This window comes from Aegilops tauschii, chromosome 2 (assembly GCF_002575655.3).
Source record: "Aegilops tauschii subsp. strangulata cultivar AL8/78 chromosome 2, Aet v6.0, whole genome shotgun sequence".
Taxonomy (NCBI): Eukaryota; Viridiplantae; Streptophyta; class Magnoliopsida; order Poales; family Poaceae; genus Aegilops; species Aegilops tauschii.
The window spans coordinates 177840687-177912775 of record NC_053036.3 but is presented as its reverse complement, the minus strand read 5'-3'; the positions used below and the strand labels follow the sequence as shown (position 1 = coordinate 177912775).

Genomic DNA, 72089 nt, shown 5'->3' with positions numbered 1-72089 from the left:
TGAGCTGGCCGCCGGCAAGGCGAACGGTGCGGCGACGTCCGGTGCAAGTACGGTGTGGCCAGCCTCTCGTGCAAGTACGGTGCAGAGGGCCTCTGCCCACTCCTGGCGAGGAATGGGGGTATTGATAGGCAAGCACCGATGGATCCACTCTTGCTGCGACGCCCTGTCGACTGCATGCAAGCCCCGATGGATCCACTCTTGCTGCATGGCGCCCCGCGCCTCTCGCTCTGCGGCGCTCCAACGATCTCGCCGTGCGGTGAGCCGCAGCCTATCGATGGGGACGTGCCTAGCTTGATCTGCGGGGCGCCTTCGATCATGTTGTGTAGCGAGCTGCAGCCTCTCGGCGCTGACGTGCCTATCTTGATCTGCGGCGCTGAAGCGCCATGCACCAAGGGCCTGCTCAACCCTTGCGATGATGCACATCACAGTGTCATCCATCGCGTTGCCGGGGACCGCCTTGGCCTCGATGGGCCGTGGCGCCTTCTCGTTTTTCTCGTTGACGAGGTTGATGGCATATGTGGCTTTTGGTAGGTTGGCATGCTTGGAAAGGGTGGAGGTGCTAGAGGCTGCGCTTGTTGCCTCCGTGCGTCGCGCACCGCCTAGGTTTATGCACAATATCGCTGGGTGACGGGAAACCGGCGAGGAAATGGCGCGAAACGGTGGCGTGTTCATAAAACGCCATCAATTAATGGAAACTTAGCATAGAAGGAACATCGAGCTAGCACGACGCTTGCGGGCACATTTCTCGCCCAAGGCTATGATCCATATACTTGTGTGCCCAACAGAGCACACTATTGACAGTAAAGAATACTGTTCCTTTTATCCTAGTAGAGCAGTGGCGGCAAGCGTCACAAGAAGTAGATGATGATCAGATGATCGTTTATCCTAGTTAATTATGCATGTAATAGTTTACTTTGGTGTGTGAAATGGCATGTGTGTACTAGCCACCTATGTAATTGGATGTTTGTCGCGTATTACACACATCTTATTTATGTGAAACATTTTTGTTCTCTTGGCTCAACACAAACAATTTATCAGAACGAACTGTATGCCCTCCATTGCACACACCTTGATCTCGCTGAACCATTTCTATTGCGTTGCCTAATCGAACAGTTCATCCGAGTGAACCGTATGCCGTATATCGCACACACCTTGATCTAGCTGACCGTTTCTTTTGTGTTGCCTAATCACAAACAGTCCATCCGAGTGAACTGTATGACGTATATCACACACACCTTCATTTGGCTGCCCGTTTCTATTGTTCTGCCCCCATCACAAACAGTTTATCCGAGTGAATGATATGTTGTATATCGCACACGCCTTCATTTGGCTACCTATTTCTTTTGTTCTGCCTCATCGCAAACAGTTAATTGAACTGAACCGTATGCCCCGCATCGCACACGCAACTAAAATATGAACTATTTTTTATGTATCCTTCATCGCAAACATTTTGCATCTTTTTTGACATTTTTTTTACATCACCGTTTCTGATTAATGCATCACGCACAGTTTCGTCAAAGGGTCTCTGATCGTAGTGTCGCGTTAGCAGCATCTTACAGTAGTGCCTACGTCTCGTGCCTCGCGGCTTTGTTTTCTTTGAGGGGCATGATTACAGAGATTGCTTAACCCCAGCCTAGGAGGTGGAGTGCAGCTTATATAGTGTGGGCCGCAACTCTCTATACTCTACTGCAAGGATGTAAAGCGTCACAACTACAGTAGTTACAAGTAACGGTAGCCATGACTCTACTTTTAATGATGACTTAGGACTCCTCGATCGTTGTAGCTCCCATGTCGTCCCTTCACCTCTCTTGTCCGACTAATGGTGGCCGTGCCGACTGAAGAGTGGTCGGCGAGTGCCGTTGAGGTGTCCGAGTAGACCTCCTGATGTTCTCATCCGAATGCTTGAGTGGTCTATAGACCCATCAATGATGGTGTGGGGCCCTAGGTGGGCCCTATATGACATATCCTTGACCCTACCTATAGTAGGTGACCTCATCATTAGCCCCCTAATTAATTGAGGTTTTGTAGGGCAAACGGGTTGAGCTTTTGTTTAGGTCCGAGTGCTTCTGGAACACTTGGAATATGTTTCCGAATCATGGCATGCCGCTCCTTAGACGAAAATGCAACAGATTCTTGACTAAAGGTTTTCCTAGGTGACCGGGTGTTGTTGATCGCCGAGATAAACTTGTTGGCATTCATTTGTCTCTCGGAGGAGATAGACTTGTTGTCCGAGTGAGGACATGGCGTTACAACCCGAGTGGTGACGCTAACGCGTGGTCTAATACTCCGAGGAGATTCCACTCCTTATCCCAGGGGAACGCTAGCACGGGCCATCTACAAGTCCAGATTTATGAGTCACGCGCCTTGGAGCCTAGTGAAAGGGCCAAGTCAACCCACGGAGGGGCGTCAAGCTCGTCTCATAGAAATCCTGAAAAACACATCAGTCGGGTGTTTAGCATGGCCAAGTGCACGGGTCCCCACGGAGGGTGGTCAGCCAGACCGACGGATGCCCTTCGGGAATCGGACCATGGGCAATTAATCGAATTGATTCACTTTGGAAGTCATGGGATTCAAATTTGTGTGTGCGCACAGAAGCGGTAACGATGTGGGTTAGTGGGGAAGATGGGGGCACGACACCTCGATTTTCACCGACGAAATCCGCCACGTGCCACTGTTGCTCTACGCGAAACATCGCTGTGTGCACTGTCAATCCAGAGATCCATGGCAAAGATCTGCCCCGTGATTTTCACCAGAGGTATAAAAGAATTGGGGCTAGGGTTAGACCTCTAGATCCCCTTCTCTCCCTCGGCTCCTCCGCTTCTCCTCTCCACCCGAGCGTGTTCTCCTGGTGACCCACATCAATAGAGGTTTTCTAATGCCCCACCCCATCCTTTCTTTTGAGCTTTTTTGGATCACTTTGGGGTGAAGCTTCACCATCTTCCCCTAAATGTTGTCATCTACCTTTCGGCCTTCATTTTCTCTCTGCGAAAACTTCCTCGGTTGCCATCTGCATTCAGGCCTCTTCAAGCATATCTTCACTTGTCAGTCAATGACCGTCAAGAAGGACTTGCCGATTGGTGCCAAGACCAATGCCACCCAGCTATGTGGAGGTCTGGGGATCCAAATCGGGGGGGCAAAGCCTTCCTGAAGATGAGCTTCCCCGACCCCGTCGAGGCGTGGCAGGGGACTTGGTTCTATTGCAAGGACGTCCCCGGGCCAATAACCAGTCGGGCCTTCCCCCGTACTGGACAGTGAGGGTGAGGGCTCCCGAGTCCCTTACGATGACAAAGGAGGAAAAGATGGAGGTCGACATCCTGGCCAGCACCCTTGTCGGAGTTGTGAACGCCTATGTGAATGGGATGGATCTGCTAGACATTCCTCACTCGATGGTTCCAGCCGCTGCAGGCACGGGCCCACCCCATGTGGATGTATGAAGGGCCGAGTGACCGCACTCGAGTGCATCTAGAAGAGCTTGACGAGAAGGACGTGGGGGCCAAGATCAGATCCATCACTTGTGCCGAGACAACCCATGGGGGGGGCAGGAGGGTTCCCGCATACGCCAAGGATTTGCCACCAGTTGAGGTAATCTTCTTCTCTCAGTTGGATTGTCGATAAGTTGCTTCCCATGAATCTAATTTCTATGGCGTTTTTGCTTCCCAGAGTTTCCAGCACATGATCTCAGACATACGGGTGGTCAACCAGTCACCCGAAGACGTGATGAGTGACACCGAGCGTCAATACTTGGAGGAGGAAGATGATGAAGACGATGACGACGAGAGTGGTGATGACGAGATCACGGAAGAGGGTGAGGAGGCCGAGTTCTCCCCTTCCTTCAGGGGCCCCAAGGATCCTCGCTCCAAAGTGCTACATGGTCGAGTGGCAAGGCTGGAGGGGCTCAGCAGCCGAGTGTTTTGGGGCGGATAATGCGCAACTCGAAGCGTGGGCGAGCCGAGGCAAAGAGCTCTGTTGAGAAGGAGCCCAAGCAAACCTCCTTCAAGCCTCGCAAGGCCACCGTGACTCGGATTAGAGTGACAGTGCCGGTGGCCTCGACGTAATTGTTTCTGTTGGCTCTTTCTTTATTGTTATCTTGACTCGCCTGACGCCCGAGTGTTATTGTATTTCGCAGCAACGAGACTTCGAAGACGTCGCTGGACCCAAATGCTCCCAAGCAGGACCAGGGCGAGACCGATGCCTCAGACGCTACCACTTACAAAGGTATGCCCACGCCGACTAATTGGGACTTCCAGGTTTTCATCCGACTGACTTTTGCGGATGCATCCAACTCATGTGTTTGTGCAGCGCAGTCTGAAGTCATTCAGTTGGACGATGAGGACAAGGCCAACCTACCCAACACGGAGGCTGACAAGGGGAGGGTGACTGGCGTCGACGTAGTCATGCAGGAGGCCTCTTGTCAGTGCAACAAACCCTGGGTCCGTTGCCCAGACTGTGCACATGCACAAGAACAAGATTACAACACCAAGGTTAGAATGGAGCCCAAGGAATCAGTTCTTCGAAGGACCAACGTGCAGCACAAGGAGACCAAGACTAGCCAGAGAAGCAAGATAACTAAGGGAGAAGCTTCGCTTGCCTGGCAGGCAAGCCAGGCAAGGGCAGGGTCACCCCGGAAGCAAGTCTCCAGGCCGTCCCGGCAGGGCCTGCCGGGACTCACGAAAGAAGAACCACCTCAACACACCACCTCATCACGATGCACGTCGTCGATCAATGCAGTGTCAAGCTCCAAGGTGACTAAGCGGCTGCTATTCGCCACATGGCAGCCACTTTCTACAGGAAATACCTATAGGAGACACCCGTCCTGTGACGTGTTGAGCGAGCAGATGCGAAGCTGGCCCTGCCGGGCAAGTGATACGTCCATTTTGCATCATGCTTTTATATCGATATTTATTGCATTATGGGTTGTTATTACACATTATGTCACAATACTTATGCCTATTCTCTCTTATTTTACAAGGTTTACATAAAGAGGGAGAATGCCGGCAGCTGGAATTCTGGGCTGGAAAAGCAGCAAATATTAGAGACCTACTCTGCACAACTCCAAAAGTCCTGAAACTTCACGGAAGTTATTTTCAGAATATATAAAAAATATTGAGCGGAAGAAATACCAGAGGGGGGCCACCCACCAGGCACGAGGGTGGGGGCGCGCCCTACCCCCTGGGCACGCCCCCATTCCTCGTCGGCCCCCTGGTGGCCCTCCAGTGGCCATCTTCTGCTATATGAAGTCTTTCGTCCGAAGAAAAATTAAGCAAGCTTTCGGGACGAGACTCCACCGCCACGAGGCGGAACCTTGGCGGAACCAATCTAGGGCTCTGGCGGAGCTGTTCTGCCGAGGACACGTCCCTCCGGGAGGGGGAAATCATCACCATTGTTATCACCAACGCTCCTCTCATCGGGAGGGGGCCAATCTCCATCAACATCTTCACCAGCACCATCTCCTCTCAAACCCTAGTTCATCTCTTGCATCCAATTCTTGTCTCTAAGTCTGAGATTGGTACTTGAAGGTTGCTAGTAGTGTTGATTACTCCTTGTAGTTGATGCTAGTTGGTTTATTTGGTGGAAGATCATATGTTCAGATCCATTATGCATATTAATACCCCTCTGATTATGAACATGAATATGCTTTGTGAGTAGTTATGTTTGTTCCTGAGGAATTGGGAGAAGTCTTGCTATTAGTAGTCATGTGAATTTGGTATTCGTTCGATATTTTGATGAGATGTATGTCGTCTCTCCTCTAGTGGTGTCATGTGAACGTCGACTACATGACACTTCACCATTATTTGGGCCTAGAGGAAGGAATTGGGAAGTAATAAGTAGATGATGGGTTCCTAGAGTGACAGAAGCTTAAACCCTAGTTTATGTGTTGCTTCGTAAGGGGCTGATTTGGATCCATATGTTTCATGCTATGGTTAGGTTTACCTTAATACTTCTTTTGTAGTTGCGGATGCTTGCAATAGGAGTTAATCATAAGTGGGATGCTTATCCAAGTAAGGACATCAGCCAAGCACCGGTCCACCCACATATCAAATTATCAAAGTACCGAACGCGAATCATATGAGCGTGATGAAAACTAGCTTGACGATAATTCCCATGTGTCCTCGGGAGCGCTTTTCTCTATATAAGAAATTGTCCAGGCTTGTCCTTTTCTACAAAAGGATTGGGCCACCTTGCTGCACTTTATTTACTTTTGTTACTTGTTGCTCGTTACAAATTATCCTATCACAAAACTACCTGTTACCTACAATTTCAGTGCTTGCAGAGAATACCTTGCTGAAAACCGCTTATCATTTCCTTCTGCTCCTCGTTGGGTTCGACACTCTTACTTATCAAAAGGACTACGATAGATCCCCTATACTTGTGGGTCATCAAGACTCTTTTCTGGCATCGTTGCCGGGGAGTGAACGCCTTTGGTAGGTGGAATTTGGTAAGGAAAAATTTATAGTGTGCTGAAATTTACTGTCACTTGTTACTATGGAAAGTAATCCTCTGAGGGGCTTGTTCGGGGTATCTTCACCCCGACCAGTAGAGCAAAGAGTTGCTCCTTGACCTACTGAACCTACTGAAAATTAAAATGTCTACTTTGAAATTCCTTCGAGTATGATTGAAAAACTGCTAGCTAATCCTTTTGCAGGAGATGGAACATTACATCCTGATGAGCACCTAATATATGTGGATGAAGTTTGTGGATTATTTAAGCTTGCAGGTATGCCCGATGATGTTATCAAGAAGAAGGTCTTCCCTTTATCTTTGAAGGGAGATGCATTGACATGGTATAGCCTATGTGATGATATGAGATCATGGAACTACAAACGATTGAAATTGGAATTTCATCAGAAGTTTTATCCTATGCATCTTGTCATCGTGATCGTAATTATATATATAATTTTTGGCCTCGCGAAGGAGAAAGCATCGCTCAAGCTTGGGGGAGGCTTAAGTCAATGTTATATTCATGCCCCAATCATGAGCTCTCAAGAGAAATGATTATTCAAAAATTTTATGCTCGGCTTTCAGACAATAATTGCACCATGCTCGATACTTCTTGTACTGGTTCTTTTATGATGAATACTATTGAATTCAAATGGGATTTATTGGAAAGAATTAAACACAACTCTGAAGATTGGGACCTCGAAGAAGGTAAGGAGTCAGGTATAACACCTAAGTTTGATTGTGTTAAATCTTTTATGGATACCGATGTTTTTCGTGAATTTAGCACTAAATATGGACTTGACTCTGAGATAGTAGCTTTTTTTTGTGAATCCTTTGCTACTCATGTTGATCTCCCTAAGGAGAAGTGGTTTAAATATCATCCTCCCATAGAAGTAAAAGTAGTTGCACCTTTTAAAGTTGAAGAAAAGACTATCACTTATAATGATCCTATTGTTCCTACTGCTTATGTTGAGAAACCACCTTTTCCTATTAGGATAAAGGATCATGCTAAAGCTTCAACTGTGGTTCGTAAAAGCAATACTAGAACTTATACACCTCCTGAGCAAGTTAAAGTTGAACCTAATATTGCTATTGTTAAAGATCTCTTGGCTGATAATATTGATGGGCATGTTCTTTATTTCTGTGATGAAACTGCTAGAATTGCTAAACCTTGTGCTAAAGATAAACATAGACCTGTGGTAGGCATGCCTGTTATTTCTGTTAAAATAGGAGATCATTGTTATCATGGCTTATGTGACATGGGTGCTAGTGCTAGTGCAATACCTATTGACTTATACAAAGAAATTATGCATGATATTGCACCTACTGAGTTAGAAGAAATTGATGTCACAATTAGACTTGCCAATAGAGATACTATTTCACCAATTGGGATTGTTAGAGATGTTGAAGTCTTGTGTGGAAAAACTAAATATCCTGCTGATTTTCTTGTTCTTGGTTCCCCACAAGATAGCTTTTGTCCCATTATATTTGGTAGACCCTTCTTGAACACTGTTAATGCTAAGATAGACTGCAAAAAGGATGTTGTTACTATTGGTTTGGGTGATATGTCTCATGAGTTTAACTTTTCTAAATTCCATAGACAACACCGTGAAGAGGAATTGCCTAGTAAAGATGAAATTATTGGTCTTGCTTCTATTGCCGTACCTCCTAGTGATCCTTTCGAACAATATTTGCTAGACCATGAAAATGATATGTTTATGAATGAAAGAAGGGAAATAGATGAAGTGTTCTTTAAACATGGACCTATTCTGAAACACAACTTGCTTGTTGAAATCTTAGGGGATCCTCCTCCACCCAAGGGTGATCCCGTGTTTGAGCTTAAACCATTGCTTGATACTCTTAAATATGCTTATCTTGATTAAAAGAAGATATATCCTATTATTATTAGTGCTAACCTTTCAGAGAAGGAGGAAGAAAAATTATTTAAAACTCTGAAGAAGCACCGTGCTGCTATTGGATATACTCTTGATGATCTTAAGGGCATTAGTCCCACTCTATGTCAACACAAAATAAATTTGGAGAAGGATGCCAAACCAGTTATTGATCACCAACGACGTCTGAATCCTAAGAAGAAAGAAGTGGTAAGAAAGGAAATACTAAAGCTCCTTGAGACAGGTATAATTTATCCCATTGCTGATAGTCAGTGGGTAAGTCCTGTCCATTGTGTCCCTAAGAAGGGAGGTATTACTGTCGTTCCTAATGATAAAGATGAATTGATTCCGCAAAGAATTATTACAGGTTATAGGATGGTAATTGATTTCCACAAATTAAATAAAGCTACTAAAAAGGATCATTACCCCCTACCTTTTATTGATCAAATGCTAGAAAGATTATCGAAACATACACATTTTTGCTTTCTAGATGGTTATTCTGGCTTCTCTCAAATACCTGTGTCAGCTGATGATCAAGCTAAGACCACTTTTACTTGCCCTTTCGGTACTTTTGCTTATAGACGTATGCCTTTCGATTTATGTAATGCACCTGCTACCTTTCAAAGATGCATGATGGCTATATTCTCTGACTTCTGTGAAAAGATTTGTGAGGTTTTCATGGATGATTTCTCCGTTTATGGATCCTCTTTTGATGATTGCTTGAGCAACCTTGATCGAGTTTTGCAGAGATGTGAAGAAACTAATCTTGTCTTGAATTGGGAGAAGTGCCACTTTATGGTTAATGAAGGTATTGTCTTGGGGCATAAAATTTCTGAAAGAGGTATTGAAGTGGATAAAGCTAAAGTTGATGCTATCGAAAAGATGCCATGTCCCAAGGACATCAAAGGTATAAGAAGTTTCCTTGGTCATGCCGGTTTTTATAGGAGGTTCATTAAGGACTTCTCAAAAATTTCTCGGCCTCTGACTAATCTATTACAAAAAGATATAACATTTGTCTTTGATGATGATTGTGTAGAAGCATTTGAAATACTTAAGAAAGCATTGATTTCTGCACCTATTGTTCAGCCACCTGATTGGAATTTACCCTTTGAAATTATGTGTGATGCTAGTGATTATGCTGTAGGTGCTGTTCTAGGGCAAAGAGTTGATAAGAAATTAAATGTTATTCAATATGCTAGTAAAACTCTAGACAGTGCTCAGAGAAATTATGCTACTACTGAAAAAGAATTCTTAGCAGTTGTATTTGCTTGTGACAAGTTCAGACCTTATATTGTTGATTCTAAAGTAACTATTCACACGGATCATGCTGCTATTAAATATCTTATGGAAAAGAAAGATGCTAAACCTAGACTTATTAGATGGGTTCTCTTGCTACAAGAATTTGATTTGCATATTATTGATAGAAAGGGAGCTGAGAATGCAGACAACTTGTCTAGGTTAGAAAATATTCTTGATGACCCACTACCTATTGATGATAGCTTTCCTGATGAACAATTAAATGTCATAAATGCTTCTCATACTGCTCCATGGTATGCTGATTATGCTAATTACATTGTTGCTAAATTTACACCACCTAGTTTCACATACCAGCAAAAGAAAAAGTTTTTCTATGATTTGAGACATTACTTTTGGGATGACCCACATCTTTATAAAGAAGGAGTAGATGGTGTCATTAGATGTTGTGTACCTGAGCATGAACAGGAACAGATCCTACGCAAGTGTCAGTCCGAGGCTTATGGAGGACACCACGCTGGAGATAGATTTGCACATAAGGTATTGCAATCTGGTTTTTATTGGCCTACTCTCTTCAAGGATGCCCGTAAGTTTGTCTTATCTTGTGATGAATGTCAAAGAATTGGTAATATTAGTTGACATCAGGAAATGCCTATGAATTATTCACTTGTTATTGAACCATTTGATGTTTGGGGCTTTGATTATATGGGACCGTTTCCTGCCTCTAATGGGTATACTCATATTTTAGTTGCTGTTGATTACGTTACTAAGTGGGTAGAAGCTATTCCAACTAGAAGTGCTGATCATAACACCTCTATTAAGATGCTTAAAGACGTTATTTTTCCGAGGTTTGCAGTCCCTAGATATTTAATGACTGATGGTGGTTCACATTTTATCCATGGTGCCTTTCGTAAAATGCTTGCCAAGTATGATGTTAATCATAGAATTGCATCTCCTTATCATCCACAATCTAGTGGTCAAGTAGAATTGAGTAATAGAGAACTCAAATTAATTTTGCAAAAGACTGTTAATAGATCTAGAAAGAATTGGTCCAAGAAACTTGATGATGCATTATGGGCCTATAGAACTGCATATAAAAATCCTATGGGTATGTCTCCGTATAAAATGGTTTATGGAAAAGCATGTCACTTACCTCTCGAACTAGAACATAAGGCATATTGGGCCATTAAAGAGCTCAATTATGATTTCAAACTTGCTGGTGAGAAGAGGTTATTTGACATTAGCTCGCTTGATGAATGGAGAACCCGAGCCTATGAGAATGCCTAACTGTTTAAAGAAAAAGTTAAAAGATGGCATGACAAAAGAATACAAAAGCGTGAGTTTAATGTAGGTGATTATGTATTATTATACAACTCTCGTTTAAGATTTTTTGCAGGAAAACTTCTCTCTAAATGGGAAGGTCCTTACATTATCGAAGAGGTCTATCGTTCCGGTGCCATAAAAATCAACAACTTCAAAGGCACAAATCCGAAGGTGGTAAACGGTTAAAGAATCAAACATTATATCTCAGGTAATCCCATAAATGTTGAAACTAATATTATTGAAACCGTAACCCCGGAGGAATACATAAAGGACACTTTCCAGAACGTTTCAGACTCCGAAAAGGAATAGGTATGTGGTACGGTAAGTAAACCGACTCCAAAACAGTTCTAATGGCAAATTTTCTCCGTTTTGGAATGTTTAGAAAAATAGAAAAATAAGAAGCAGTCCGGGAAGGACACGAGGCCTCCACGAGGGTGGAGGGCGCGCCACCCTGCCTCGTGGGCACCTCGTGCGCTCTCCGGACTCCGTTTTCTTGCACGATACGTATTTTGGTCGGTAAAAATTCATTATATAATCTCCCGAAGGTTTTGACTCCTGTATCACACAATTATCCTCTGTTTTTGCTTCGAGCTATTTCTGCTGCAGATTTGGAGCAAGATGTCATCTTAGGATTCCGACGGAGAGAGCTATGTCTCACACCTCATTGCTGACCCAAAGACCTATGGGGATCTATCTCCTTGTGGTTGAACTACGGATGAGGAGGAGGATGCTCATTTGATGAGGAACAATGATTTAAGTTCCGAGGAGGAGGATGTCCCTCTACCTCAACCTGGGGATATGCACGTGAAATTCAAGAAATCTAGTCTCCCTAAGAGAGCTAAACTATCTAACAACCGATCTATTCTTTCTCGTTTTCGGCAGAAAAGCAAAGGAGATTTATGTGACAAGATCTTGAAGCTGGAATCGGAGGTCGATGATTTAAAGGAGGAAATTTCCCTTCTCAATTATAGTATGAACAAGCTAAAGACACAATTGTCATCATCAACAACTCCATCAGCACCTCTTCCGAAGAGGGAGATATAATCACATGGGTATGGGCACTCCCCTTGATAACTGCCAAGCTTGGGGGAGGTGCCCCGATATCGTATCACCATCACATCTCTATCTTTACCGTTTTTCTTAATTCGATCCTTTTGGTAATATCTTGATCTAGTAGAATAAAGTTTTTGGTATGATCTAGTTTTGAGTTTTTCCTTATGATCCTTTATGTAATCGAGTCAGTGAGCTATATAATAAAGATTAGTGTTGAGTCAAGGGCTTGATTATCTTGCTATGATCTTGGGGGAATAAAAGAAAAGAAAATAATAAAAAGAAACAAAGAGAACATATTGATCTTATGGAGAGTAATGACTTCACATAGAAAGAGTATGATGATTAAAAGTTCTTGAGAGTTGACAAACGTAGCTTTGGTCATCGCTGCAATTAATAGGAAGTAATAAAGAAAGAGAGGTTTCACATATAAATATACTATCTTGGACATCTTTTATGATTGTGAGCACTCATTAAAATATGACATGCTAAAGAATTGATGTTGGACAAGGAAGACAACGTAATGGGTTATGTTTTCTTATATCTGAGATAAAGTATATTGTCATGGATCATCCAACATGTTGAGCATGCCTTTCCCCCTCATGCTAGCCAAATTATTTGCACCAAGTAGAGATACTACTTGTGCTTCCAAATACCCTTAAACCCAGTTTTGCCATGAGAGTCCACCATATCTACCTATGGATTGAGTAAGATCCTTCAAGTAAGTTGTCATCGGTGCAAGCAATAAAAATTGCTCTCTAAATGTGTATCTCTTATTAGTGTGGAGGAAATAAGCTTTATACGATCTTGTGATGTGGAAGAAATAAAAGCGACGGACTGCATAATAAAGGTCCATATCACAAGTGGCAATATAAAGTGACGTTCTTTCGCATTAAGATTTTGTGCATCCAACCCTGAAAGTGCATGACAACCTCTGCTTCCCTCTGCGAAGGGCCTATATTTTACTTTTATCTCCTACCCTTATGCAAGAGTCATGGTGATCTTCACCTTTCCTTTTTACATTTTATCCTTTGGCAAGCATAGTGTGTTGGAAAGATCCTGGTATATATATCCAATTGGATGTAAGTTAGCATGAACTATTATTGTTGACATTACCCTTGAGGTAAGAGGTTGGGAGGCAAAATTATAAGCCCCTATCTTTCTCTGTGTCCGATTAAAACTCTATAACCACAAGTATTGCGTGAGCGTTAGCAATTGTGAAAGACTAAATGATAGTTGAGTATGTGGACTTGCTGAAAAGCTCTGACATAGACTCTTTCTGATGTTATGATAAATTGCAATTGCTTCAATGACTGAGATTATAGTTTGTTAGTTCTCAATGAAGTTTCTGATTCATACTTGACATTGTGAATAGATTATTACTTGAGCATAAGAAATCATATGACAATATCCATAAATGTTGCTGTTATAAGAATGATCATGATGCCTTCATGTCCGTATTTTATTTTATCGACACCTCTACCTCTAAACATGTGGACATATTTATCGTTATCGGCTTCCGCTTGAGGACAAGCGAGGTCTAAGCTTGGGGGGAGTTGATACGTCCATTTTGCATCATGATTTTATTGTCGATATTTATTGCATTATGGGCTGTTATTACACATTATGTCACAATACTTATGCCTATTCTCTCTTATTTTACAAGGTTTACATAAAGAGGGAGAATGCCGGTAGCTGGAATTCTGGGCTGGAAAAGGAGCAAATATTAGAGACCTATTCTGCACAACTCCAAAAGTCCCGAAACTTCACGGAAGTTATTTTCAGAATATATAAAAAATATTGATCGGAAGAAATACCAGAGGGGGGCCACCCACCAGGCACGAGGGTGGGGGGCGCGCCCTACCCCCCTGGGCGCGCCCCCTGCCTCGTGGGCCCCCTGGTGGCCCTCCGGTGGCCATCTTCTGCTATATGAAGTCTTTCATCCGAAGAAAAATCATTAGCAAGCTTTCGGGACGAGACTCCGCTGCCACGAGGCGGAACCTTGGCGGAACCAATCTAGGGCTCTGGCGGAGCTGTTCTGCCGGGGACACTTCCCTCCGGGAGGGGGAAATCATCGCCATCGTCATCACCAACGCTCCTCTCATTGGGAGGGGGCCAATCTCCATCAACATCTTCACCAGCACCATCTCCTCTCAAACCCTAGTTCATCTCTTGTATCCAATTCTTGTCTCTACGTCTGAGATTGGTACTTGAAGGTTGCTAGTAGTGTTGATTACTCCTTGTAGTTGATGCTAGTTGTAAGTGCATCTAGTGCCCCTTAGTGATATTGGTGTATTGAATACTTATAGGTTAAGGGACTAATGTGTTTATAAGTGTACACAGGTCTATAAGTCTATGAGGAGTTTGATATTTATAGAGAAAGTCGACCCCTAAAAATGAAGTTCTTCAACTGAAGACTTTGGATTTCTGAAGACTTTCTGAAGACTTTGAAAGTGAAGAAATTGGTGTGACCTTGAAGACTTGGTATTCATTTGAGGAACATGAAGCGTGAAGACTTTTGTTTTCGTAGTTTCATTTTCTCTTTCTTGAGTCATAGGAAACGCCGTACTGTTAAAGGGGGTCGAGGAAATACTAAGGAAAAATTTCCATGTGATGCTCAACTCAAAATCCTACACCTACCAATCCCTTCGAGTGAAGCCATTGGAAATTTCATACAGTTCAGTCATATTCTTCAGTGACAGAGATGAAGTTCTTCTGGCCTCTGAGGAATTTGTTCTGACTGAGGAGTTAGGAATTCGCCAGTGCGGATTGCCTACACAGTGAGGAACATGATAGCCCTGAGGAATTTGATACTCAAATTTCCGACCGTTGTTGTGCTATGCGTGAGCTGTCCCAAAATATCTACCCACCTAACGGTCATATCATTGAAAGGCATTTATGTCTTATCATGCCGGGCTGCTCCCTAGGCTATAAATAGCCGCCCCCTAGAACCACTAGCTGGTTGGCTGCTCCGAGAGAAACTGACACTTGTCAATTGAGAGCATCCCATCCTCCGAGGACTTTGAGCGAAAATCATCAAGTGAGGAAAAACCCCAAACCCAAACACCTACAAACCCAAAGTGATTGAGCATCACTGAAGAGATTGATCCTGCGTGGATCTGACGCTTGTTACCTTTGAAGACTGTGCTTCTTCCAGACGGTTAGGTGTCATGGTCTAGAGCATCCAAGAGGAAATTGTGGATCGTCGAGTGACCGAGTTTGTGAAGGTTTGGAAGTCGCCTGAAGACTTACCATGAGTGATTGGACGAGGTCTGTGTGACCTTAGTTCAAGGAGAATACGGTGAGGACTGTGTGTCGGGGACTGGGTGTCCTCAGGTTTAAATACCTAGCCGCTCCAACCAGACGTACAACTGAGACAACAGTTGGAACTTGTCTACCAAATCATTGTTTTCACCAAGCCAACTGGTTCTATTTCCTCAACTCTTCCATTTCCTCATAGCTGTGTTGTGCTCTTGTTCATATCTGTGTTTGAAGACTTTGACTGAAGACTTTCTCAATTTCCTCAGTTCAATTTCTTTAGTCTGTTTGTCTTCATCTTGTGTTATCCTGTGTTTACGCTTTCTGTACTCTGTGCTTGTTTTCATTTCATCATGATGACTATGCTTATGTTCTGCTATGCATACTTTTGAGTACTTATTCCGCTGCAAGTAGTTCTTCGCTAAGGAATTTCCTCACCCACAAATTCCTCAGTGAAGAATTTCTAAAAATCGCCTATTCACCCCCCTCTAGTCGATATAACGCCTTTCAATTGGTATCAGAGCAAGGTACTCCCTTGTTCTGTGTGATTTTGGTTTAACCACCTGGAGTTTTAGTTATGTCGACCGCAGGTATGATCAAGGTCTCTGCTGGGTGTCCTACCTTCGATGGGAGGGACTACCCCTACTGGAAGAATAAGATGCGAATGCATCTTGAGGCAATTGATAACGATCTCTGGTATGTTGTGGAAAAAGGTGTTCCCTCTGTCTCACCCTCACTGAACGCTGCCGATGTGAAGAGATTCAAGCAACTCGATTCTCAAGCGAAGAATATCATATGTGGCCATCTGAGCAAAGGACAGTATGGAAGAGTGAGTGCTTTGGAAACTGCTAAGCTTATCTAGGATAGGCTGTCCAAAGTAAATGAAGGAGTCTCAACACAACGTGACTCTCGAGTTGATGTTCTTCACAATCTCTTCAACTGCTTCAAAAGACTCGACAATGAAAATGTTCAACAAACCTCGATCGCCTCACTGACATCTCAAATGAGCTTCAAGCACTTGGTGCCACTGACATCACCGACCACGAGGTGGTGAAGAAACTGCTGAGATCGCTTGATTCCTCATTTGATACTCTGGCATTGATGATACAAGAGCGAGCTGATTACAAGTCACTTGATCCCGCTGATATCCTCTAGAGGCTAAACACTCATGAGTTCCAGCTTGCTGAGAAGAGAGATCTCTATGGTTCGAGCTATGGCAGATCACGTGCACTGAAGGCCAAGGCAGTTTCTGAGTTTGAAGATGAAGACTCTGAAAGCAGCCTTGGTGATCCTGAAGAACTGAGCCATGGTCTAGCACTGCTCGTGAAGAAATTCCAGAAGCTCTCAAGACGTGGTCGCTTTGGAAGATCCTCAAGGAGCAACGATTCCTCATCCAGTGACTACAAGAAGAGGCTTTGTCACAAATGCAAGAAACCAAGACACTACATTCAAGATTGTCCTCAGTGGGAAAAGGAATCAAAGAAGAAGAAATACAAGGATTACAGTTCTGATGATGCGAAGAAAAAGAAGAAATCCTCAAAATCTTCATCATCAAAATCCTCAAAGTCTTCATCTCACAAGAAGAGCAGCTCCAAGAAGGCTCGGGCATTCATTGGCAAGGAAATGGACTCTGAAGCTGAATCTGAAGAAAATGAGGAAGAGGAGGCATCTGAGGATTCCGAATCCGGTGTGGCGAGCCTAGCCCTCGCTACTGCATTCGTCGGCAAGTCTATCTTCAACACTGAAGAAAATGACCTCACCAACAAGGCTGATGAAGGCAATGATGACTACGCTCCCACCTATTGCTTCATGGCAAAGGGTGCCAAGGTACTCAAATATGCCTCATCTGAATCAAGTGAAAATGAATCTGATGAAAACCTTAAGCCCAGTTATTCTAAACTTGCTAAGATTGCTGTGAAACAACAAAGGGCTCTTGAAAAGGTTCAAAACATGCTAGACAAAAGTGATGATATGTTGGGTGAAGAAATGGATCGCACTAAAACCTTGACTGAAAGTCTTCAGAGACTTCATACTAAGTATGACACCCTTCAAGGTCATCATAACACTCTCTTGTCTGATCATGAGAAGCTTTCTTATGAATTTCTTCAAAGAAAGCAAGATCTTGAGAAGCTAAGAGTGAGTTATGAAGATCTTCAAAAGGAGCGTGATTCATTACTTGCTCAACAAATCAGCACTGCTCAGGAAGAATTAGTTCCTCCATGTTTAAAATGCATTGAACGTGAATCTGCTAATTCTTCACCTGAATGTTCAAATGCTTCTAATGCTACAAATTCTTCAACTGTCGCTGCTATCACTAATTCCTCATCTAAGGACATTGCTAGTATCACTGACGATGCAGGGCTGAAGAAATTGTACATGACAGGCATGTACAAAAGCCTCAAAGGGCATCAGACTCTTTGTGTTGTGCTTAAAAAGCAGATCCTCAATAGGAACCCTAGGAAAGAGGGTATTGCCTTTGAGAGGAAACTCAATGCTGATGGTACATATTGGAAGCCTGAGTAGTACCCCAAAACCTCATGGGTTGCTGCAAAGGGACCTCCAGTTGATCCATCTAATTTATCTGGCTTTACATGTGAATCTTCTCATTCTTTTGACGAGTCATTTGACTCCAACTATAAACTGTTCAAAAATCAGAATGGTGAAGTATTTGCTAGATATGTTGGCACTAAATGCAGGAACGGTTCCCCTATGAAGAAAATCTGGGTTCCCAAAAGATGCCTTGAAAGTCTTCAGGTGAATGTCCTCATGACACCACCTGTGAGGAATAGGAACCCCAAATCAAATTCTTCATATGGATCCAAGTCCTCATACGGACCAAATTCCTCACATGGATCAAATTCCTCAAGAGGATCAAAGTCCTCACATGAACATCATCGTGCTAACAACTCTGTTTCGCAGGGAAGAGCCAAGGGCTATGAATATGAGCATTATTCTTCTAATCATTATGTTCATAAGTCCTCAAAGAATTTCTCTGCTTATTCATATGCTTACCCTAACTTCTCTTATGTGAAACGAAACGGATTGGCTTCTATGCCACCTTTCTCATATGGAGCTTGCAGAGTGATGAACTCTTTGCCACCCCTTCAGATGTGGGTGGTGAAGAAGAAGAACTAATCTCTTCTGCAGGGTCAGGTCTCCAGACGTACTTGAACGTCTGAAGAATTTGCTGGAGACCTGAAGTGTGCCTGAAAGGACGCAGGCTAATCATGAAGATATGAACTTTCATTTCTCACGTCCTCATACTGCTTTATCTGTTCCACTGCTTGATGAAATTGATCTGATGAATTGATGTCATATTCTTCACTGATGAAGTATATGAAGTTTGTAAGCTGCACTAATTCATCTGCAGGATGATCAACCCAAAGCCACTGAGTGGGTCCTCGATAGTGGATGTACAAATCACATGACTGGTGACAAGAATCTGTTGATTGATGCTCCCTTATCACCATCGCATCTGAAGCATATCATCTTCGCTGACAAAGGCAAAAGTCAGGTATTGGGTCTTGGTAAGGTTGCGATCACAAAGGATCGACACATGGACAAAGTCATGCTTGTCGAGTCCTTAGGATACAACCTCATGTCTGTCTCAATGCTTTGTGATCTTTATATGGTAGTTGTCTTTGGCAAGTATCGTTGTGTTGTGGTTATGGAAGCTGACAATTCCAAAGTCTTCGAAGGCTTTAGGAGAGGAGACTTGTATATTGTTGATTTCTCTACAGGACCACAACCAGCCGTGTGCCTACTTGCAAAAGCTTCAGAAGGTTGGCTATGGCATCGACGACTTGGTCATGCAGGCATGAGGAATTTGCACACGCTTGCGAAGAAGAAGCATGTCATTGGCATTGAGAATGTCAAATTCCTCAAGGATCACTTGTGTGGAGCTTGTGAAGCTAGAAAGATGACCAAGGCTAAGCATCCAGCGAAGACTATCATGACCACTACTCGACCATTCGAAATGCTTCACATGGACCTCTTTGGTCCTAACCATTACTCGGCTGTCACAAATGACGCATCTCTCTATGGGCTTGTTATTGTTGATGATTACTCTCGTTACACTTGGGTACACATTGTTACTTACAAACATGAAGTGCAGGAAGTCTTCAAACGATTTTCCTCGAGGGCTTCAACCAACTTTGGTGTGAAGATCAAGCACATCAGAAGTGACAATGGAACTGAGTTCAAGAATTCTGGTCTTGATGACTATCTTGATGAACTTGGTATTACTCATGAGTTATCTGCTCCTTACACTCCTCAGCAAAATGGCGTCGTGGAGCGCAAGAACAGAACTCTTGTTGAGATGGCTCGCACTATGCTTGATGAGTACAAGACGCCTCGTCACTTCTGGATTGAGGCAATTTATACTGCGTGCCACATCAGCAACATGGTATATCTTCACAAATTCTTCAAGAAGACTGCCTATGAACTCCTCACTGACAAGAAACCCAATGTGAGTTATTTCAAAGTCTTCGATGCTAAATGTTGGATTAGAGATCCTCATCACAATGCTAAATTTGCACCGAAAGCACATGAAGGTTTTATTCTTGGTTACGGAAAGGACTCGCACACCTACAGAGTCTTCAACACCGTTCTTCACAAGGTTGTTGAAACTGTAGATGTGCGGTTCGATGAAACTAATGGCTCGCGTGATAGATGAACCAACACCTGAGGAAACTATCAAGTTCAAGGCTACTGAGGATGTCATTCCTACCGAAGAATCTGCTGAAGAATTCATTCCAGAACGTGAAGAACGTCGAGCTAATGCACCTAAAGAAAATGGTGCTGAAGAAAATGTTGATCAAATTCCTCGACGACAACCTATTCATCCTCGCGTTGCAAAATAAGTGCAAGTTGAGAAGATCATCGATGACATTGAAGCACCAGGTCCTCTCACACGCTCAAAAGCTTCACATTTATCTAACTTTTGTGGGCACTATGCTTTTGTCTCTATCTCAGAGCCCACTAAGGTAGATGAAGCATTTCTGGAGCCTGAGTGGATTCAGGGCATGCAAGAAGAATTACATCAGTTCAAGCTCAACAACGTTTGGGAACTGGTTAAACGTCCAGATCCTCGCAAGCACAATATCATTGGCACAAAGTGGATCTACCGCAACAAGCAAGATGAAAATGGCCTTGTGGTGAGGAATAAGGCACGGCTTGTAGCTCAAGGCTACACACAGGTTGAAGGAATTGATTTCGATGAAACTTTTGCACCTGTTGCTAGGCTTGAAGCTATTCGCATATTACTTGCTTATGATAACCATCATGATATCACTCTATATCAAATGGATTTGAAACGTGCATTCCTCAATGGTAAGCTTGAGGAAGAAGTATATGTTGCTCAACCCCCAGGTTTTGAAGATCCTAAGCATCCTGACAAAGTCTTCAGACTAAATAAGGCCCTCTATGGCCTCAAGCAGGCCCCTCAGGCGTGGTATGATACTTTGAAGGAATTCCTCATGAAGAAAGGCTTCAAACCCGGTTCACTCGACCCTACCCTTTTCACTAAATCATATGATGATGAATTGTTTGTATGCCAAATATATGTTGATGATATCATCTTTGGCTGTACTGACCAACGTTATAGTGATGAATTTGCCTATATGATGAGTGAAGAATATCAAATGTCTATGATGGGAGAGTTGAAATTCTTCTTAGGTCTTCAAATTCGTCAACAGCGCAATGGCATATTCATATCTCAGGAGAAATACCTCAAGGATGTACTGAGGAAATTCGGCATGCAAGATTGCAAAGGCATCAAAATTCCAATGCCCACAAATGTCCATCTGTGCACTGATGAAAATGGTATTGACTTCGATCAAAAGGTATACAGCTCCATGATTGGTTCTTTATTGTACTTATGTGCATCTAGGCCAGATATTATGCTTAGTGTTTGCATGTGTGCCTGATTTCAAGCTACACCGAAGGAATCACACCATAAGGCTGTGAAGCATATTCTTCGATATCTAGCTCACACACCAACACTAGGATTATGGTACCCCAAGGGCTCGGCTTTTGATCTCGTTGGATATTCTGACTCTGACTATGCTGGTGATCGTGTGGACCGCAAGTCAACATCTGGTACATGTCATTTCCTCGGACGATCTTTGGTCTGTTGGTCCTTGAAGAAACAGAACTGCGTATCACTGTCTACTTCTGAAGCTGAGTACATTGCTGCTGGTTCTTGCTGTGCTCAATTGCTGTGGATGAAGCAAACTATCAAGGACTATGGCGTCAACGTGAAGAATGTTCCTCTCTTCTGTGACAATGAGAGTGCCATCAAGATTGCTCACAACCCAGTTCAGCACTCGAAGACAAAGCACATTCAGATTCGTCATCATTTTCTTCGCGATCATGTGTTGAAGGGCGACATTTCTATTGAGCATGTGAAGACTGAAGAACAGCTAGCCGATATCTTCACAAAGCCCTTGGATGAGAAGAGATTTAGCAAGTTGCGGTGTGAGCTAAATATCTTAGAATCTTCGAATGTTCTTTGAAAAGGACACTCATCCTAACACTTATGCAAAATTGATGACTTAGATGTGCAACACATGAAGCAACATTTTTCTTCAATCAATGAATAATAACACTCTAAGTGTGAAGAAATTAATGAAGAATTTGATTCTCAGAACCCTACGACAATTGTACGCGGTGTCTGAAATCATCATTCTTATACGGTGGGTCACGCCACCACAAAAGTTGAAAATATTCAATTTGAGTTTTTCCTTAGTTTTTGAAATTCCTCAGTTGTTCATATTCTTCAACTTTGCAAAATCTTCACTATTTCCGTCGTTTTTCTTCATTGGCTAATTCTTCAAGTTGGTTTTTCTGCTAAGTGAATGTGATCGGACCCTTCCCCCTCTATGCTATACTCAACCCAATCTATTCACAAATTCTTCATGTGCGTTCTATTTGAAACTCGTTCAAAATCTTCACTGTGTCCTTGTCAGCTGAAGAATTTGCGAACGGAACTTTTAACTTATCCAAATTTTCGGCTTTGCCGCTCAAACCGTTCCGCTTCCCACGATATACTTATCTATTCACCCACGATCTAACACGATCTCCACTTCTCAGTACGTGGGTGACACATGTCAAGCGAATGTGAAGGGGTCAGGGGCACGTTCGTCCAATTTCTTCGGGCGAACCGTTTTTCACCGTGGCTATAAATACCCCCTCTCCCCTTCCTCACTTCTTTTACTCCGCTCGACCTCTCTCCCGCTCGAGCATCTCAAACCCTAGCGCTGCCGCTACATCGTCGTCGCCGGTGAGGAAGAGCTTCACTGCCTCAACCTCGTCGCCGCCGTACTCACGCCGGCCGCGGAAATATTCACTCCGCCGCCGCCGTAGCCGTCTTCCTCCGCCAAGTTAGGGTGTGGAAGATCTGCACAGACAAGCTTCACTTCTCCACATCCCAGTTCGTCGTGTTCTTCGTTCAGGGTAATTAAAAGTTACTTTTACTGCCCTCTTTGATTCAAATGACTTCTACAAAATCTTCAAAGGTGTTTATTCCTCAAAATTTTTACACACTAAACACCTCACATGTCATCTGTTCTTGATTCATTTCTCTAAGCAATAATTTTTCTTCAAGATTCCTCAATTGTGTGGATCTTCGATCTATACAACTCTGGAACCTAAGACAAAGAACGCTTAGTGAAATTCTTCAAGACTCATCTGGTCAAATTCCTCAAACTTGTTCTTATTGAAAAACCTTTTGAGAACACATATGACCTCTCCAAATTCCTCGCAACTATACTCTATTCACAGGTACTCATGTCCGCTGCTGAATCACTAGGTTCTCAATCAACTTAACTCATTTGCAGCGTTCCTTGAAGAAAATTTGCATACTTCTTCAGAGAGTTCAATTGTTCAAATTCCTCAACTGAAGAAAATGACTAATGAAAAGAAGCCACAGAAAGGAGGAAAGAGGCCTGAGGTCAATACTGCCTTTGAAATACCTGAGGACATTTATGCTGGGTACTGCACACCCCGTGAGGAAGATAAAAATCAGCGCAAGGTGCGCATTTAGAGGATAGAAAGGAGATGGGCAAAAGAGTGGAAGGAGTACAGGTATGTGACTCCAAAATACATGAAGAAATTCGCTGTTACTCCTCCATGCTCAAGACCTCCATTGGCACCTGGCCAAGAGGCTGATCCCACTAGCATCAAGCGCGGTGAGGAATTTCTTGAAGAATGGGCCAAGCGCTAGGCCAAGTTGGCCAAACAGGCTAAAGATGCAGTGAAGAAATTCAATGCAGATTCCACTGCCGCTGCTGCTGAGGCCTCTGTAAGGCCGAAGAAATCCATGGCAAGTCAGGGCCGCTAGAGCCAAGGGCACAGAAGTGCCACTGCTTTTGGATCCAAAGTTGATCCTCGACTATATTGATCTCTGGCACAAGGACCCAAACACTCCTATGCCTGATTTCAAGTTGACACCTGGCCAAAGTCACATGCTGACCCATTTCATCAGTGAAGAAAAATGGAAATATGAGAAGGCCAGGCAACTCAAGAAAGCACAGTACAGGAAGGAGAAGTTCCTGAAGAACAATGTTGTCTCTATGACAACTGATGAACTTGTAAAGCTCCAGTCTGAAATCAAAGTCCTCAGCGATGATTTCAACGCTTACTATGCTGATTGGAAAGGAGCCAAGGTCAGGTTCATCAATCTGACGAAGACACTCACTTCAAGTGTCGCTGCCCTTGTGCACATTGAAGTCACTCAGGCTGAAGCATCTGCCCAGCCCACTGAAGAACATGCCAGCACCGCTGATGAAAATCAGGCTGCTGATGAAAATGTGAGTTCCAAGGCTGATGACTGCATTCCAGCCACTGAAGAAATTCCCAGGGCACCCACTAGTGGTGCGCGTGAAGAAAATGAAGAGGTCAGGGCAACTGCATCAGTTGTGCCTGAAGAAACTGAACCAAATTCCTCTGCTCCTCCTGCGCCTATTCCAACACCAATCCTTCCATCTGCATCATATGTGAAGAAGACTAAGGCTGCAGAGCGTGCAGCTGTGAAGAAAAGGAAAGCATCAGCTTCTTCAGATTCTTCTGCTCCGAAGAAAATGAAGCCTATGACCAGCTCTTTTGCAAACCCGATTGATGTTGTTCCAATCTCAACCATGCGATCAAAGGACCTTGTTCCTTTTGATGAAGAATATGTGATCCCGAGCGGATCTGATGAAGAAACTCCTTCTGCTGCTACTTCAGAGCAGATGGATGAAGAAATTGAAGTGGATGAAATCCCTTCAACCCCAGTTATTTCCTCGCCTATGCCCCAGTTCACAGCTGAAGAGGCCGGCGTTGAAGAAATTGAAGAAGAAGATGTGGACATTGGATGTACCACACCAGTGATGAATGATGACTTTTGGGAAAGTCAGCACCCCAATTCTCCACTCTTCACTCCACTGCAGCAAATTCCTCAGTCCCCAGTCACTACGGTTTAAATGGGATCTGATGAAGCTCATGAAGACATTCCAGCCGCTAGTGCTGAAGAAAATGAAAATGAAGAATTCAAGAACGAGGCTGCCACTGAAGAGGAACCAGAAATTCCTCAGCCTGAAGAACCTGAGATTGCGATTCCTGAGGTTGTGATGCAACTCACTGACACTCCTCTGCCCAAACCAAAGGATCCATTCTCCAGGAAGCAGAAATTCAAGACAGATGCCTTCTTTGGCGAGCATGTATTCTTCACTGACTACAACCCTTATGACTCTGCTCGCATAAGGAAGAGGCATTTCTGAACTGCCAGTCAGGCAAATTTCTATTCCTCAGTGCTGTTCAACAAAGACAAAGTCTTCGATCATGAGCACATTCCTCACGTGGACATGGAATCTCTGCCGTGCTTCGAGCCAGTCCTCAGTGTTCTTCATGATGCTGGGTTGCTAAATTTCTGCACTGACATCTGTGATTGGAATGAAGAACTTATTCTTCAATTTTATGCAACACCGCACATCACCGGAAATTCTGAAAATGTGAATTCATTGGTGCTGGACTGGATGTCTAAAAACACTCACTACAAGGCACCATCTACTGAATTGCTTCGTGCCTTACCACTCAGTCCGCCCCTTGAAGGTGCTTGTTGCGTCTACAATGAACCTGAGCTTACCGATCACTACATGCAAGTGCTGATGAAGCCTTTGAAGCCAGGTCAGACCCCAAGAACAAAATTCCTTGTGAAGGAATTGCTATATGTGCCTCGGACTGTCTATCACATTCTGACGAAGACATTGAGTCCAATCAAGGGCCACGACTCGAATGAAGAAGAAATCGTTAGCATCATGAAGAATCTGCTTTTCAATATCATTCATGGCATTCCCATCACCATTTGAGTTGAAGCCTTATGCACCTTGGATTATGAGATTCATCAGGACAAGGTCTTCACTCAACTATAAGGCTGATACACTGAACCATTGCAGCTACTTGCCCCAAATTGAAGTCCTCAAACGGACATTTTCCTCAACTGATGAAAAGGGCAAGGCTACTGCTGTAATTGATGAGGGCATTCATCCATTGGATGGACAATTTCGCAAAGCTGCATCCTACTCCACCAATGATGACTCTGCCACCCATGACTCTGCCGCCAACGTGCCCAAGAAAAATCCTCAAGGCACAACACCCAGGGTGATGACTGACCGTGAGCTTCTCCTCAGTCTTCACCAGAAGGTTGATCGCAATCATAAATAGGTCAAGCATCAGTTCGGTTCAATTCTTCACAACATGACTGCTACCCATAATGCAGTGAAGAAAAACCACTACTACCTTCATGAAATCCTCAACCGCACCTGGGCTGTTCTGTCTCAAGTCTATAGTGAAGATGATCTGAAGACAATGGGTCTCAAGGACGATCTTGACTGGGCTGCACCTCCTCCGAAGAAGTACAAGAAGGTAAAGGTTCCTTCCTTGGTAGCCAGCTCCTATTCTTCATCACGTGACACTGATGAACATGAAGATTTGGACGACACTGCGGCAGGCCCTACTCCAACAAACGACCCCAACAACGCTGATGCTCCTTCATCACCTTGATATTCTTCAGGGGCGTTAGTCCTCATTTTCGACCCTTTTGGTCATTTGATGACAAAGGGGGAGAAATTTGAGTTAGTCTTCAAGCGGGTCTATCTTATATGGGCGTTTTTTTCTGCATGCTTATTCCTCGTTAATATTATTGCACGCATGTTGAATTACATCAGTCACCATATTTCATCATGCATTTCAAATTCCTCATATATTATGTCAAATGCGTGTATGAATTACAAGATATAGGGGGAGATCTCCATGATTCAACTCTTCAAGTGTGCATTGCTTCAAAAGCAAATTCCTCACTATGCACATCTTGAGGGGGAGTTCTTCTATATCTTGCAATCAAATTCCTCAATATCAGTATTTACACTTCATATGTTTATCCCCGTTGAAAACTTAACCTATATTGTCATCAATCACCAAAAAGGGGGAGATTGTAAGTGCATCTAGTGCCCCTTAGTGATTTTGGTGTATTGAAGACTTATAGGTTAAGGGACTAATGTGTTCATAAGTGTACACAGGTCTATAATTCTATGAGGTGTTTGATATTTACAGAGAAAGTCGACCCCCAAAAATTAAGTTCTTCGACTGAAGACTTTGGATTTCTGAAGACTTTGAAAGTGAAGAAATTGGTGTGACCTTGAAGACTTGGTATTCATTTGAGGAACATGAAGCGTGAAGACTTATGTTTTCGTAGTTTCATTTTATCTTTCTTGAGTCATAGGAAACACCGTACTGTTAAAGGGGGTCGAGGAAATACTAAGGAAAAATTTCCATGTGATGCTCAACTCAAAATCCTACACCTACCAATCCCTCCGAGTGAAGCCATTGGAAATCTCATACAGTTCAGTCATATTCTTCAGTGACAGAGACGAAGTTCTTCTGGTCTCTGAGGATTTTGTTCTGACTGAGGAGTTAGGAATTCGCCAGTGCGGATTGCCTACACAGTGAGGAACATGATAGCCCTGAGGAATTTGATACTCAAATTTCCGACCGTTGTTGTGCTATGCACCAGCTGTCCCAAAATATCTACCCACCTAACGGTCATATCATTGAAGGGCATTTATGTCTTATCATGTCGGGCTGCTCCCTAGGCTATAAATAGCCGCCCCCTACAACCACTAGCAGGTTGGCTGCTCCGAGAGAAACTGACACTTGTCAATTGAGAGCATCCCATCCTCCGAGGACTTTGAGCGAAAATCATCAAGTGAGGAAAAACCCCAAACCCAAACACCTACAAACCCAAAGTGATTGAGCATCACTGAAGAGATTGATCCTGCGTGGATCCGACGCTTGTTACCTTTGAAGAATGTGCTTCTTCCAGACGGTTAGGCGTCATGGTCTAGAGCATCCAAGAGGAAATTGTGGATCGCCGAGTGACTGAGTTTGTGAAGGTTTGGAAGTCGCCTGAAGACTTACCACGAGTGATTGGACGAGGTCTGTGTGACCTTAGTTCAAGGAGAATACGGTGAGGACTGTGTGTCCGGGACTGGGTGTCCTCAGGTTTAAATACCTAGCCGCTCCAACCAGACGTACAACTGAGACAACAGTTGGAACTGGTCTACCAAATCATTGTTTTCACCAAGCCAACTGGTTCTATTTCCTCAACTCTTCCATTTCCTCATAGCTGTGTTGTGCTCTTGTTCATATCTGTGTTTGAGACTTTGACTGAAGACTTTCTCAATTTCCTTAGTTCAATTCTTCAGTCTGTTTGTCTTCATCTTGTGTTATCCTGTGTTTATGCTTTCTATACTCTGTGCTTGTTTTCATTTCATCATGATGATTGTGCTTATGTTCTGCTATGCATACTTTTGAGTACTTATTCCGCTGCAAGTAGTTCTTCGCTAAGGAATTTCCTCACCCACAAATTCCTCAGTGAAGAATTTCTAAAAATCGCCTATTCACCCCCCTCTAGTCGATATAACGCACTTTCACTAGTTGGTTTATTTGGTGGAAGATCATATGTTCAGATCCATTATGCATATTAATACCCCTCTGATTATGAACATGAATATGCTTTGTGAGTACTTACGTTTGTTCCTTAGGACATGGGAGAAGTCTTGCTGTTAGTAGTCATGTGAATTTGGTATCCGTTCGATATTTTGATGAGATGTATGTTGTCTCTCCTCTAGTGGTGTCATGTGAACGTCGACTACATGACACTTCACCATTTTTTGGGCCTAGAGGAAGGCATTGTGAAGTAATAAGTAGATGATGGGTTGCTAGAGTGACAGAAGCTTAAACCCTAGTTTATGCGTTGCTTCGTAAGGGGCTGATTTGGATCCATATTTTTCATGCTATGGTTAGGTTTACCTTAATACTTCTTTTGTAGTTGCGGATGCTTGCAATAGGAGTTAATCATAAGTGGGATGCTTGTCCAAGTAAGGACAGCACCCAAGCACCGGTCCACCCACATATCAAATTATCAAAGTACCGAACGCGAATCATATGAGCGTGATGAAAACTAGCTTGATGATAATTCCCATGTGTCCTCGGGAGCGCTTTTCTCTATATAAGATATTGTCCAGGCTTGTCCTTTGCTACAAAAAGGATTGGCCCACCTTTCTGCACTTTATTTACTTTTGTTACTTATTGCTCATTACAAATTATCCTATCACAAAACTATCTGTTACCTACAATTTCAGTGCTTGCAGAGAATACCTTGCTGAAAACCGCTTATCATTTCCTTCTGCTCCTCGTTGGGTTCGACACTCTTACTTATCGTAAGGACTACGATAGATCCCCTATACTTGTGGGTCATCAGCAAGCTATGATGTGACATTGCGCGACGCATTTAATGCTCTCTGTCAGCCTGCAGAGTTAGGTATGATAGCATGATACGTCTCCAACATTTCTATAATTTTTGATTTTTCCATGCTATTATATTATCTATTTTGGATGTTTAATGGGCTTTAATATGCTCTTTTATATTATTTTTGGGACTAACCTATTAACCGGAGGCCCAGTGCCAGTTGCTTTTTTTTGCCTATTTCAGTGTTTAGCAGAAAAGGAATATCAAACGGAATCCAAACAGAACGAAACCTTCGCGAGGATCTTTCTTGGAACAAACGCAATCCAGGAGACTTGGAGTGGAAGTTTGAGACACAACGAGGCGGCCACGAGGCAGGAGGGCGCGCCCAGGGGGTAGGCGCGCCCCATCGTCGTGGGCCCCTCGTAGCTCCACCGACCTACTTCTTTCGCCTATATATACTCTTATACCTTGAAAACATCCAGGAGAGCCACGAAAGCACTTTTCCACCGCCGCAACCTTTTGTACCCGTGAGATCCCATCTAGGTCCTTTTCCAGCGATCTGCCGGAGGGGGATTCGATCACGGAGGGCTTCTACATCAACACCATAGCCTCTCCGATGATGTGTGAGTAGTTTACCACCGACCTTCGGGTCCATAGTTATTAGCTAGATGGCTTATTCTCTCTCTCTTTAGTTCTCAATACAAAGTTCTCCGCGATGTTCTTGGAGATCTATTCGATGTAATACTCTTTTGCGGTGTGTTTGCCGAGATCCGATGAATTGTGGGTTTATGAACTTTATTATCTATGAATATTATTTGGTTCTTCTCTGAATTCTTATATGCATGATTTGATATCTTTGCAAGTCCTTCGAATTATTTGTTTAGTTTGGCCTACTAGATTGATCTTTCTTGCAATGGGAGAAGTGCTTAACTTTGGGTTCAATCTTGCGGTGCTCGATCCCAGTGACAGAAAGGGAACCGACACGTATTGTATTGTTGCCATCGAGGATAAAAAGATGGGGTTTATACCATATTGCTTGAGTTTATCCCTCTACATCATGTCATCTTGCCTAATGCGTTACTCAGTTCTTATGAACTTAATACTCTAGATGCATGCTGGATAGCGGTCGATGTGTGGAGTAATAGTAGTAGATGCAGAATCGTTTCGGTCTAGTTGACACGGACGTGATGCCTATAGTCATGATCATTGCCTTAGATATCATCATAACTATGCGCTTTTCTATTAGTTGCTCGGCAGTAATTTGTTCACCCACCGTAATAAATGCTATCTTGAGAGAAGCCACTAGTGAAACCTATGGCCTCCGGGTCTACTTTACATCATTTAAGTTTTCGATCTATAATTCTAGTTCACTATTTATTTTGCAATCTTTATTTTCCAATCTATATGACAAAATACCAAAAAAATTAATCTTATTATCTTTATCAGATCTCACTTTTGCAAGTGGCCATGAAGGGATTGACAACCCCTTTATTGCGTTGGTTGCAAGGTTCTTGATTGTTTGTGCAGGTACTAGCGACTTGCGTGTAGTCTCCTACTGGATTGATACCTTGGTTCTCAAAAACTGAGGGAAATACTTACGCTACTTTGCTGCATCACCCTTTCCTCTTCAAGGGAAAACCAACGCATGCTAAAGAGGTAGCAAGAAGGATTTCTAGCGCAGTTGCCGGGGAGATCTACGCTCAAGTCGAGACCTACCAAGTACCCATCACAAACTCTTCTCCCTCGCATTACATTATTTGCCATTTGCCTCTCGTTTTCCTCTCCCCCACTTCACCTTTGCCGTTTTATTCGCCCTCTTTCATTCGCCTCTTTTCGCTTGCTTCTTGTTTGCTTGTGTGTTGGATTGATTATTTGTCATGATGGCTCAAGACAATACTAAATTGTGTGACTTTTCCAATACCAACAATAATGATTTTCTTAGCACTCCGATTGCTCCTACTACCGATGCGGAATCTTGTGAAATCAATACCGCTTTGTTGAATCTTGTTATGAAAGATCAGTTTTCTGGCCTTCCTAGTGAAGATGCCACTACCCATCTAAACAACTTCGTTGATTTGTGTGATATGCAAAAGAAGAAAGATGTGGATAATGATATTGTTAAATTGAAGCTATTTCCGTTTTCGCTTAGAGATCGTGCTAAAACTTGGTTCTCTTCTTTGCCTAAAAATAGTATTGATTCATGGAATAAGTGCAAAGATGCTTTTATCTCTAAGTATTTTCCTCCCGCTAAGATCATCTCTCTTAAAAACGATATCACTACAAGAAATATGTCAACTAGTGACCTTCTGTCAGTGACCTTGGAAGGATTGGTCATAGATCTATGACCATTTCAGACCAATTGGTCAAAAGCTGTTCGGGGGGCTCCAAACCCTAAACTATAACGACCATTTTGGTCAGAAAGGTCATAATTTCCTTACACGAAATGGTCATAAAGCAGATAGCACTGGTCCGCTGCCTTATTTCTAGCTGATCACGACCAATATAGATGGTCATAACCTTGTAAATTGTGGTGGGTTGCTATGACTAGGCGCCACCTCATCAGTTTTGCCTATGTGTCATGTCCATGTGGCAATTTTTGCCCCAGGTTGTGAAGCAACCTATATTTCTGTCAATCCCAAAATTCCCAAAAAAATCTCATAAATTCTTTGGGTCATATCTTCGTCAAATATGTAAACAACCTTCCTTGCCTAGTTCAAAAATAATTCAACAATATTCATTTTCCTATTCTGTTCAGAACAACACTTTGTGAAGGAAGTACCACTTTGGCATGTCCAAATAGTATCCATCTTCTACGGTGCTTTCCTATGCCCAAATAACCATCCTCCACCAAATGCCACCTCAATCCATTCATTATTTTGAGCACAACTTCAACATTCGTATTTATGTCCAGTGTGGTACTTTGCAAAGCAAGTACCACCTAGGCTCCTCCTTTTGAGCTGAAAATTTGTGAAGACGGTGTACTTAGTAACTGATCATCCTGAGCCAAAACTCACGCCCATTAGCCATGTACATTTCCCGTACCGCTAATCAAACACTTGGCTGCTAATTCATGTTTGAGCATCGATCGGTCTCCTCGTGAGAATCTTATGTTGTAATTTTCTTCCTAGGACGTACCTGGGGAGTGCCCAACCCACTAGAAATGCCTAGGCTTCCCAGAACACAGGGCAACGCCACGGTCACGTGGTGACCACGCGGCGGGCATGCCAGTTTACGCGCTCTAGAGTTGCGGGCCTCGGCCACCACCCAAACCTCGATGTATCGCCACCAAACCATGTATTTATGATTAAATAGGTACTTATGTAACTAGAAATGATTTTCGGAAAAAATAAATAGCAAACTATGAGGCAGTTGCAGTTCAAATTTGACCCGCTTCCAACTGAATCGGCGGAAATTTGTCTTTTTCACGAGAGGTGGATCAAAACTTTTTACACCCAACCATTTTGTCAATTGCGCATTAAATATGTCCTAGTATTTTAGAAAATTGATTTGGTACAATTTTGCAACAATTATTTGGGAGGTCCTTCACAAAAAACCTCCTTTTGGGCACTCGAAAAATGGAAAATGGTTTTTTCGTCCAAAGAAAATGAAACTTCCTTAGGCCACATTGTTTGTCATTCCAATATGCACCCTTGTGCACAATATGAGATCATTTGAACAAACTATGCCATGAATGTGGCCATAAGATTGATCATTTGGCCTGAAAGCCATTGATCTCCACACGTGATAGCTCGTTTCTGAGAACACTTTTTTTAAAATAATTGCCGTATTACAAGTTTGTTATTTTTCCTAGGAACTTGGCCACATATAATGACACAATGCCAAGGTTCCCAATTTTTTGATTTTTTTTGAATTTTTTATGCCCGTTTCAAAATGCGGTCAAAACAGCGGGAATGACCGTTCCTAGCTAGTGGTTGAATCTTGGAATTTTTTTGGTGTTTCTCTGATTAAATAGATACTTATGTACCTAGCAATGATTTTTTGAAAAAATAAAGAGCAAAGTACAAGGCAGCTACAGTTCAAATTTGACCCGCTTCCAACTGAATCGGCGGAAATTTGTCTTTTTTACGAGAGGTGGATCAAAACTTTTTACACCCAACCATTTGGTCAATTGTGCATTAAATGTGGCCTAGTATTTTAGAAAATTATTTGGTCCAATTTTGCAATAATTATTTGGGAGGTCCTTCACAAAAAAATCTCCTTTTGGGCACTCGAAAAATGGAAAATGGGTTTTTCGTCCAAAGAAAATGAAAACTTCCTTAGGCAATATTGTTTGCCATTCCAATATGCACCCTTGTGCACCATATGTGATCATTTGAACAAACTATGCCATGAATGTGGCCATAAGATTGATCATTTGGCTTGAAAGCCATTGATCTCCACACGTGATAGCTCGTTTCTCAGAACACTTTTTTAAAATAATTGCCGTATTACAAGTTTGTTATTTTTCCTGAGAACTTGGCCACATATAATGACACAATGCGAAGGTTTCCCAATTTTTTGATTTTTTTGAATTTTTTATGCCCGTTTCAAAATGCGGTAAAAACGACGGGAATGACCGTTCCTAGCTAGTGGTTGAATCTTGGAATTTTTTGGGCTTCTCTGATTAAATAGATACTTATGTACCTAGAAATGATTTTTGGAAAAAATAAAGAGCAAAGTACAAGGCAGCTACAGTTCAAATTTGACCCACTTCCAACTGAATCGGTGGAAATTTGTCTTTTTCACGAGAGGTGGATCAAAACTTTTTATACCCAACCATTTGGTCAATTATGCATTAAATATGGCCTAGTATTTTCGAAAAATGATTTGGTCCAATTTTGCAACAATTATTTGGGAGGTCCTTCACAAAAAACCCTCCTTTTGAGCACTCAAAAAATGGAAAATAGTTTTTTCGCCCAAAGAAAATGAAAACTTCCTTAGGCAACATTGTTTGCCATTCCAATATGCACCCTTGTGCACCATATGAGATCATTTGAACAAACTATGCCATGAATGTGGCCATAAGATTGATCATTTGGATTGTAAGCCATTGATCTCCACACGTGATGGCTCGTTTCTGAGAACACTTTTTTAAAATAATTGCCGTATTACAAGTTTGTTATTTTTCCTAGGAACTTGGACACATATAATGACACAATGCGAAGGTTTCCCAATTTTTTGATTTCTTTGAATTTTTTATGCCCGTTTCAAAATGCGATCAAAACGGCGGGAATGACCGTTCCTAGCTAGTGGTTGAATCTTGGAATTTTTTTGGTGTTTCTCTGATTAAATAGATACTTATGTACCTAGAAATGATTTTTGGAAAAAATAAAGAGCAAAGTACAAGGCAGCTACGGTTCAAATTTGACCCGCTTCCAACTGAATCGGCGGAAATTTGTCTTTTTCACGAGAGGTGGATCAAAACTTTTTACACACAACCATTTAGTCAATTGTGCATTAAATATGGCCTAGTATTTTAGAAAAATGATTTGGTCCAATTTTGCAACAATTATTTGGGAGGTCCTTCACAAAAAAACCTCCTTTTGGGCACTCGAAAAATGGAAAATGGTTTTTTCGTCCCAAGAAAATGAAAACTTCCTTAGGTAATATTGTTTGCCATTCCAATATGCACCCTTGTGCACCATATGAGATCATTTGAACAAACTATGCCATGAATGTGGCCATAAGATTGATCATTTGGCTTGAAAGCCATTGATCTCCACACGTGATAGCTCATTTCTAAGAACACTTTTTTTAAAAATAATTGCCGTATTACAAGTTTGTTATTTTTCCTGGGAACTTGGCCACATATAATGACACAATGCGAAGGTTTCCCAATTTTTTGATTTTTTTGAATTTTTTATGCCCGTTTCAAAATGCGGTCAAAACGGCGGGAATGACCGTTCCTAGCTAGTTGTTGAATCTTGGAATTTTTTTGGTGTTTCTCTGATTAAATAGATACTTATGTACCTAGAAATGATTTTTGGAAAAAATAAAGAGCAAAGTACAAGGCAGCTACAATTCAAAATTTGACCCGCTTCCACCTGAATCGGTGGAAATTTGTCTTTTTCACGAGAGGTGGATCAAAACTTTTTACACCCAACCATTTGGTCAATTGTGCATTAAATATGGCCTAGTATTTTAGAAAAATGATTTGGTCCAATTTTGCAACAATTATTTGGGAGGTCCTTCACAATAAAACCTCCTTTTGGGTACTCGAAAAATGGAAAATGGTTATTTCGTCCAAAGAAAATGAAAACTTCCTTAGGCAACATTGTTTGCCATTCCAATATGCACCCTTGAGCACCATATGACATCATTTGAACAAACTATGCCATGAATGTGGCCATAAGATTGATCATTTGGGTTGAAAGCCATTGATCTCCACACGTGATAGCTCGTTTCTGAGAACACTTTTTTTAAAATAATTGCCGTATTACAAGTTTTTTATTTATCCTGGGAACTTGGCCACATATAATGATACAATGCGAAGGTTTCCCTATTGTTTGATTTTTTTTGAATTTTTTATGCCCGTTTCAAAATGCGGTCAAAACGGAGGGAATGACCGTTCCTAGCTAGTGGTTGAATCTTGGAATTTTTGTTGTTGTTTCTCTGATTAAATAGATACTTATGTACCTAGAAATGATTTTTGAAAAAAAGAAAGAGCAAAGTACAAGGCAGCTACAGTTCAAATTTGACCCGCTTCCAATTGAATCGGCGGAAATTTATCTTTTTCACGAGAAGTGGATCAAAACTTTTTACACCCAACCATTTGGTCAATTGTGTGTTAAATATGGCCTAGTATTTTAGAAAAATGATTTGGTCCAATTTTGCAACAATTATTTGGGAGGTCCTTCACAAAAAAACCTCCTTTTGGTCACTCGAAAAATGGAAAATGGTTTTTTCGTCCAAAGAAAATGAAAACTTCCTTAGGCAACATTGTTTGCCATTCCAATATGCACCCTTGTGCACCATATGACATCATTTGAACAAACTATGCCATGAATGTGGCCATAAGATTGATCATTTGGGTTGAAAGCCATTGATCTCCACACGTGATAGCTCGTTTCTGAGAACACTTTTTTAAAATAATTGCCGTATTACAATTTTTTATTTTTCCTGGGAACTTGGCCACATATAATGACACAATGCGAAGGTTTCCCAATTTTTTGATTTTTTTTGAATTTTTTATGCCCGTTTCAAAATGCGGTCAAAACGGAGGGAATGACCGTTCCTAGCTTGTGTTTGAACTTGGAATTTTTTTTTGGTGTTTCTCTGATTAAATAGATACTTATGTACCTAGAAATGATTTTTGGAAAAAATAAAGAACAAATTACAAGGCAGCTACAGTTCAAATTTGACCCGCTTCCAGCTGAATCGGCGGAAATTTATCTTTTTCACGAGAGGTGGATCAAAACTTTTTACACCCAACCATTTGGTCAATTGTGCATTAAATATGGCCTAGTATTTTAAAAAATGATTTGGTCCAATTTTGCAACAATTATTTGGGAGGTCCTTCACAAAAAAACCTCCTTTTGGGCACTCGAAAAATCGAAAATGGTTTTTTCGTCCAAAGAAAATGGAAACTTCCTTAGGCAACATTGTTTGCCATTCCAATATGCACCCTTTTGCACCATATGACATCATTTGAACAAACTATGCCATGAATGTGGCCATAAGATTGATCATTTGGGTTGAAAGCCATTGATCTCCACACGTGATAGCTCGTTTCTGAGAACACTTTTTTAAAATAATTGCCGTATTACAAGTTTTTTATTTTTCCTGGGAACTTGGCCACATATAATGACACAATGCGAAGGTTTCCCTATTTTTTGTTTTTTTTGAATTTTTTATGCCCGTTTCAAAATGCGGTCAAAACGGAGGGAATGACCGTTCCTAGCTAGTGGTTGAATCTTGGAAAATTTTTGTTGTTTCTCTGATTACATAGATACTTATGTACCTAGAAATGATTTTTGGCAAAAATAAAGAGCAAAGTACAAGGCAGCTACGGTTCAAATTTGACCCGCTTCCAACTGAATCGGCGGAAATTTGTCTTTTTCACGAGAGGTGGATCAAAACTTTTTACACACAACCATTTAGTCAATTGTGCATTAAATATGGCCTAGTATTTTAGAAAAATGATTTGGTCCAATTTTGCAACAATTATTTGGGAGGTCCTTCACAAAAAAACCTCCTTTTGGGCACTCGAAAAATGGAAAATGGTTTTTTCGTCCCAAGAAAATGAAAACTTCCTTAGGCAATATTGTTTGCCATTCCAATATGCACCCTTGTGCACCATATGAGATCATTTGAACAAACTATGCCATGAATGTGGCCATAAGATTGATCATTTGGCTTGAAAGCCATTGATCTCCACACGTGATAGCTCATTTCTAAGAACACTTTTTTTAAAAATAATTGCCGTATTACAAGTTTGTTATTTTTCCTGGGAACTTGGCCACATATAATGACGCAATGCGAAGGTTTCCCAATTTTTTGATTTTTTTGAATTTTTTATGCCCGTTTCAAAATGCGGTCAAAACGGCGGGAATGACCGTTCCTAGCTAGTTGTTGAATCTTGGAATTTTTTTGGTGTTTCTCTGATTAAATAGATACTTATGTACCTAGAAATGATTTTTGGAAAAAATAAAGAGCAAAGTACAAGGCAGCTACAATTCAAAATTTGACCCGCTTCCACCTGAATCGGTGGAAATTTGTCTTTTTCACGAGAGGTGGATCAAAACTTTTTACACCCAACCATTTGGTCAATTGTGCATTAAATATGGCCTAGTATTTTAGAAAAATGATTTGGTCCAATTTTGCAACAATTATTTGGGAGGTCCTTCACAAAACAACCTCCTTTTGGGCACTCGAAAAATGGAAAATGGTTTTTTCGTCCAAAGAAAATGAACTTCCTTAGGCAACATTGTTTGCCTTTCCAGTATGCACGTTTGTGCACCATATGAGATCATTTGAACAAACTATGCCATGAATGTGGCCATAAGATTGATCATTTGGCTTGAAAGCCATTGATCTCCACATGTGATAGCTCGTTTCTGAGAACACTTTTTCTAAAATAATTGCCGTATTACAAGTTTGTTATTTTTCTTGGGAACTTGGCCACATATAATGACACAATGCGCAGGTTTCCCAATTTTTTTGATTTTTTTGAATTTTTTATGCCCGTTTCAAAATGCGGTCAAAACGGCGGGAATGACCGTTCGTAGCTAGTGGTTGAATCTTGGAATTTTTTTGGTGTTTCTATGATTAAATAGATACTTATGTACCTAGAAATGATTTTTGGAAAAAATAAAGAGCAAAGTACAAGGCAGCTACAATTCAAAATTTGACCCGCTTCCAGCTGAATCGGTGGAAATTTGTTTTTTTATGAGAGGTGGATCAAATTTTTTGCACCCAACCATTTGGTCAATTGTGCATTAAATATGGCCTAGTATTTTAGAAAAATGATTTGGTCCAATTTTGCAACAATTATTTGGGAGGTCCTTCACAAAAAACCTCCTTTTGGGCACTCGAAAAATGGAAAATGGTTTTTTCGTCCAAAGAAAATGGAAACTTCCTTAGGCAACATTGTTTGCCATTCCAATATGCACCCTTGTGCGCCATATGACATCATTTGAACAAACTATGCCATGAATGTGGCCATAAGATTGATCATTTGGGGAAAGCCATTGATCTCCACACGTGATAGCTCGTTTCTGAGAACACTTTTTTAAAATAATTGTCGTATTACAAGTTTGTTATTTTTCTTGGGAACTTGGCCACATATAATGACACAATGCGAAGGTTTCCCAATTTTTTGTTTTTTTTTGAATTTTTTATGCCCGTTTCAAAATGCGGTCAAAACGGAGGGAATGACCGTTCCTAGCTTGTGTTTGAACTTGGAATTTTTTTTGGTGTTTCTCTGATTAAATAGATACTTATGTACCTAGAAATGATTTTTGGAAAAAATAAAGAGCAAAGTACAAGGCAGCTACAGTTCAAATTTGGCCCGCTTCCAACTAAATCGGCGGAAATTTGTCTTTTTCACGAGAGGTGGATCAAAACTTTTTACACCCAACCATTTGGTCAATTGTGCATTAAATATGGCCTAGTATTTTATAAAAATGATTTGGTCCAATTTTTCAACAATTATTTGGGAGGTCCTTCACAAAAAAACCTCCTTTTGGGCACTCGAAAAATGGAAAATGGTTTTTTCGTCCCAAGAAAATGAAAACTTCCTTAGGCAATATTGTTTTCCATTCCAATATGCACCCTTGTGCACCATATGAGATCATTTGAACAAACTATGCCATGAATGTGGCCATGAGATTGATCATTTGGGTTGAAAGCCATTGATCTCCACACGTGATAGCTCGTTTCTGAGAACACTTTTTAAAAATAATTGCCGTATTACAAGTTTTTTATTTTTTCCTGGGAACTTGGCCACATATAATGACACAATGCGAAGGTTTCCCTATTTTTTGATTTTTTTTTTGAATTTTTTATGCCCGTTTCAAAATGCGGTCAAAACGGAGGGAATGACCGTTCCTAGCTAGTGGTTGAATCTTGGAAATTTTTGTTGTTTCTCTGATTACATAGATACTTATGTACCTAGAAATGATTTTTGGCAAAAATAAAGAGCAAAGTACAAGGCAGCTACAGTTCAAATTGGACACGCTTCCAACTGAATCGGCAGAAATTTGTCTTTTTCACGAGAGGTGGATCAAAACTTTTTACACCCAACCATTTGGTCAATTGTGCATTAAATATGGCCTAGTATTTTAGAAAAATGATTTGGTCCAATTTTGCAACAATTATTTGGGAGGTCCTTCACAAAACAACCTCCTTTTGGGCACTCGAAAAATGGAAAATGGTTTTTTCGTCCAAAGAAAATGAACTTCCTTAGGCAACATTGTTTGCCTTTCCAGTATGCACGTTTGTGCACCATATGAGATCATTTGAACAAACTATGCCATGAATGTGGCCATAAGATTGATCATTTGGCTTGAAAGCCATTGATCTCCACATGCGATAGCTCGTTTCTGAGAACACTTTTTCTAAAATAATTGCCGTATTACAAGTTTGTTATTTTTCTTGGGAACTTGGCCACATATAATGACACAATGCGCAGGTTTCCCAATTTTTTTGATTTTTTTGAATTTTTTATGCCCGTTTCAAAATGCGGTCAAAACGGCGGGAATGACCGTTCGTAGCTAGTGGTTGAATCTTGGAATTTTTTTGGTGTTTCTCTGATTAAATAGATACTTATGTACCTAGAAATGATTTTTGGAAAAAATAAAGAGCAAAGTACAAGGCAGCTACAATTCAAAATTTGACCCGCTTCCAGCTGAATCAGTGGAAATTTGTTTTTTTATGAGAGGTGGATCAAAATTTTTGCACCCAACCATTTGGTCAATTGTGCATTAAATATGGCCTAGTATTTTAGAAAAATGATTTGGTCCAATTTTGCAACAATTATTTGGGAGGTCCTTCACAAAAAAACCTCCTTTGGGGCACTCGAAAAATGGAAAATGGTTTTTTCGTCCAAAGAAAATGGAAACTTCCTTAGGTAACATTGTTTGCCATTCCAATATGCACCCTTGTGCACCATATGACATCATTTGAACAAACTATGCCATGAATGTGGCCATAAGATTGATCATTTGGGGAAAGCCATTGATCTCCACACGTGATAGCTCGTTTCTGAGAACACTTTTTTAAAATAATTGTCGTATTACAAGTTTGTTATTTTTCTTGGGAACTTGGCCACATATAATGACACAATGCGAAGGTTTCCCAATTTTTTGATTTTTTTGAAATTTTTATGCCCGTTTCAAAATGCGGTCAAAACGGAGGGAATGACCGTTCCTAGCTTGTGTTTGAACTTGGAATTTTGTTTGGTGTTTCTCTGATTAAATAGATACTTATGTACCTAGAAATGATTTTTGGAAAAAATAAAGAGCAAAGTACAAGGCAGCTACAGTTCAAATTTGGCCCGCTTCCAACTAAATCGGCGGAAATTTGTCTTTTTCACGAGAGGTGGATCAAAACTTTTTACACGCAACCATTTGGTCAATTGTGCATTAAATATGGCCTAGTATTTTATAAAAATGATTTGGTCCAATTTTTCAACAATTATTTGGGAGGTCCTTCACAAAAAACCTCCTTTTGGGCACTCGAAAAATGGAAAATAGTTTTTTCGTCCAAAGAAAATGAAAACTTCCTTAGGTAACATTGTTTGCCATTCCAATATGCACCCTTGTGCACAATATGAGATCACTTGAACAAACTATGCCATGAATGTGGTCATAAGATTGATCATTTGGCTTGAAAGCCATTGATCTCCACACGTGATAGCTTGTTTCCGATAACACTTTTTTAAAATAATTGCCGTATTACAAGATTGTTATTTTTCCTGGGAACTTGGCCACATATAATGACACAATGAGAAGGTTTCCCTATTTTTTGATTTTTTTTGAATTTTTATGCCTGTTTCAAAATGCGGTCAAAATGGCGGGAATGACCGTTCCTAGCTAGTGGTTGAATCTTGGAATTTTTTTGGTGTTTCTCTGATTAAATAGATACTTATGTACCTAGAAATGATTTTTGGAAAAAATAAAGAGCAAACTATAAGGCAGCTACAGTTCAAATTTGACCCGCTTCCAACTAAATCGGCGAAAATTTGTCTTTTTCACGAGAGGTGGATCAAAACTTTTTACACCCAACCATTTGGTCAATTGTGCATTAAATATGGCCTAGTAGTTTAGAAAAATGATTTGGTCCAATTTTGCAACAATTATTTGGGAGGTCCTTCACAAAAAAACCTCCTTTTGGGCATTCGAAAAATGGAAAATAGTTTTTTCGTCCAAAGTAAATGAAAACTTCCTTAGGCAACATTGTTTGCCATTCCAATATGCACCCTTGTGCACAATATGAGATCATTTGAACAAACTATGCCATGAATGTGGCCATAAGATTGATCATTTGGCTTGAAAGCCATTGATCTCCACACGTGATAGCTCGTTTCCGAGAACACTTTTTTAAAATAATTGCCGTATTACAAGTTTGCTATTTTTCCTAAGAACTTGGCCACATATAATGACACAATGCGAAGGTTTCCCAATTTTTTGATTTGTTTGAATTTTTTATGCCCCTTTCAAAATGCGGTCAAAACGGCGGGAATGACCGTTCCTAGCTAGTGGTTGAATCTTGGAATTTTTTGGTGTTTTCCTGATTAAATAGATACTTATGTACCTAGAAATGATTTTTGGACAAAATAAAGAGCAAACTATAAGGCAGCTACAGTTCAAATTTGACCCGCTTCCAACTGAATCGGCGAAAATTTGTCTTTTTCACGAGAGGTGGATCAAAACTTTTTACACCCAACCATTTGGTCAATTGTGCATTAAATATGGCCTAGTAGTTTAGAAAAATGATTTGGTCCAATTTTGCAACAATTATTTGGTAGGTTCTTCACAAAAAACCCTCCTTTTGGGCACTCAAAAAATGGAAAATGGGCACTTGAAAAACCTCCTCAATTATTGACGAGAGGTGGATAGACAACTATTGAGACACAAGCATTTGGTCAACTGTACCTAAAATATGATCTAATATTATTGAAAAATAGAGTGGTGCCATTTTGCAACAAATATTGGTAGGTGCTTCAAAAAATATATACCATTTTCGGCACTCCAAAGGTTGAAAATGTTTTTTTGGAAATAAAACTCATTTTTGAGATCAATTTTTAAAGATATTTGTATTATTCCAGGTTTGTTATTTTTCTGAAAAACAAGTCCCACTTGTGACACGATGCTATTGTTCTTAATTTTTTTTTAATTCTATGATGTTATAAAATAGGTGACATGATTTAGCATATTATTTAATCGATTACAACCAATTTAGATGGTTATAAAATCGTCAAAGTGTGTACTACATTGTGATTGGTGGAACCGTTTGTGGCACGGATCGATGAGATGGCAGACATCCTACCATCCATTGCTAGCAATCCAACGTCCACCCATCCGTCCATGCAAAGAAAAGAAAAAAAAAACCACCGCACCAAACCCTACCTCTCTCTCACCTCTCCTCCCTTCCTTCCTCCCGCCCGCTGCCTCCCTCTCTCTGTCCCCGATCTAGATCGGCCTCTCCCTCACCCCTCGCATCGCGCCCTCCTTCCCTCGCGCTGGCACCGGCGGCGCCCTCCTTCCTTTCTGTCACCGGCGGCGCCCCCCTTCCCTCGCGCTGCACCAGAACCTCGCTCCCGCTCCCAGCTCTTCTTCCTCCTCCGCTGCAGCTAGGGTTTCGTCTCCCCGATCCCCAATCCCCGAAGCTCGGATCCAGCAGCAGCATCAGCGATGGCGGCCGCGGGAGATCCTCTCCAAGGTCAAGCACGTCCAGGCCAAGCCTGCTGGCCGCCCTCGCGAGTGACTGCCTCCGCAGTGACGAGGGCGGCCTCGTTGTCCCCGGAGGCCGCGGCGCCCCTCAGGGCCGACCTCCGCCACATGAGTGATCCGTCGATCTCGTCTCTCCAACAGTTCGGTTCTCGCCGCTTCGATTCCTTCGATTCAACAAGATACTGTGTACCACTTTGGTACGTGCGTGCGTGTGAGCTGACTCTTCTTCTGCGTGGTTCGTAGGTGTTCCGGATGCACGCACGAGTTTGACCTGGACAAGCCGCCGGTGCTGCAGGAGGTGGCGGATTTCTTCAGTGGCCATGGAATCGAGGACTTCACCTTCAGCAGGGGTAGGCTGGTGAGTACAGCTCCCATGAATCTCTAACAGGAAATGTGTGGGATGATGTGTCTATTTGGTTTCCGCTAAATTAGTTTGCATAGCTTCTGGTCACCTGATCCAGTAACGGAGAAGAATTTTAGGTTCAAAATGTTCCCACTTCCTAGTAAATGTTTTAGGTGCATAAGCAATTGATGTGATTAGTTGGTGGATTTTCTTTGTCGCTAAGTCTGAATGTGGGAACCTTGTTTTTAGTGAGAATGGCGTTGCCGGGCAAAGCTAGCGGTACGCGGAACCCCAGAGAAACCACTGATTGGCCTGTATCAGGAAGGGATACATACTGTTCAAGATATTCCCGGTTGCAGAGGTTAGCTATGAAATTCTGTTAACTATGAGAGTTACAACAGTTCGGTTCTCGTCATCTCTTACGGCATAGACTTCTCCAGCTTATACCAAAGAGACGTCCCTGTTTGAGCTGAAGTTTATATCCAAATAGGACGATTGAGATGTCACTTGAGCTACTAGACAGGCAGGATTAGTCTATGCGTGTACTAATTCAGCTACTAGATATAGATAGGAGTGCAGCATGCTTACATTGACTAGTCTGTACGCGTACGTACTACTGTATCTGGTTGGCGTTGAAGTCAACTTAGAAGACCAACGTTTTTTCTACCTCAGTCAGGAGTATTATGCCTAGACAGAGCATGGTTTCTCAATCAAGTTTCTTGTTGCACACACTACATTCTAAATAGATTTATTAACTTGATCTTAGAGCTATTTATGCAACAATATCACAAAACTGACAGTGATGTGAATTTGTTAAGGGAGGTAGCTGCTTTTATGTGATCAGAGGCATAAACAGTGCAGTTTTAATTTTCCAGTATGTCTTTGAGGTAATAATGTCATGGAAGTCCTTGGTAATACTCATATGAGTGCTTAGTATACTCACATCATGGTCTACACGGTGTCAGTTGTCAACTAGCTGTAACCCATATTAGTGCTTAGTATACTCATGAAAAGGGTTATTTCTCCACCTGTAGTTCACGGTTTATGCAGCAGCTGTTCTTCTACCAATCTGTTGCTCGATTGTGTTGCAGATTCATATGATATTGGTGTACACTCAATTTGGTTATTTCTTGCTAGTTCTGCTACTAGTTGCTGTGTAATCCTAGTACTACAGGTGGATCAATCTCCCCCTCCCTCTCACCCCCGTCTCTGTCTCTGCAGGTAGGACAGGAGGAACAGCGACAAGAGACGGGATGAAGCCCGGCCAAGGAAACCCACCGCAGCCTTCAAGACCTTGACGGCAGTCGGTGCTATGGTATGAATCCTTCCTCCACTTCAAGACCTCTACGCACGACGCTCGGCAGCACGCGCATGCATTGCACTCTTCCTTGCTCTGTTCTTGGGCTGATGCTGGCGGCGGTGCAGGGGATCCTGATCAACATGCAGTTCCCGGGGCCGCAGATCGACGCCGTCACCAACGACAACATCGTCATCAACGTCTTCAACAACCTGATCTGATATTGTTCTGAGATCCAGTGGCATCTCTATCCTCTTACAACTAATAACATTTTTTAACCTCTTTTGGCCGCACTTTCGCTTTCACTACAAATCAGATCAGTGGTGAACGAAAGAAACAAGTGCACAACTAGTATCAGTGGGCTTGTATTTTTCTTGTGTAGCTGCTCTGCACTTGTTGTAGAGCATAGCTTGCATCAGTATTTTTACCTATTTTTGACCTCTCATTCTGAAATACATCTAGCAGGTGCGGCTAGTACTCTATTATTCTCCTACATATAGCTATATATGCATCTAAAAGGGCAAGTACTTGGATGACCTTGACAACATCATACTGATTGTAATAACTTTGCATAAGACTCTGTATTCGAAGACTTCTCGCAATTTATCATGCAATTCTAAACAATAGCATACGTCTATCTACCCTGCTGGGAATTTTCACTTTATATAAAAATTTGAGAGGCAAATGCTGGGAGTTCCAGTCTTGTCTGATGGCTAGGAACTCAACTCTGCTTCTTGTTGTTGGAGTTTCAGGCTTGTTGCATAGTTCGTAGGTTCAAGTGTACTCTGGCTTCCAGCCATAGTGCACTACAAATTATTATAGAATTACAAAGTGTACACAACATTGCACCTTACACATTCTTCTCTTGTGAAATCAAATGCCATGACTGGGCATTCTTTTATCAACTTGCTGTACACTTGCTCTGCTTTAGGCTACTGTATAACTTGTGCCTTTTAACTTGATGTACATAGCATGCAATTTTTTACTGTATCACATTCACACATGATACTCTTAATATAGAGTTGTTTTCCGAGCTAGTTCTGTTTACTCTTAATATAGGTCTATTTGTCACCAATACTTGCCTGCTATGCTATAGTAGACCTTGTTCATATTTATTAGCTAAGTTTGCTTGTCCTTGGTATCTATATGCATGCCATTTGTGTTTCAGGCTTTCTCTGAAATGAAATAATAGGTCTATTAGTCACCAATACTTGAGTGAATCTAACTCCTTACCTGCTATGCTATAGTAGGCCTTGTTCATATTTATTAGCGAAGTTTGCTTGTCCACAGTGATCCATATACATGCCATTTGTTTTTAACGCTCTGAAATGAAATAATAAGATTCACACTCCATGGACCAGGAACGACCACCGGGACCTCCACGGTGATGATGAAGCCTGCACATGGTCGAGCTCGATGGAACAACAGTGCCTCAGTGTGGTGCAGCCGAGTTGGGCCACTCCAGTGCATCAGGAACTCTGCATGCTGCTGTCCTTTGTCTCATCATCTTAACTACTACAGTAGTAGGAGTATTTTATATGCTGTTCTTTTCTTGGCCACCCAGCATGTTTGCTAATCATCCATCTGCCTCATGTTATATGATCCCTACCTAGTAACTTCATTGTATGCAGACTTGTGGTGTTGGTTCAGTTTAGTCAAATTAATATATATACTGCTATGCTACTACTACTACTACTACTACTACTGTCTGCATTTAATCCTGATTAGTAGCTTCATCAATAAGTGGCAAACAAAACAATGTCGATTTTCATCTTATCTCTATGACAACCAATGGAGTTGAATTGCAGCATCCATGTCAAAGCTGGGTTCAATTCTTGGGCAATATATGGTAGTTTCCACTCTTCACGCCCAAGATTAGTATGCTGCAGCTCTCCCTCCTCACTCCATACATCCAGGTACTAGTTACCCAACGAGCAGCCCTGCACCTCGCTGGATCTCGCGCAAACCCCGCTCATCTTGCTGCTTGTGCCAGGGAATACTCTCTGTTGAGTATTTTGAGGAATGAATATCTGTTAAGTATGGAGTTAGGATTATCTAATAAAATTTCTGCTATATATATATGCATGAAACTGAGATTGCTAGCATCATTTACACAAGATACACCCTTTGAATTGAATTGATTGGTTTAGTTTCATATATTCTTCACCCAACCTTCTATCATGCTTGTAACTAGTGCTCTTCTCAAGTTGTTAGACAGGATTTTCACTTCCTGCCATCCCAACCTTCTATCATGCTTACAAGATTTTTCTTTGCACGATAGTAGCACCAGTACCTTGCTGCTGTTGGGAACGGAAGGGAGCTGTTCCATGCACTGAATCTGGGGAGAAAATCACCTTCAGCATGTACACCATCACCTTGGGCATGCTTGTGGCGCGGCTGCTCGGCCTCAACATGTCCTGGAGTGCCATTAGCGCCGCCCTCACGCTCATCTTCCTCGACTTCAAGGACGCTCGCCCCTGCCTCGAGAAGGTAATTGTCTGTCCATCCGTCTGCAGTTAACTAAATTGTGCCCCATTGATGTCCTACTACTGTTAATTGTTACTACCATGGTGCTGATGATGTTCAGAATATGATATGTGCCTTAATTCTAAGTTCTAGTCTCTCTTAAGAGACACTTCTAGCTTTTCTGACTCAAAGTTGTTAACTTGGTACTGCATGAGTTTTACTACTGCTAACACAGAGAGTATTTAGTACTGCCAACACAGAGATTTTGTATGCATGCTACCTGATGAGTGCTTTCTTTGTAATATTTCACCTTCGTATGCATAGGTTTATTCGGTTTGAATTCTGCATGACATGAAATAGATATTTACGGTGTTTTTATATTTGGAAACTTAGCTAAAAAGAGTGGAATTCTCAGCCGACTATACAAAAATGGGGAATATCTGATCTTGATGTGGATAATAAAGTTTGCATTAATGTGCACTCCTCACAACAGTACAGATAATCAAGTCTCCCTCAGTGTGCACTCATCACTCATCGTAGCAGAAATGATCAAATTAGCAAGGAGATAAACTGTGTGCAAGATCGACAGTATATTATCAGTCAAAGTTATGGTTCAGATGCAAGGTTTGATTCTGCCATGAGATGATTATGAAACATGATATACCTGGAAGAAAGCGAGAATGTGCCATGTATTCAATACTCAGAAAGGAGGATAGTCCAGCAAACCCCGTTTCATGCAAGTAATCAACAACAAAAATATTAAGATGGTATATGTATGTGGTAATCGGTCTGCATATCACAATGAGAAGCTTCCGGTGTAAGCAACCCAGTCTTCCCTCGCAAGCTACCAGAGAAGCTTCCAAGGCAAGATTCATCTATCTTCCTCAGTACGATACCTGGATGACTTCCCGTGCAAAATACTCAGGCTTCTTCAGTAAGCAACCACAAAAGCTTCCGGCATAAGGTACCGAGTCCTTCCCCAGCAAGTCTTTAAGGGGGGAAGCTTCTGAAGCAGGATACGCAGTCTTCCTCAGCAAGATACTCTCGATGGTTTCCAGCAAAAGCCATCCAATCCTCCTCAGTACGGCATTGGTGTAAAAGATTACAGTGTGAACTGACAGCTTATGGCAGTGCATCCCAATAATCAGATCCGCAACAGTTTGGTCGGAAGCAAGAATCAGTCATAACATAAGTCAGCCTCAGAAATCAGATTCTCACATATATATGCGGTCAGCATATCACCAGGGTATTGCAAGTCACTCGAACGCAGATCTAACAACCATGTGAGGATTGTTAAGATAAGAAAGCCAATATACACCGCAGTGTGACAAAGGATTATGAAGATTGACGACATCAGCGAGCTCAGTACAAGTACCTGTGAACTTGGAATATGATCCTGATGAGACCTTGTCTTCTTTCTCCAGTAACGACACCATGCCTGTGATCTGAGCTCTTTTTGGCCCTTCGGGGTGGATGCCGATTTTATTTTCTCTATTCAACAACTGTCACGAGTTCTAAGCTGCTTTCCGGCCGTCTCTTATAGCTGTTGAGTTTCTTTTTGTGATAGTGGCCCTTTGCTTTGAGCAGTTTTTTGGCCGTCTTAGGGAACCGCCACTTTCTTTTTATCAACACGGTCTCATGCTCTGAGCTGATTTTCGGCCATCTTGAGCCGTGGTTGAGTTATTTCAGTAATGTCCCAGATCTGAGTTGTAACGACCGTTCTAGTGGCTACTAATTTATTTGCTGATTTCTTGCAAGGGTTCGGATGATCATTTCCCTACGGTCAGAACTTGAGAGGTGATGAACCGGCCATTTAATCAATATTACCATGTCAGAAGATGAGGATAAAAGTACGCATGTCGGAATATTGCACCCAACAGTAACGATGGTCACACGAAGAAGCAATATGACCAAGCTCTTTCAGCAAAGGATTCAGACAAAGAGAACAATAACGAAGAAGCAAGACCGACAATGCAGGACCCCATATCCAGACAACCTACTCTGTCAACAATATGTGCTCAAATTGGTCATTATCGAATATCTGAGTCTGTCGAACCAAACCAAGGTGCCATTCAACAGCTTGACCCCGGCAACCATGGTAAAGCAACGGACAACCTACTATCCCCATGGATATGCCGACAGAATGAATAATCAGAAGGGTGGATAACAGTCTTGAAGCATGTGTCCTCACTTATGAGGATCATCAAACGATAGCTTGGCATGAATAAAAATTTCTTCTGCCAGCACCACCGTCAGTCAAGATTGCGGATATCATCATATAAGGCCATAGCCTTTTATGCTGGCCACAATAGGAGACAGTCACATATTTGGTACGGATCTAATACTCAAGACAGTGGAGCCACTCAAAATGATTCAGAAACTCCGCGAGAAATCAGTATCTGTCAGAAAAACAATTATGATCCACCTCACTGCTTTGAACCAGGAGGACCTACAGTTGGATGAGAAACCCAATGCAAGAAGTAAAAAGATTGGGTGTCCACCAGGAAAATTTGTTCACAACTTCATGAAAGATTGTCAGTGCTGGATGACACATCCATCGGAATTCAGTCTCGGACTTGCGAGACGGACATATATTTCAGTCATGGTAATCTCAGCTAAGTCAGCAGATATGAAAAGAATTGGAGTCAGTATAGGCATGAACCTGTGAGGTAAGATCGGTCAGGATGTGGATACAGTGAAGCAAACCATCCCAAAGCCAGGCAGTCTCGTCATATGAAATTAAGTGGGGAACAATCAATAAAGGAAAAAGGATTCCCGTGTTGGAAACGGTTTCCTTAAGTCAGTATATTCATACTTGTTCCGTGAGCAACCAAATCTCGAGGACAAGATTTCTTTAAGGGGGGAAGGTTCGTCACAGCCTGATTTTGGCCCTTTCTTTTTCTTTTGATTTTATAAGATTTTTGCTTGAGTTTTCTTTTTCCATGGCTATGTGGTCTGGAAATTGAAGAAGATGACCTCTTCTTTCTTTCCAGAGTGGCTTGTCATCCTCAAATCCTTCCCAAGACCTTTCCATTTCCATCTTGGACCAACCCCAATATTATTTTCTAGGGAATATTCCTTTTTCTATTAAAGGAATAACCCTGACTGCCCTAGGTTGTGAAGCAACCTATATTTCCATCACTCCCAAAATTTCCAAATAATTCTCATAAATTGTTTGGGTCATATCTTTCTCAAATATGACAAAACCCTTCCTTGGCATCATCAAAGATAATTTACAAATATTCCTTTTCTCATTCTGTCCTAAGTGGCTTTTTGAGAAGGAAGTGTAATTTATCTTTGCTTGATTGACCCCAAACTTTTTGGACACCTTTTCATGTCCATATTATTGCCTCATGCCAAAATTCAACTCCATTTGCCTAGTACATATTCCTGAGCAATTTTTCAAAGTTCCTGTCTGAGGGAATTCATTGTGAAGGAAGTACTAGCTAGGTTAATCCAATTGAGTTGAATTTTTGCATAGTCCTTCATATCATCAAATCAAAGCTCTCCTCGAGAATTGAGCTCATGAAATGCATCCATGTGAGCTCACCTTGAAATCTTTGTTTCTGTCCAAATTTTCAGTTAGTGAAGCAAGTATATTTTATCTTACTCCATCATTGCTAAAAAAATCCAGGACCTTCTTCTATCCATTTAACCTATCCCCACCAATTTTGGGATCAATTCATCAAGCCAACATTCCTCTAGAAGTTTTGCAAGTTTCTGTCCAGAGGAGATGTTTGTGAAGCAAGTATCATTTTGGTTGACCCATTTGGTATGAAATGTTTACAGCACCTTCATATGGCCAGGTAACACTGCCATGCCAAATTTCAGCTCAAGTGGCTTCTTCATTTGAGTGCATCATCATAATCTCTATTTTGGACCATTTTGGTCAATGCAAAGCAACTATGTTATATATTGGTCCATTTCCGTCCAAACTTCACAGGATTCTTGTCCTTCCTATCCTAAACACCCCAGACAACTCATTTGGCTCCAAGCTCTTCTCTGTTGATCAATGTACCTGATTCAGTTTGATACAGCAAACTTCAATGGAGTAATCCCATCGACCCAGAGCCCCTCTGCTTGATCTATCACCTCCCGTAGGCTCACTGATGCAGGGACTAATCACCAGATATCTCATGGCTGCCTCTGGAGTCTTCTTGATGCCAGCATGCACGGTGACCACCGTTTTGGCACGCACTGGCCGCGTCCAGAGCGTCTTCTTGCTCGGGCCCCTCCTCTGCTTAGTGTCTCAGCGAGCACGGGCATGTCCAGCGTGTTCCCCGCGTCATCGCCGTCCCTTGGACCCATCTCCCCCTCTGGAAACCTCCTCGCTGGTGCTTGTCACCGTGCGCCCACAGACGCGCTGTAGATGGCCATCGTCTTCCTCCTCTGTCCACTTCTTCCCCGTGCCCTTTGTCTTCCTCTATCCGGTGAGCCTGCTCCCTGCTCCCCTCCATCGCCTTCCGTCGAGCAAGTTCGCATGCCCACGCGTCCGCGGCCCCAGCAATGTGTCGCGCGGCCGTGCTCACCCAATCGCCTCGCCCCGCCTATAAATGGGCATCCCCGAGGCCATTCGAGCACACCAGTAGCCTCCTCCTCCTCCCAGAACAATGCCTAGCTATCCCAATGAGCTCAAGGAGCTCTCCTTGTCGCTCATCACCGCCATGGCCACCGCTTGGCTTCTCCTAAATTCACGCACACCGGAGCTCTTCCTCTCATCTTTCCACCTCTAGAAGCTCACCCAGACTCCGTCGCACCCTACCCTTCCCCCAGTTTCTCTCTGGAGCTGTTGTGGCCGCAGCCCCCAAGATCAACCGCCGCCGCCGAGCTTCTGTTCTCCATCGTCGCCGTCACCCTAGCCCTCCCAGGCGCTCTCTCTGCTCGGGGATGAGTGTGGTGGGCCATGCCGATCTCGTCGGTGGCCTCCCCGCAGCCGGAGCCCGCCGGAGCCAGCTGCACATCGTCGGTCGCCGCCCCTCCGTTTCCTTTCCCCTGCTCCTGCTCTGCTCGTGGTCGGGAGGAAGAAGACAGGGAGCAAGGGAGGTGAGAGAGAGGAGTGCGGGCCCCGCCTCGAAGCGTCACGGAGCCCAGCCCCGCGTTGCCACGTCACTTAAGTGGAGGCGTACTCTGCGGAATACGCCTTCCCTTTCTGTAAGCGCACTTTCCCTCTGTTTCGGGCTGAAATACGCTTAAGCTGCTCTAAAGACATATTCTCTGAAAGACGCTTTCTCTTTTTTAGCTCAGTCGGCGGAAGTGGTTATATTGTGAACGTTCACTGTTTAGCCCCTTTCCCGCCTAAAAAGTGAACGGCCACAACTTTTCACTCGTAACTCCGATTGAGGTGAATCCAAAGCCTACTTCTTCTCGTCGAACCTGGTATGTTCCTATCATTTTCACTATGGTTTGACATATTATAAATGACCTTTTTGCCCTTGCCCCTAATCAGCCCCCTTCGGGAGAGAAACTTTTCTGGTGATTCCTTTCGTGATCTTTCTGCGCTTCTCCCCGGTGGTTTCTTCATCCCCAAGCAAGCCACAACACCCACTTGCATGATGGCCATGCAGTAGCCATGGTTTTCAACTTGGACATTTAATAAATGTCTGCTTGTTTTGATATGGTTATCATTGTTTCGGTGATGCTTATGGATTTGTGTTGACTTTCATGCTATGTTTTTATGCACCTGATTATCATGTACTAGTTGCTAGTATTTCTGTCGTATGTCATGCTTGGTGGTATTACATGTTGGTGTTGGTCATGTTCTTCGAAACATGACTATCGTCTGCTACCGAGTACCGTGATTATGCATGTTCCTTTGCATCTAGCTGGTTATATGTTTGCTTGGTAGTAAGCTTGATATGCTCTTGCTTGGTATTTATTGTTGATGCTAGTGGTCATGTTATGCTATGAGTAGTGTTATACCTGTGATATTCATGCTATTCAGTATGCCATGCTCATCTCGATAAATGATTTAATGATGTTGTTATGCTCGTTGTTTATGTTGCACCCCCATGATTATGTTGATATCATGCTCATGCACTGTAGTTGCATCATGTTATTTTAATATGACTCAGCTTATTGCATTCAAGTTTAACCAGACTTATATGAACTTGAACAACTGTTGGCTGAGGCATGGTGCCACCATCTCGAGCTGACCAGTGCAACCACATTTGCCTTTTATGGGAAGGTCCTAACTGGGTCTATGTCATGCCTCTCGCTGGTGCCTCCAACAAGGTAAGGTTATGCGCGGGCGCTACCCTGATCAGGTAGGACGGCATAAGCCTTGTGTGCTCATTGTTGTTGTAAGGATCCTTGTCCCCGTTTGGGACCGTTGTTTGTTTTGCCACGATGGTGGTCGTTGATGCCTTTGGTAGGCACGGGGCCACCCATGACTTAGCCCAGAGGGGATTTTGTCGGAGTGGCCGGGAGAGTGTCATGGCAGTAGATCGGTTTTGTTGGAACGCCGTTGGTCTACCCGAATGGGATTGCGAGGCCATGGGTTCCGTGGTGTGGGTACAGTGTGCTAACCTCTGCAGAGTGTGTATTAAATCTATCGATAGCCGAACCCGTGGATATGGGCCTAGTTCGTAGTTGGTCACATTATGGGTCAACAGTAATAATAATGTGCTTAATAACAACCCTGGTTCGATGACGAGAAAGAGGTTGATTGTGATCGCGAGATGATCACTGTGGTATCAAGGATACCGAGTTGTTGGATATTTGTGGTGTTATGCGAGAACCACGGGTAAAAGTCAAGCTCCTTGTGGTCATGTAGTGATTACTATGGTATTGTAATACCAAGCTTGATTGGATCCTGAGATGATCGTGTGATGTCCGTGAGGATAAGCTTATGAATGTGATGGTTACGAGGTAACCCGAGCTGAGTAAGTTGGTGCATGATAGCTTCATCATGTTGCATGTTAGTATCATCATGTTCATATGTTCGTGCCATGCTCATATTGTTCTTGCTGTATTATGTTCATCTTGCTCATGCTAAGATTGATCTGATAGTATCATGTTAATACTTGTTAACCTGCAATTGCCATGTTGTTGTCTGTCTTGATTGCTCTTGGTTGCTGTGAGCTTGCAAGCACATTCAATGTACTGACCTGGCGTGTCATGCCAGCTTGCAGGTCATGCCGGACTTGATTTCTTGTTTGCCGTGGATTCCTTGTTTGCAAGCTAGGATAAGCGTTCCTGTCAGAGTCCATGCGGAGTGGAGTTCACCACCGTCGTCGATGCTCCGCTGCTTCGTGTTGTTCTGTTGCTTGCATGGAGCAACCGTGGCAGGCGTAGTGTCGCCGTGCCGATGTAATCTCCTTGTACCCATATAGATAGTAATAAAGAGCTCATTTGTTCTATGCTAAGCAGTGCCGTATTCCAGAAGACTTCTCCTCGATCTCTGGGCTGGAATACGGGGCGTTCCGACTTCTTTGAGCAGGGGTGCCACATATCATGGAATGGCACCCGGCATGCTGTGGTATTTTTCGTGTCCATTTTGAGAGAAGGCGCACCGAATAATAGCCAACAAAGGCATTTTGAAAAAATAGCTGCCACTTTAATATCTCACATGTTTGTATAATTCAAATTATGTGCGTTTTGTTAACCACTCATGTGACGCCATGTGTCTTGGTTTTAATAGCTATAGGAGGTGCCGTGCGGACAGCTGCTTGACTGAACGGGAGGCGTGCGAGCGCCGTCCGGTGTGCGGGCTGACCGAGAGGCGTGCAAGCTGTGCTCCAATGCACAGGCTCACCGGGAAGCGTGCGAGCTATTCAACGCGGGATTTGTGCATCTCTTCAACGCAAACGGTTCGGATTGAATACGGTATCTCTTCAATGCAGTTAAAAATCACTAGCACTATCTAATTTTTACAACTAAAGTTTAGTAATTAAGCATAGATTTTCATTCATAGATTAAGCAATCGTTCTCACCACGAAGCGAGACAACCTTTGACCGCCGCCCGCCTCTCTCCCACTGGTCTGTATTAATGGTGCGCCCGAGCGGCCACACCCCCCATCCTCGCCACACACACAATCCTCTCTCTCCGCCTGCATCCTCGACACCGCTCTCAGTCCTCAAAGCCGGCACCCCCATCCTCGCCACACACACAATCACTAGTACAACGAGGTGCTATACAAACAGTTTTTAACCCCTTTCCGCGACGGCATTTGGAACCGTCGCCTAGTGAGTGTGGGCGATAGGGGAGTCCTTCCCACACGACCTAGAAACCGTTAGGGATATGCCCTCCTGGCACACACGCTCGACAAAATGAGGTCGTGTGCGACCGACGAGCAGTCAAATACAGAAATATGTACAATAGTGCTAAAAAATACAATTATACAGGCGAAATCACTTCCGGTCGTAAGTACATCCCACACAGCAGTCACCGCTAAACCTTTCCATTCGTATATACATCCCACACAGTCGCTCCAAGGAAAACATTTCTGTTCGCAAGTACATCACACACAATTTTCCCCGTTAAATCATTCGTGATAGTGTTTCCATTGCACACGGTATTAACAATTTTATCGTTTGTGTTATTGAATGCATCACACACGGTGCCTATAAGAAACTGTGTGTCAAGGGCTGTCCATCACACACAGTTTTTATGTGGTAAACGTTTGCGCCAGGTGGCCTGATACGTCCATTTTGCATCATGCTTTTATATCGATATTTATTGCATTATGGGCTGTTATTACACATTATGTCACAATACTTATGCCTTTTCTCTCTTATTTTATAAGGTTTACATGAAGAGGGAGAATGCCGACAGCTGGAATTCTGGGCTGGAAAAGGAGCGAATATTAGAGACCTATTCTGCACATCTCCAAAAGTCCTGAAACTCCGGGAAAGTCAGTTTTGGAATATATTAAAAATATTGGACAAAGAAAGCACCAGAGGGGGCCACCCACTATCCACGAGGGTGGAGGGTGCGCCCTACCCCCCGGGCGCGCCCCCCTGCCTCGTGGGCCACCTGGAAGCCCCCTGATGGTTTGCCCTGGAAAAAATAAGAAGAAAGTTTTCGGGATGAAGCGCCGCCGTCTCAAGGCGGAACCTTGGCGGAACCAATCTCGGGCTCCGGTGGAGCTGTTTTGCCGGGGAAACATCCCTCCGGGAGGGGGAAATCGTCACCATCGTCATCACCATCGATCCTCTCATCGGGAGGGGGTCAATCTCCATCAACATCTTCACCAACACCATCTCCTCTCAAACCCTAGTTCATCTCTTGTATCCGATCTTTGTCTCAAAACTTCAGATTGGTACGTGTGGGTTGCTAGTAGTGTTGATTACTCCTTCTAGTTGATGCTAGTTGGTTTATTCGGTGGAAGATTATATGTTCAGATCCTTTATGCACATTAATACCCCTCTGATTATGAACATGAATATGATTTGTGAGTAGTTACGTTTGTTCCTGAGGACATGAGAGAAGTCTTGTTATAAGTAGTCATGTGAATTTGGTATCCGTTCGATATTTTGATGAGATGTATGTTGTCTTTCCTCTAGTGGTGTTATGTGAACGTCGACTACATGAAAATTCACCATTGTTTGGGCCTAGGGGAAGGCATTGGGAAGTAATAAGTAGATGATGGGTTGCTAGAGTGACATAAGCTTAAACCCTAGTTCATGTGTTGCTTCGTAAGGGGCTGATTTGGATCCATATGTTTCATGCTATGGTTAGGTTTACCTTAATTCTTATTTCATAATTGTGGATGCTTGCAAGGGAGGTTAATCATAAGTGGGATGCTTGTCCAAGGAAGGGCAGTACCCAAGCACCTGTCCACCCACATATCAAATTATCAAAGTAACGAACGCGAATCATATGAGCATGATGAAAACTAGCTTGATGATAATTCCCATGTGTCCTCGGGAGTGCTTTCCTTTATATAAGAGTTTGTCCAGGCTTGTCCTTTGCTACAAAAAGGATTGGGCCACCTTCTGCACCTTGTTTACTTTTGTTACTTGTTACCCATAACGAATTACCTTATCACAAAACTATCTGTTACCGATAATTTCAATGGTTGTAGAGAATATCTTACTGAAAACTGCTTGTCATTTCCTTCTGCTCCTCGTTGGGTTCGACACTCTTACTTATCGAAAGGACTATGATTGATCCCCTATACTTGTGGGTCATCAGGGCCTAACGCAAGTAGTTTTTAAGAGGATGTCGTGTGTGATTGTTCATTAATCTAACACGGTTTATTCCTAGAAACTGTGTGCGCTATTGAATGCATCGCACATGGTGTTTTATCAATAATCGTTTGCAATAGAAAAACCCAATTAGCAGGCTAACTATCCGATTATTAATAATCCATTTATTAATCTAATTTACATTTCATATTAAGCACCCAATATATTTCATTTTCATAATTGAAATACATCAGAGTACAACATCATATAGCTTCAGCACTCAGCTACCCCATTACACAACTACACCAGCATCAAGTTTCACATGCAACATCTATAACCTTTCTAAATTAGCATCATAGACGGTACATAGACAGATGTATCTCATATGGAAAACTGCTGAAGTAGAAGGCAAATATTGAGCCTTCATTGATGTTGAAGGTCTTTGTAACTTTAGGCCAGTGCCTGTTGATGATTGACCGTCCATCGTCCGTCCTCTTCAGGAACACTTTAATATTGAATCGTGGGTGTTGTATGAATACCTTCCTTGCCTCCTGATCATATAGGTGGTTTGAGAGGTAATCATCAGTGAACTGCTTTGGAAAGGCCTGAAAACAAGGATGTGCATAAATATCTTCTCTATATTGGAAATGGGGAAAAGGAATAAAAAAGGCAAGGTATAATAGTTAGTACCATCATGTAGTGAACTGATGTCTTCTTCATTGTGCAGACAAAGATCTTGTTTTTTGTCGCTAATTTCTTTGTCCTAACAATCTTTCTGAGTTTCTTGACTCGACTGATATTCATGGACAACTCATTTCCCCATATGCAAAAAGGGTCGAACAGTGGGTCAAAACCTCTGACAAAACCAAATTGTTAAAAACCTAAATATTAGAATGGTTCCTACAATTGCACAATAATGTGCTATTAGACAATGGACCATGCACGTGCTAACCTCGATTGTAAACCTCAGTGCTTCCCATTGTTTCCTTGCAACACATATAAGGTAGTTAGTCATCAGGTTAAGTAAGGGTTCGCATGCTTTCAGTAAAATATGTTGATGAAAAATAAGCACATTGCAGATTCATCAGATTAATTCAAGCCACATGGAAAACCCATTTATCCAAACCAAGCATGATTAAGAACTAGAAAATATAGCACTTGTATATGTTTCTCATGTATTAAGTGCAGCCAAATTTGATTTATTCCTAACATGCACAACAATACAAAATTCTACCCACGACAATTGGACATCGCATTTCAGAATTGAACCAAACTGTTAACTAAACACCACAACAAATGAACCAAACATTAACTGAGCACCACATTGCACAATATAACATACTCCTAATAGAAGATCAGATAGTTAACCAAACCAAGCATGCTTAACAACTTGGAAATATAGCAATTGTATTTGTTTCTCATGTATTTACTACAGCCAAATTCAATTTATTCCTCACATGGTATACAATAACAGAATGCACCAACAACTATTGAACATCACATTGCAGAATTGAACCAAACAAAATAGTTAACTAAACACCACAACGAATGAACCAAATGTTAAATGAGCACCACATTGCATAATATAACATACTCCTAATAGAAGATCAGACAGTTAACCAAACCAGCATGCTTAACAACTTGGAAATATAGCAATTGTATTTGTCTCTCATGTATTTAGTACAGCCAAATTCGATTTATTTCTCACATGGTATACAATAACAGAATACACCCACTACAATTGATCATCGCATTGCAGAATTGAACCAAACAGCCAACCGCGTCGCGTCGGCGGTGCGCGAGGCGTCGATGGTGTCCTCGATGGCGAGGTGCTCCTCCAAGATCTGGGGGTCGACACGAATGGCAGCCATCGCGACCTCATCCGCGCGTGCGGCCGTGATTTGCTTCTCCGCTGCCAAATGGTCCTTGGGATCCTGGCTATACTACGCACACCATGGCTTAGGGCGGCCCTTATTTGGTGGAGGGGTCGGTGATTTGGGTGGAACGTGTCTCGCCGGCGGTCGGGGCATGTGGGATGTGGAAGGAGAAGGAGGATGGGGGGTCGGGTGTGGATTACCTGCCTGGATAGGCGAGGCCGAGCAGCGTGGAGGAGGGTCGCCAGCGAGGAGGCGGCGCTGCGAACAAGGAGTGAAGGTTTCAACTTGGAAAGGAAGGCGGAAAAAGGAGAAATGTGGCTTTTGGTAAGGGGGAGGGGCGGGGAGGTAGATATTTCCGCGGAAGCCGAAAATTTGGAATCGCTTCAGCGAAAAAACTGGCGCGCAAAGTGTCATCAGACACAGTCCCTTATTCAGAACTATGTACGATATGTGAACATCACAAACGATTCAGATAGCTTAACCCATGTGTGATGAGTTTGAACGTCAAACATTTTGGTTCGAATTTCCCTGGTTACAGTGGTCATCTACGTCATTGCATTGGGTACACAAAGGAGACTACAACACACCCACACTTCTTAATCGAGCAAGTTTAGCAATTAAACAGAGCTAGCTGACCTAAACATTACTCTAAAAAATTAAAGACTGGCGCTCTTAATTAAACAAAACAACGAGAACTACTATGGCTGGTGCTTGTCGATCTCCGCCGCCGCCTCCATGTCCAGCTCGCGCCCGACGGTCTCCTGGGGAAGGGGCTCCATGGCATCAATTGCACCACACTCGGCAAGCATCTCGACATCCGCGTCCGCCATATCTTTGGAATAGGCCGCCACGAGCTGGGCGTGGGCGGCCGCGATCTGGGCTCGACGGGCTCCGTCGTGGCAAGGTATGCCGAGCAGGAACGGATGGCTGCTCGAACTCTCTCGGCGATTGCCAACTCTTTGGCCGTGGGTTGCCGACCGTTGTCGGAGAAGCTTCGTTCAATTTATGCGGTGACCGCCATGAGCTGGGCATGGACGGCCTCGACATGGTAGTGGGCGGCCTCCATCAGGGCTAAGGCTGCCGCTGCAGAACGGACAACTAATGTGCCACTCTCGCCAGTTGCTATCCCTGAGGAAGATGCGGCTGCCGCCGCCTGAGAAGCAACAACGCCCGTTTGGGCTGTCTTGGCTGCCCGGACGCAGACTGCGGCCGCCCTCACGAAGCTTGTTAGCCCGCGCCTGGCGGCTGCGGTCGCGCTCTCGCCAGAGTGGGCCACCGAAGTTGCCCTCATGACGCGGGTCCACGTCCCCATCTTTCACCGGCGATGAATGAACAGTGAAATGATATTTGGGGAGTGAGCTAGTGTGCTTGACACGCCGGCTGTGGACTGTAGCCGACGCACCTTCTCGCGTAAGGCATATGTGTACTATACACCGACGGTGCTCCAAGATACTTTGTGTTGCATCTCACACGGTTGGTGATAATAAACTGTGAGCGATCTACTTGATTTTTCATCTTGATTTGAATTACGTAATGGGGTCACAGCTGGAAAGGATGGTATTTGAATTGCTAGAACTTTTATCTGCAGCGAACATGAAACTATAAGTGTGTCGTAAAAAAATCGAATTATTCAGGGTTCGTTTGGACGTTTTTATACATTAACTTGGTTTTGTAGGCATTTCAGGTGCATAATTCAAATTTGAACAACATGCACATGCTCCAGTGCATATAAACGGGTTGAAAAATCAAGTCTGTGTTCTTGGATGTATTCTTAGGTCCCATGCAAGAAATGGGAATGAATGTCACACACCCTGCCACCGTCACTCGGCCGCAAACATTGAGATACCTGGTTTTTAAATTCTAGTAAATCCAAAACTCGTCTGAAATTCATGAAACTTGGCATGCTATCATGGAGCGGCATCAACATGCCGTGATAAATTTTTGTCCCATTTGGAGCAGGCTTGGGTATAAGCATCTCACAAACCGGAGCTTCTCACAACAAGCATGATGGTTTCGGTAGGGAACGTGCCATCTTTGGGGACGAAACAATATCCGTTGCCTCTTATTGCTTTCAAAAATTTTCTAGTGTCAACATAGAACAACAGGAGTGTTGCGTTTAATTTTGGAATTTTTCGGGGTTCGTTTGGATATCTTTATACATTCACTGGGTTTCCCATGCATTTTATGTGCATAATTCAAATTAACTACATGCACATTCTCCAGTGCATATAAACTAGTTGAAAAATCAAATATGTGTCCTTGGTTGCATGCTTAGGTCCCATGCAAGAAATGGGAATGAATTTCAAACACCCTACCACCGTCACTCGGCCGCAAACATTGAGATACCTGGTTTTTAAATTCTAGTAAATCCAGAACTCGTCTGAAATTCATGAAACTTGGCATGCTATCGTGGAGCAGCATCAACATGCCGTGGTAAAATTTTTGTCCCATTTGGGGCAGGTTTGGGTATAAGCTTCTCACAAACCAGAGCTGCTCACAACAAGCGTGATGGTTTCGTTAGGAAACGTGCCACCTTTGGGGACGAAACGATATTCGTTGCCTCTTATAGCTTTCAAAAAATTCTAGTGTCAACATAGAACAACATGAGTGTTGTGTTTAATTTTGGAATTTTTCGGGGTTCGTTTGGAAGTTTTTATACATTAACTGGGTTTTCCAGGCATTTTATGTGCATAATTCAAATTTGAACTACATGCACATGCTCAAGTGCATATAAATTGGTTGAAAAATCAAATCTATGTTCTTTGTTGCATGCTTAGGTCCCATGCAAGAAATGGGAATGAATTTCAAACACCCTGCCACCGTCACTCGGCCGCAAACATTGAGATACCTGGTTTTTAAATTCTAGTAAATCCAAAACTCATCTGAAATTCATGAAACTTGGCATGCTATCATGGAGCGGCATCAACATGCCGTGGTACAAATATTGTCCCATTTGCGGTAGGTTTGGGTATAAGCTTCTCACAAATCAGAGCTTCTCACAACAAGCGTGATGGTTTCGGTAGGGAACGTGCCACCTTTGGGGATGAAACGATATCCGTTGCCTCTTATTGCTTTCAAATTTTTTCGAATGTCAACATAGAACAACAGGAGTTTGATGTCTACTACACAACCTTCTTCTTGTAGACGTTGTTGGGCCTCCAAGTGTAGAGGTTTGTAGGACAGTAGCAAATTTCCCTCAAGTGGATGACCTAAGGTTTATCAATCCGTGGGAGGCGTAGGATGAAGATGGTCTCTCTCAAGCAACCCTGCAACCAAATAACAAAGAGTCTCTTGTGTCCCCAACACACCCAATACAATGGTAAATTGTATAGGTGCACTAGTTCGACGAAGAGATGGTGATACAAGTGCAATATGGATGGTAGATATAGGGTTTTGTAATATGAAAATATAAAAACAGCAAGGTAGCAAGTGGTAAAAGTGAGCGTAAACGGTATTGCAATGCTAGGAAACAAGGCCTAGGGTTCATACTTTCACTAGTGCAAGTTCTCTCAACAATAATAACATAACTAGATCATATAAGTATCCCTCAACATGCAACAAAGAGTCACTCCAAAGTCACTAATAGCGGAGAACAAACGAAGAGATTATGGTAGGGTACGAAACCACCTCAAAGTTATTCTTTCCAATCAATCCATTGGGCTATTCCTATAAGTGTCACAAACAGCCCTAGAGTTTGTACTAGAATAACACCTTAAGACACAAATAAACCAAAACCCTAATGTCACCTAGATACTGCAATGTCACCTCAAGTATCCGTGGGTATGATTATACGATGTGCATCACACAATCTCAGATTCATCTATTCAACCAACACATAGAACCTCAAAGAGTGCCCCAAAGTTTCTACCGGAGAGTCAAGATGAAAACGTGTGCCAACCCCTATGCATAGGTTCATGGGCGGAACCCGCAAGCTGATCACCAAAACATACATCAAGTGAATCACGTGATATCCCATTGTCACCACAGATACGCACGACAAGACATACATCAAGTGTTCTCAAATCATTAAAGACTTAATCCAATAAGATTACTTCAAAGGGAAAACTCAATCCATTACAAGAGAGTAGAGGGGGAGAAGAAACATAAGATCCAACTATAATAGCAAAGCTCGCGATACATCAAGATCGTGCCAAATCAAGAACACGAGAGAGAGAGAGAGAGAGATCAAACACATAGCTACTGGTACATACCCTCAGCCCCGAGGGTGAACTACTCCCTCCTCGTCATGGAGAGCGCCGGGATGATGAAGATGGCCACCGGTGAGGGATCCCCCCTCCGGCAGGGTGCCGGAACAGGGTCCCGATTGGGTTTTGGTGGCTACAGAGGCTTGCGGCGGCGGAACTCCCGAGCTCTTCTGTTCCCCGATGGTTTTAGGGTATATTGGTATATATAGGAGGAAGAAATACGTCAAGGGAGCCATGAGGAGCCCACGAGGGTGGAGGGTGCGCCCAGGGGGGTGGGCGCGCCCCCCCTGCCTCGTGCCTTCCTCGTTGCTTTCTTGACGTGGACTCCAAGTCTCTCGGGTTGCTTTCCTTCCAAAAATAACTTCTCCAGAAGGTTTCATTCCGTTTCGACTCTGTTTGATATTCCTTTTCTTCGAAACACTGAAACAAGGGAAAAAACAGGAACTGGCACTGGGCTCTGGGTCAATAGGTTAGTCCCAAAAGTAATATAAAAGTACATAGTAAAGCCCATAAAACATCCAAGATGGATAATATAATAGCATGAATACTTCATAAATTATAGATACGTTGGAGATGTATCAGAGTGTTGTGTTTAATTTTGGAATTTTTTGGGGTTTGTTTGGACGTTTTTATACATTAGCTGGGTTTTCCAAGCATTTTATGTGCATAATTAAAATTTTAACTACATCACATTCTCAAGTGCATATAAACTGGTTGAAAATCAAATTTGTGTCCTTGGTTGCATGCTTAGGTCCCATGCAAGAAATGGGAATGAATTTCAAACACCCTGCCATCGTCACTCGGCCGCAAACATTGAGATACCTGGTTTTTAAATTCTAGTAAATCCAAAACTCGTCTGAAATTCATGAAACTTGGCATGCTATCATGGAGCGGCATCAACATGTCGTGGTAAATTTTTTGTCCCATTTGGGGCAGGTTTGGGTATAAGCTTCTCACAAACCAAAGCTTCTCACAACAAGCGTGCTGGTTTCGGTAGGGAACGTGCCACCTTTGGGGACGAAACAATATCCGTTGCCTCTTATTGCTTTAAAATTTGTTGAGTGTCAACATAGAACAATTGGTTTAATTTTTGAATTTTCCGGGGTTCGTTTGGACATTTTTATACATTAACTGAGATTTCCAGGCATTTTATGTGCATAATTCAAATTTGAACTACATGCACATTCTCCAGTGCATATAAACTGGTTGAAAAATCAAATATGTGTCCTTGGTTGCATGCTTAGGTCCCATGCAAGAAATGGGAATAAATTTCAAACACTCGGCCGCAAACATTGAGATACCTAGTTTTTAAATTCTAGTAAATCCAAAACTCGTCTGAAATTCATGAAACTTGGCATGCTATCATGGAGCAGCATCAACATGTCGTGGTAAAAATTTTGTCCCATTTGGGGCTGGTTTGGGTATAAGCTTCTCACAAACCGGAGCTTCTCAGAACAAGGGTGACGGTTTTGGTAGGGAACATGCCACCTTTGGGGGCGAAACGATATCTGTTGGCTCTTATTGCTTTAAAAAAAATTCTAGTGTTAACATAGAACAACAGGAGTGTTGTGTTTAATTTTGGAATTTTTCGGGGTTCGTTTGGACATTTTTATACATTAACTGGGTTTTCTAGGCATTTTATGTGCATGATTCAAATTTGAACTACATGCACAAGCTCAAGTGCATATAAATTGGTTGAAAAATCAAATATGTGTTCTTCGGGCCATGCTTAGGTCCATGCAAGAAATGTGAATGAATTTCAAACACCAGGGAACTGTTGATTGCCGGCAAAATGTTGAGATACTCTGTTTTTAAATTCTAGTAAATCCAAAACTCGTCTGAAATTCATGAAACTTGGCATGCTATAATGAAATGGCACATGACATGTTGTGGTATTTTTAGTGTCCATTTTGAGAGAAGGCGCACTTGAATAACAGCCAACAAAGGCATTTCGAAACAAATAGCTGCCACTGTAACATCTCAAACTTTTTGTATAATTTAAATTGTGTGTGTTCTGTTAACCATTCACGTGACGCCACGCCTCACTCTTTTAATGGCTAGGAGGTGCCGTGCTGACAGGTGCTCGACTTCTTGACTAAACGGAAGGCATGCGAGCTGTACTCCAATGCGGAGGCTCACCAGGAAGCGTGCGAGTTGTACGCCGCGCGGGCTCACCGGGAAGCGAGCCCTTTGACTTCCATGGCTGCCCTCCTTGCTCGCATCCTCTACATTAATGGCGCCCAAGCCGCGGTTTAATGCGGTTTTTAAATATAAAACACTCATCACAAACGTTTTAGTTAGAACACCCGTATGCAAAACCGACAATTTCCCCAGGAAGCCAAGGGAAAATGTGCCTAGCAGGATTTGTGCAGCTCTTGATCACAAACGTTTTAGTTAGAACACCCGTATGCAAACCGACAACTTCCCTAGGAAGCCAAGAGAAAATGTGCCGAGCAGGATTTCTGCAGCTCTTGATCGCAAACGTTTTAGATAGAACACACGTATGCAAAGTGAGAGCTATGGTCTTCCCCCTTAAGTCGAGGGAAAATCTGCAGCGCATGATTTGTGCATCCCTTCAATGCAAACAGTTGTTTTGGATGACCCGTGTGCAACCACGTACAAACAATTTGGTAAGATTTACATCTGTCATATTGGGTATGTTGCCATTTGTCAAACTAGAAAGATTGACATTTGTTGATCTAGTAACATTGCCATTTTTAATCCTTGTAACACTGCGATTTGTAAAAATATGCAGCTAGAAATCACTAGCACTATCTAATTTTTGCAACTAAAATTCAGTAATTAAGCATAGATTTCATTCATAGATTAAGCAGTCGTTCTTAATTTATACAAACAGTTCAACTCGACAGCTGAACCGACAAAACTTTTCCCCAATTGTTTCCAACCACGTACTGAAATAGCTAGTTCAACTATATATACTAGCTAATTTTAAGTACGTTGTACAGTTTAACCACACATCTATAGTCAGATGAACTGAACAAAATAGCCCCTAAATACTACTACTGAGGGGCTTTGTGCTACTTCCGACAGCCTCTGCTCTACTGAGCGCGCTCAGTAAGAGGCACAGGAGGAGGAGGAGCCTACCGACGAGCTGGACAAATGCAATGCGGTGCCTGCCGCTGCTGCACGTTCAGCAACGCTCGCCAGCTCAAACGCCCACTGCTGCTCTAGACGATCCCTCTTGAAGCGGCTGGACTGCTCGTAGATCTCCTGATTCCTCGCCTCTACGTTGGCGTGTGCTGCGGCCACGGCTGCAGTAAGGCTCTTTGCATGCTCGACGAGGCACTCCTCCTCCTCCTGCAGGAACTCGATGTAGCGCGCAAGGTCGCTGACACACGTGCGGGCCTCCACCTCCGCCTCCCTCCTTCGGGCGGCGCTGGCGGAGCGGGTGATGATCCCGGCGGTCGACGGTGGGCTGGCGGCCACGGCGGCCGGCGATGGGGTGGTGGCCATGACCACCACCTCCTGCCTTCGGGCCGCGGTGGCAGAGCGGGTGATGGCCACGATGGCCGGTAGTGGGGTGGCGGCCACGACGGCCACCTCCCGCCTTTGAGCCATGACGGCGAAGCGGGAGATGGCCCTGGCTTTCGACGGTGGTGTGACGGCAACGGTGGTCGGCAACAGCTGCCGACGGGCAGCGGCGGCGGAGCGTGTGGTGGGTGTTCCGCGCACACCCTACAAGGACGCCACACGCACTACACTACGGCGGGGACTGCACCGCCGCCGCGGTGTAGCCTCCCAGCTGGAGCTTGAAGGAAATATGCCCTAGAGGCAATAATAATGTTGTTATTTATATTTCCTTATATCGTGATAAATGTTTATTATTCATGCTAGAATTGTATTAACTGAAAACTTAGTACATGTGTGAATACATAGACAAAACAGAGTGTCCCTAGTATGCCCCTACTTGACTAGCTCGTTAATCAAAGATGGTTATGTTTCCTGACCATAGACAAGTGTTGTCATTTGATGAACAGAATCACATCATTAGAGAATGATGTGATGGACAAGACCCATCCGTTAGCTTAGCAAAATGATCGTTTAGTTTATTTCTATTGCTTTCATCATGATTTATACATGTTCCTCTGACTATGAGATTATGCAACTCCCGAATACGGGAGGAACACCTTGTGTGCTATCAAACATCACAACATAACTGGGTGATTATAAAGATGCTCTACAGGTGTCTCCGATGGTGTTTGTTGAGTTGGCATAGATCGAGATTAGGATTTGTCACTCCGATTGTCGGAGGGGTATCTCTAGGCCCTCTCGGTAATGCACATCACTATAAGCCTTGCAAGCAATGTGACTAATGAGTTAGTTACGGGATGATGCATTACGGAACGAGTAAAGAGACTTGCCGGTAACGAGATTGAACTAGGTATGATGATACCGACGATCGAATCTCGGGCAAGTAACATACTGATGACAAAGGGAACAACGTATGTTGTTATGCAGTTTGACCGAATAAAGATCTTTGTAGAATATGTAGGAGCCAATATGAGCATCCAGGTTCCGCTATTGGTTATTGACTGGAGATGTGTCTTGGTCATGTCTACATAGTTCTCGAACCCGTAGGGTCCGCACGCTTAACCACTACAAGAAATATGTCAACTTGCGACCCTCACTATTGGCTACTGAAAGGTCATTGATTTTCATTTGCGACCTTTTTTTGACCAAGAACAGATGGTCAAAAGCTGGCGGTCGTAAACTGAAATTAATGACCTTCTCTGTGAGAAGGTCGTGGAATTCCACGACCAAAACAAAAGGTCGTTGATTCTATAACCTTCTGTTTTGGTCCCTAGCTCTCTGCCCAGGCCACGTCGGATCCGATGTGGCAATCTGACGTGGCAAAATTGCGACCAATTGAAAAGGTCGTTGGCAAGAATCAACCCGGTCCAGTTCGGTGTTTTATATGGGCCGAGCCCACTAATTCCAACAAATTTATGTTTTTTATGGTCAACTAAATGGGCCAAGCCCAATTATATAGGCCTTTTCTTTTTTGGACCCTTTACTTTTTCTTGTAAATTTATTTTTTTGTTGTCCTTTTCATTTTGTTTTTTGCTGGCCTTTTCTTTTTTTATAACTTTTTGGCAGAATTATTATTTTCGCTATTTAAAATAAAATAAACAATTCCACAGCAACATCATCAGTTGGCTGTAGCCTTTTCAGGCGCAGTCTAACTTTAAGCATAAAAAATTGGAAAATAGATATTTAACTCATATATTGTTGAGAAATATTCATAATTTTGCTGTCAAAGCAGCATGTACACACGAATACAATTTTGCTGTCAAAGCAGCATTTCAAACGTACATCTCGTGACATCGTACATAAAGAACAGCAATAAAAAGTTTACAATATGCCATATATGGCTCAGATCACACAACACATGACATCCAGGTTCAAATGATCCAGCAACGAAAAAACTTCACCAGCACAACATACTATCTGCACATTCAAAGAGAACAAACTATATGTCAAAAGAGAACTGAGCAGAAAATAGCCACTAAAAGAAAGCAGATAGTATACTCAGTAATTAATATAGATTTGCTCACTAGACACACACACACACACTTTGTATATACATTTGGAAGAAAGTGCAGATTCAAGTAAACTACAGAGTTATATCAAGACTAAGATACCTGACTGTAAATAACAACAGGAAACAATAGCAGGAAAACCCAAATAGAATCTAATAAACCTAGATAGAAAGTAACAAACTTGTACCCCTGATACAGACCAGTAATCAACCCACCATTCCAATCATATTTGTACCATGCCATAGTAAAAAAAATCAGTGACCTCACTGCTACAAATTAAACTGATGCTCTTCTACTACTAAACCATTCAAGCTCATGGTCAGGATCAACAATACTAATAACCTGTAGGTACAATGGTACAGCAGCAAGCAAATAGTGCAATAATCCCACCACAGCGCCTGAAGAAAAACACTAAAACACTATCCTACTGCCACTCTCATCCATTCAACTAACAACATCTATTTCATGGAGGGAGGGAAGGGAATAGATAGGCTAGTACCAGTTAATGATGGCGTCAACAATGATATGGATGAGGTTGGCGTCGGTGAGCAGGGATCCACCTCCCGTCAGTTTCATCCACGTTCCGGTGAGGCATTTTCCTCATAACCAGGTTATATCACCACCAAAACAGAATAGAGTCAGCAAACAGTAAGAACCTCCTCACGGTCGACTAGAACAAGAACATAATAAATCTGGTCAAATGCATGACTTTTGTTCACCTCACATACACAATCAGGTACACAAGGATGAGAATAAGTGGGTGTTTTTTTAGACTGCACGGTCAACAACAACAGCAGATGTACTGTTTAGGTACAGAAGCATAGAGAAACATACAAAAACGATCTGGGCGTCTCTTGCAGCTGTCAAACCATTCTGAGTACTCCATTTGTATCTTCTTCTTTTCCTGCACTCCTAGCTGAATCTGAATGCAGCATATAAAAATAACTAGTTCATTTCATCAGTATGAGATCTAACTGTTTGCCACTCGGTAGATAACCAAGGAGGCCTTGATATAAATAGGGATACGTGTAAATATATGTGTTCACAGGCTTGAATACATCGCCAGGAACTGTAAGCACAGAACATGTAACATGGTGGCTACATAAACAGAACGAGATGTGGCATGCTTAAAAGTCTGAGCCCATGCTATGCCTATATATAATCAGGTGCAGCTTAAATATACGTGGGCACATACTGAAAGGAACAAGATAGCATGATGATATCCGATCGACTAGATTTGGGAGAAACCTGGTCGAGCCAACACAAAAAAGAAATAGAGCAAGATTTGAGCTGTACATGCAGAGTGATACTTATGGTGGAACTGGCAGGAGACTTGCTCGGATTTAGTCAACACGAATTGTAAGTGTAAAGCAGATCATCTTGGCTGTTACACACGAGAAGAAAAGATAGTGTGTTTTTTAGACTGCACGGTCAACAACAACAACAAATGTACATAATGTTTAGGTACACAAGCATGTGTAGCAAGCATTAAAAGTTCAATCTGTTTGGTAGAAGGCACCATTGATCTCGTTCTCACAGCCATACTTACACGCACACATGCAGTTTTAATTAATTAAATGGGCAGGCAACAAAGGCAATTACAAATCTAGGGGCAGGAGGTAGTGAGAGCAACTCAAGATATACACGACTAGAGGGATCGTCAAGATGTAGGGGATGGAGGTGTCTCACTTGGTTTCAAAATAAGATGCACACAAAGACAACCACATAAATATAGTAGTGCATAGTACTGAGGAAACAGGGACATCTCTTTGCCAACATGTATAATTCGGAGCAGCAGTAGCAAGCAGAGGAAGATGAGAGGGAGATGGAGATGCTTATTAGCTAAGGCAGAAACAGAAGCATTTGAGGAGGAAAGCTACGTGCATGTGCACTTGTGAGGCCATATATTCTGGGTTGTCCACCACACTAGCCACCATCACGTACCCATCGCCATCAGCAACCTTGCTCCTGCAGCATCAACAGATAACCATTTATAAATTAAACGGACCAGCTACACGTACAAGGTTATACTAAGCATGTAAGTACAGTCCAGCTACACGTATAAGGTTATACTAAGCATGTAAGTACAGTCCAACTATAAAGTGGATGGCAAAGTGTGGCTGTTGTTGTTGCTACTTTAGCCAACTAAGCTAATTAATCTCATCAACCTAATACACTTCAAATATTGAGTACAACAGCAACATCTACTTGTTACTGGAGTTCCAGTTCAAGATGGCCAGAGGCCACTTGGCACCATGGAACCTGCACAATTTCCACCATATATATGAATGAGTTAGAAAGAAAAATAGAGTTGAACTACCCAGCCTCATACATACATACAGGAGCAAAATTTGATTACAGAAGAAGGTAGCTGGAGTGGTGGTGGACGAAATGAAAATCGACGGCCACGGCTCAGCGAGGAGAGGAGCTCAACATTGAAGTTTCACAAAACAGGAATTTCATTAATTTGAGAGTGGGTTTTAGTAGCTCAAGCTTAGTTAAGTTAAGCACTTAGTACTAAACAGCAGCAACACTTGAACCATAACATGTCCAGAAAGGAAACAAAACATGAGACAAGTATTGATAGCAAGTCCACGAAGGACATCCAATGGTTTTAGCCACATCCTAATAAACCTGCAGCATTCTTTAGCACCTAATTATCATCAACAAATCAATGGTCAGATGAGCACCACCACAACAAATCGACACTAACACTTCGCCCAAACAAGGAATCAGCTCACACACGCAAGATGATGATTGCATACATACAAATCATGTGCCGGCAGAAAAAATCCAAGCAGGAGCTCATCTTCTCTCT

General features: G+C 42.5%; 1 protein-coding gene across 9 annotated transcripts; it reads left to right on the top strand.

The window, feature by feature from the left end:
- The first annotated feature begins 43067 nt into the window (after nt 1–43067).
- On the top strand, nt 43068–56899 carry LOC109782797 (uncharacterized). 9 transcript variants are annotated; one of them, XR_012202224.1, is made up of 9 exons: nt 43068–43534; nt 43638–43752; nt 43987–44098; nt 44959–45052; nt 45163–47524; nt 47999–50367; nt 54624–54977; nt 55140–55324; nt 56245–56899. XR_012202224.1 is itself a non-coding variant. In XM_073508295.1 (9 exons), exons 5-8 carry the CDS (start codon nt 46915–46917, stop codon nt 55169–55171), a joined length of 459 nt encoding a protein of 152 aa, XP_073364396.1. In that variant the 5' UTR covers nt 43077–43534; nt 43638–43752; nt 43987–44098; nt 44959–45052; nt 45163–46914; the 3' UTR covers nt 55172–55324; nt 56245–56899. The 9 variants fall into 9 exon arrangements, 3 of the variants coding, with proteins under 3 accessions (XP_073364398.1, XP_073364397.1, XP_073364396.1); XR_012202223.1 differs by having other exon boundaries at nt 47894–50367; XR_005767523.3 differs by lacking the exon at nt 47999–50367 and having other exon boundaries at nt 43076–43534; nt 54624–54808; nt 54882–54977.
- Nucleotides 56900–72089: the final 15190 nt, after the last annotated feature.

Bases quoted from the DNA above. Each gene is read 5' to 3' on its own strand.
- LOC109782797 (XM_073508295.1), top strand. From the start codon at position 46,915: ATGCTGCAGCTCTCCCTCCTCACTCCATACATCCAG. The intron at 47,525-54,623 runs GTAATTGTCTGT...GTGTCATGCCAG, and splicing joins CTCGCCCCTGCCTCGAGAAG to CTTGCAGGTCATGCCGGACT. The intron at 54,809-55,139 runs GTAATCTCCTTG...TGGTTTTAATAG, and splicing joins CGTAGTGTCGCCGTGCCGAT to CTATAGGAGGTGCCGTGCGG.